The sequence below is a fragment of the Tetrao urogallus genome (genome assembly GCF_951394365.1).
Source record: "Tetrao urogallus genome assembly, chromosome: 7".
Classification (NCBI taxonomy): domain Eukaryota; kingdom Metazoa; phylum Chordata; class Aves; order Galliformes; family Phasianidae; genus Tetrao; species Tetrao urogallus.
In genome coordinates this window covers 20,536,449-20,608,537 of record NC_136820.1, presented here as the reverse complement: position 1 = coordinate 20,608,537, position 72,089 = coordinate 20,536,449, and the positions used below count along the sequence as shown (strand labels likewise).

General features: G+C 40.1%; 2 protein-coding genes across 2 annotated transcripts; one reads left to right on the top strand and one right to left on the bottom strand.

The window, feature by feature from the left end:
* Positions 1 to 4,848: 4,848 nt before the first annotated feature.
* PALS2 (protein associated with LIN7 2, MAGUK p55 family member) lies at positions 4,849 to 25,580 on the top strand (the record flags this gene model as incomplete). Its single annotated transcript, XM_079538549.1, has 11 exons — positions 4,849 to 4,965; positions 8,363 to 8,515; positions 14,442 to 14,594; positions 15,077 to 15,304; positions 17,043 to 17,174; positions 18,406 to 18,505; positions 19,083 to 19,151; positions 19,928 to 20,089; positions 22,678 to 22,880; positions 23,272 to 23,400; positions 25,404 to 25,580. The coding sequence occupies 11 exons, from the start codon at positions 4,849 to 4,851 to the stop codon at positions 25,578 to 25,580; spliced, it is 1,623 nt and encodes a 540-aa protein (XP_079394675.1).
* Positions 25,581 to 34,835: 9,255 nt separating this feature from the next.
* On the bottom strand, positions 34,836 to 57,044 carry GSDME (gasdermin E; the record flags this gene model as incomplete). Its single annotated transcript, XM_079538722.1, has 9 exons — positions 34,836 to 35,078; positions 36,134 to 36,207; positions 37,674 to 37,860; positions 38,333 to 38,460; positions 40,959 to 41,147; positions 46,550 to 46,670; positions 47,605 to 47,776; positions 55,059 to 55,251; positions 56,834 to 57,044. The coding sequence occupies 9 exons, from the start codon at positions 57,042 to 57,044 to the stop codon at positions 34,836 to 34,838; spliced, it is 1,518 nt and encodes a 505-aa protein (XP_079394848.1).
* Between the last annotated feature and the right edge of the window lie 15,045 nt (positions 57,045 to 72,089).

Here is a 72,089-nt window from a genome sequence, read left to right as displayed (position 1 = left end):
CCTGTTCCAGTGTTTGACCACCCTCACAGTAAAAGAAAGTATTTTCTTGTGTTCTGTTATTTTCCTAAATGTACATTTGGGAAGAAAATATTTACTTTTTAGTGATTGTTTGTTTTAACTGATTTTTTTTTTTCAAACATTTATTTATGTTTTAATTAATTGAAAAATGCTGATTATTTTGGTGAAGATTGGAAGCTATTTAAGCGGAAAGATAGAAAAATGAATTCTTTTTAATTGCATCTGCTGAACCTTTCAGAAGGTATGTTATGCCTCCCTGCCTCTTTCAGTGGCAAAAATGCCAAAAATAAATGAAGAAGCACATTCATTACGTGGCTCAGGCTGTAAAAAAGAAACTGCCATGCAGGATTCTGATTTTCCTCTACTTTTTTTTTTTTTTTTTTTTTTTTTTTTTTTTTAATGCAGACGGCAGCTTCCTTAATTAAACAATCTGGCTGTTTCTAAAGGAGGTCCATTCTTTATTGAATGAGGAAGGGGTCCGGCTTAGAAAATGTGCCTGCATGATGTTACAGTGGAGTGCTGCCCAGAAAACCTTAAGAGGGCTATCAGTAGGGTTACAGCCATGCTGGCCCAGTGCTACCTGCCTGGAGAACACCTCACACTGCTGCACGGGCTCAGTTTCTGGATGGTTGAGAGCCTAAGCATCACTGTACCCTACAGCAGTAACAGCATTCGCATATTTCGCATGGCACTATGTGACTGATTTGTAATGTGGCAGAGAGACCAACCGCAGTTCTGGTTTCTTTGTGTAGCTCTTGTCTGGATTCTAAGTCTGATCTCTGCTTGGTGTATTCAGTTGCTTGCAGTGGGAATGCGAGCGCAATGCCCTTTGTGCTCACTGCACTGCTTTCCCAGAGATTTTTATTTTATCCTGGTTTTTGAACCTTACACTGACAAAGCCCTCTGTTTTTAGTTAATATTTCATATATTCTTAATGAATAGTCTGTTAGTGAGTAATTTGTGCCAGTTCAAAATGTTAGCCTGTTCATTGGTATTCCTATGGTGAGAGAAGTGGACAGTTCAGATAACCGAATAACCTGCAGTATAAATCCTCCTTTGTTTTTTTTTTCCTGTATGTATTTCGATGTCTTATGAAACTTTTCTTTTGGATATATCCCTGTTGAAAAGATTTTCATTCCCCGTGAGAAATTGTTTCCAAACTTGTGGATGTGACAAGATTTTAATCTAATTTTCTAGATTTCCACCACTACTCTCAGCAACAGTCTTGAAGTATTTATCATACCTCCCTATCCAAATGAGTGGGTCATGGGAAAATAATTATGCATACATTTATTTAAGTATATTACAGAATTTTCTTTTAATTCCCCATTCATTTGTTAGCTTGGAGAATAATAAAATGAAATTAAGCTAAAAAATCTGTGCAGGGTATTCATTCTGCAAAGCTTTCATTTTCCCCAGTGAGAGACACATTTGTCTTCTGTCCACAAATCTGGAAAATTTATTTAAATGTATGCTTCCTTTTTCCTTTACATAGAATTAATCTAGTCAAGAATTAGGCACTGAAAGAAGAAGTAAAAATCAAATTTGATGGAAGATTCACAGTTGAGAGCTTGTTGAAAATCTGTCTTTTTTTTTTTTTTTTCTTAGGAAGAGTTTGTCATAGTAACTTTTACTTCTGTTTGATCTGAATTTACTATTGTAAGGTACAGTACGTAGATTAAGCCTTTGAAGCATCTGCCTTTGGTTATCGGAAGAGCCATACATGAATTTAGGATGAGTTAATTCTGGTTAGTAAATTCTGCATTCGTAAGTGAAATTTCTGCATTCTTAGACATGAGGATGCATGGTAACTACTACAAAGACCAGTTTACATGCCTTCCCCCTGCATCTTCCTTTCCCTTTTTGATATGGGGTTCAAATGACAAACTAGTTACTTTGAGTGTAGACTCACCTGCTCAGTAGGAATAAATTGCTCAGTGCATGTACACAACAGAATAGTACGCTCCCGCTGAGTACTTGCTTCAGGCTTTAAACTTCCAGTGTTTATGAAGATGTTTTTTGAAAATTGATTGTGGGAATTAGGTGTGTGCATATTTTCCCTGTCACTAAGCCAGGGGCTGTAGTGGAGGGTGCCCCATTGTAAACTCATTTTCTCTTAGAAGTCCTATCTCATGCTCTGTTCTGTTGGTACTTGTTCTTGAGAGTCCTTTACTTCAGCACCTTGTCTCACCTGAAAGCCTCTTTCTGCTGCTCAGTTCCTATGCTGTCTGGAGGCTATTGTCAAGGTGTGTTTCTTGTAATGTCTTTATTCCTTGCTCCTTCCTTCAGCTGTGCTTATTATCTATTATTCTCACAAGAGCAAATCCTTTGTTGTGATGAAAATTTGAAGTTTTACCCAGGTGGCTCATTGAATAACAAAACGGTTACTATTTGGAGGGAGAAGGAAGTAAATAGTACAGCTCTTAAAGTTAATATGTTCTTACCAGTTTCCTCTAAAAGATGGAATGAGAGAGACAAGAGACATAGTTAATATTTCCCCCAAAAGAGAAGCAGACACTTCTTTTTTTGTTTGACACCAAATCATTCAACCACATGGAGCACTCCTGAGCTCTCACCACTAGAGAGCATTAGGGTGAGAAAAGGCAACCATTAGATGCATGGCAATGTTTTGAGCACCTGGGATGCAAGTCTGCTTTTGTGAATTTTTTTTATATAAAGGTGTCTGCTCTTTTCCAAGAACACTAAAGTATGCTTTGGCAGCTTTGATGGTAGAATTTGTGAAACCTTTATTAAACGTAATATTCATTTGAAAATAGCCTACACAAAGCCTGGAAGTCATTCTTGTGAAGCTTAAATGATGCTCTCAACAGCTTCTCTTTGATGCTAATGTTTAAATAGAAATTTTAATTTTAAATTTGATCATCTAAGGTAGGCTGAATTCTGAAAGGGTTGCATAGGAAACAGTTTATTAACATGGAGATATATAAGGAATGCCTTATGCATTGGTAGCTAAACTCCTCAAGATGTAGGACATACTTAGTGTGAAGAAGACAGGGACTATTTCCAGGTTGGTTTGGTGACTTTATCCAACGTGTGATCACTAACAGCACTTTGTCTATTGAAAACATAGAAATAGTATTGCTTCAGAATCTGAAAGCGCAGTTTAAGTATCACTTTTCTTCCTTCCCATGGTTTCACAGGGGATTCATGTTTTGGAAGCAAGAAGCTTGGTTAGAGCATGAAAAAAAAAAAGAGTCTCTTGACATTTGCTGCTGTAGTTAAAATGTACCTTCCAAGATGATTTGATTGTTGAAAAGTCAGCTCTACTTGAGGGAAAGTACAGCCAGAAAGTATTTTCTTGGAATGGAGTTGTCTATGGAACATTCAAATTAGAATGTAGGTGTTGAGAAATGCTGTTGTTCTCTTGCTTTGCCGTGTTTCATAATAACTTTCATTATAAAGCAATGAGGAGAGTGGAGGGTAAATTCTTGTGTGGGAGGGGGGCATATAGGCTTTCTGATTATCTTGACACATGCTGCTATGCAACATGCAGAGTATTGCCGTACACAGTATTTTTTTCTAATACTTTTGTTGAAGAGCTTGACAGAAAAATTTGTAGTAGGCCTATGTATGTGTGTGTCTGAATATGCAAACATAACTGTGCAAGAGTTTGACAACATACTGCTAAAAAAAACAACAGTGTAGGCTTTTCACTACTAAGGTAATGCTAACAAGATGAGTGTATTTAATTGTGTGTTGGAAGAGGTGAAAAAAATCATTTACCTTGTGAAGGACTTCATAATTTTCTTCAGTGATGTCTCCTTTTGTGCTGAGCCTGAGCTTGCATACGCTCATCTCTGCGGACTTGAAGCTAGCCTAGGAAGTGCCTGCAAAGGACAACTGCACACATGCTCAAATGCACGAGAACTCTGCGGTGTGTGAATGTGCTGACTGCTATCTAACATAAAGGATCTGTTTTGTTCAGTTCTATCTTAAATGAAAGGGTTGAAGGACGTGGTTATACAATAAATTCTCATCACCTCATAAATGACATTGTGAGACAGGACAGTGGGGATGGTAGGATTTACAGAGCTTTCCTTGAGCACCATTGTTCCCTTTCAGCCCAAGCTACTGTAGTTCTCTCTGCGGGCTGTTGATAGCCAAGAATATCTCCACTGGGAAAACCATGCAAATACAGTATGCTTCAAGTTCTAAGATATACTTCCCGATATAAGTATGTTGTGGAGCCAGCTTGGTGCTAGCATTTACAGCACTTAGTGCCAGAGTGCAATAAGTCAGAACTGGGGGCTGTAAATGACTGCTGAGAGTGCATGCAAGTGTTGTCAATTGCTTCCTTAGCAATACGTTTTTGGTTAAAAAAAATAATTGAAGTTGTATTCATTTCAAGAACAGTGACATCTGCCTATAGAAGCATTCTAAAACTTAGTGTTGTTTGGTTTATGTATGAGGGCTGAAAGCTTTCTGTGAAGGAGACATGAAACAAAACAATCACGAGTTAGTTGCTTTCGTTGTAGTTGGGTGTTATGCGTATCTAGTTTATACGTGAGATTTTTTTCAGTCTAAATAATAGTTAATGTTTAATCCAGACCTAGAACATTCCTTCGAGTTGACTGTGATGCTAAGGATTTGGATAGATAACTTATTTCCATCTTTCAAATAAAAGAATTTTAGTTTATCCATTCTGCCTGCTTGCGCTCAGTAGTTAGCTGTTTAAAATCTCTATTTCTAATACTGTGGTGGGTTTTTTTGAGATGTTGCTAATTATCCAAGTCTGTTTTGCTCAATACTTAGGGTTTTTTTTTTAACTTTTTTTTTTTTTTTTGTCTTCTTTTTCTCTTGTCAGCAGCCATGCAGCAAGTACTGGATAACCTTACTGATCTGCCGACGTCGACAGGCGCTGAAGAAATAGACCTAATTTTTCTCAAAGGAATCATGGAAAACCCCATTGTAAGATCTCTTGCTAAGGTATTTCAACTTCCTGCTCTGAGTAGAATCTGAAAATGTTGTAACTGGTACTGTTACATAAACACTGAGTATGGACTGTTGTGTACCTTTGATGTATGGTATGTCTTGTTAGAAGGCTTAAAGGTGTCCTTGAAAACAGAGCATATTTGGTATAATTTCTGTGTACAACGATTTATTGATACATGGAGAACTAGAGGAAAGAATAAAACTCAGAGACTTTGGTAGTATTGTGTTAATTTTACTTATGAAGACAATGTCAAAATACTTGAAATCAGAGGTATTTGGTTTTAATAGCCTTGTGACCCATGTTGTGTGCAAAACCTATATCCCTTGTTTTCTAGCATTTTTTCTGAAGCTGAAAAGTGAGAGTAATAATCTTCTTTCCTTCATGGCATAAACAAGTCGTTTTTTTGGCTCAGAATGATTTTCTGATCAACCCAATGAAATATGCTGTCCAAACCCTTTCCTGGATCTCAGAGTAATAGTTGGGCCTTTGATTGGCAGCAGTCAGACATGGGCTAGCCTTAGTTTTGGTCTTACATTATGCAACTACTTTATTCATAGGTGGTAGTATTCATTTATAAGTATCTAAGATGATGCTGACCCTAAAATTCTTTAGACCCTAAAGTTAAAATGTAGCTTATTTTATCATAAGAAAATGCAGCCAATATCATACAGCACTTGCATTCTTTCTTATTCTTCATAAAAATATGTTCGTTACGAGAGAAAAAAAGTTAACTGAAATATAGCTGTCTCTTTAATATGAATGAACGTCTGAAACAATGCCCTGTGGGCAGCCAGGAAATATCTTGTACAGCTGAAGGATCATTTTGCTCTATAAAAATCTGGAAAGGACAACATAAGAGTTTGTTTAAGAATTCACTTTTGTTTAACTGTTAGTTACAAATAGAATGCAACTCAGAAGAGAGAAGCAGCAATATGTGTATTGACATAAAATAGCGATTAAATAAAATGGGGATTTAGCAGGGTTTGAGATTTCAAGGTACACTTGATTATTTCATAGAAAATAAGATTAAACACACTCATCCAAGGGACACTTCCATTGAGTCACAAGGTTCAGAGTGGATCCCCTAGTTTTCTAAAGTCTTTGGACAGCAGAGGTAAGGGATCTAGGTGTAGCTGAATTCACTCCTAGCCCCAGACTTGGTCAGTGGTTATGTGTGCACAATCAATCTACGATTTAATCTTAGCAAGCTTGCAAAGCTTAGCAAACTATTATTCACCTACTGAGGGTTTGTAGCAGCAAGGAATTTCTCGACGTTGAAGTGTGAGGGGTCTCTGCAGCAGTGGTACCCTCAAGAACTATCCCTACTTGTGGGCAGATCTGTTATGCAGCCAGCTGCCATGCAGGAGAGCTCAGCAAGCTCTTGGGCTGCTCATTATTTATGGAGTAAGATGACTGATTCACTCACATTTACGTACCAACTACAGATGTTAGTCTCTTTCAGATTTGTCTCGAGTCAAACACAGACTAGCACAGTTGTTAGGTGGGCAGATAGCTCAAATTAGCCGTTGGCTGTTGTGTTCTATTTCCCATCAGTCTGCTCTCAGCCAGATGCAGCCTTCATAACCGGTTTCACCCATCATGATTTGCCACTGGTGGTTATCTGCTGAAGTCAGATGCAGCCACCACAACCATCCATGGTGTTTATCACTCAAGCAGTGGCAGGACAAATGAAAGTCAATAAAAGTCAGGTCAAGAAGAGCATGCCACCACACTGTTCAAAAACATTGGTTACATGTTGAAGAAGTTGCATAGGAATAAAAATAGAAACAGTGGAAGTGTCTCATCTTTTGGTGAGAGAACTGCAGAGGGGAAAATTTGTGTGCTAAATTTACTGGAGTTAAGTTAAATCACTTTGTTGATTAGAGTTGTTTCTAGCTACAGAATCTGTTACATACTTCATCTATAATATTTATAATGAAGAAAATGTTCATTGCAAAGGATTTGTAGTTTTCCAATAATTCCGAAGAATTTGTAGTTGTCCAATTATAATGTAACATTTAATTAGCAGGAATTTAACAAGCAGATTTAAAAAAAAAAAAAGTGTTTGTAATGGAAACAGACATGATCTTAAGTACAAACTTGCTTTCTCAAGAATGCTGGAAGGCTTTAACTGAGTCCGTATGGCATGATCACACTCAATTTTTTTTTTTTCTGATTCTGCATTGAACCCTGAACTTCCATCCCAGACAGTAGATCTAAATGAGGACAAGGTCGAAATGATAACACACTTCATGAATGACATGCATGGAATTTGTACCAATACATTTGCCTCTAAAAGTGTATCAAATCTGTTTCCCTATTAGAAGAGTTAGTTTTGTCAGAATCGTGAATTCTCAGAGAGCTCTGAGATTGTCAGACTATTTGCACATTAATTTCAGACCAGCCAGAAATGTAAAAAGCCTTTTCCTTTATTAGAATCACAGAGTCATAGAATGGTGTGGGTTAGAAGGAACTTCAAAGACCAACTAATTCCACACCTTCTACTAGACCAGGTTGCCCAGAAACCCCTCCAGCCTCTTCAAACTGTTTCAGTTTGCCTCTTACCCTATCAGTGAGCAACAGTGGAAAGAGCCTGATTCCATTTTTTCATACTCTCAGGTGTTTGTACACATGGACGAGCATGTCCCCTAAAGACTTTTCTTCTCCAGCCTTAATGTTCCCAGCTCTCTGTCTTTCTTCATAGGAGATATGCTCCATTCTGTTATTTCAGTGGCCTTTCACTGAGCTCTCTCCAATAACTCCCTCTCTCTTGTTCTGGGCAGCCCAGAACTGGACACGGGTCTCCAGTTGTGGCCTTGCCAACACTGAGCTGAGGGGAGTCTGCTGGCAGCGCTGTGACTAATACAGCCCAGCAGAGTTAGCCTCCTTTTCTGCAGATTGTTTTTCAGAATTCCTTTAAATCATCAGACTTTCTTTTCAACTTTGCCATTCAAATATATTTGACTAGGAGAAGCCTCAGATCTCCTTTTCTCAAATGCAGACTGTATTTTTCCAAGCCAATTGCATAGTTCTGTTTTTGTTCTTCTAGAAGGTCTGCTTGTCCTGGGTTCTGAAGCAGAAAAAGTCTGAGGCTTGATACTGTTCAGAGAGGGCTGTTTGATGAATGTAGCATGGAGGCCATAGGAAACATGGACATGCAAGCGTATCTGACAGGTGCTGCTTTTAAGGTTTTTCATGTCACATTGTTAAGGACACAGAATCCTTCAGCAGTTACAAAGACAAAATGTGCAGATTAGAATATATGTAATGGTTCCTGTTTTCCCACTGAAGGATGCACCAAGAAATTAATTAAAAAGTTTAAAATTTAGAAGTACTATTTACTTGAAACTTAATTACGTTACAGTCGTATGTAATTATTATATCTTACAGGCTCACGAGAGACTAGAAGATTCTAAACTTGAGGCTGTCAGTGACAACAACCTGGAGCTGGTGAATGAAATTCTTGAAGACATCAGTCCCTTAATAAATAAAGATGAAAATATTGCGGAATTGGTTGGAATACTCAAGGAACCTCATTTTCAGGTGCCTCCCTTTTACTCCTTTTCACTTTATATGACCCACAGCATTACTGTGCACACATGGATCTTAGTACAGTAATGAAACAAAAACTAAACTATAGCCAACTTTAATGCAGGATTTTACTCTGGATGCAGGGTAAAGAAGTAGTTGCATGGAGTTAAGAATGAACATGACTTTAGCCTTTAACGCTTCAAGTACATCTTCATTCGTGGTGTTGTCTCTATTGTAAGACTCCATGTGTACTGGAGGTTACTCCAGTGCTTTATTCTTAGATTGTCCAGGTGGTCTCAGTTCCTGATACATTCTGCATTTCAGTTCAGCTTTTTGCATTCATGCTCATGTCAGATGTACAGTTTGCAGAATGAATTAACTTGATTCTCTTGCGCCATATGATCTACATTGAGCTTAAATTGCAACTTTACATCCTTCCCACTTAACGTGATGTTCTACTAAACATAAATGAAATTTTGACATTTTTGTTTTCCCATTTCTGCTACTCTATTACCAGTTTGCATGTTGGCCCTTAAGGATTAGGATTTGTAAATCCTCATTGGATTTTGGACTTTCTAGGCCAGCTTCAGCTTGTTTTGGTACTTTGCAGTAGGTCTCTTAAATGAAAAAGATAGCAAAGCTTTTGCCACAGCATAAACACATCCTTTCTTAGATAGGTACAGAGCCATATAAACATTTTTTGTTATACGTGTTAAATCATGTTTGATTGGTTTTTGTTTTCTAAATTTTCAGTTGTACGCTATACAAACGTAATGGTGTGCATTACTGCTTAACATGGATAGGCACTGGAAAGGCTGACAAACTGTGCCATGGCCTGTTGGAACTAGGGAACACTTTATTACCTCAACTTTCAATGCTGTAACTGTTGGTGAATGCTGTTCTGAAGAGCAGTTTGTTGGCCTCCCTTGTGCTCTTATTAGTGCATCATTACTAAGGGACCAAAGGCTTTGATTTAGAAAATTACTGGCGAGTGACCCTTAAAATCAGTCTTTGATCTAGCAAAAATTGGGACTGGAAAAGGAAAGGTTGAGTTTGGAGGAATTGGTAATTACAATGCAAAAATATTGCAGTCATTCTGTTTTTGTTCTTGTTGTGTTTTCATTCAGAAAGTTTAATTTATTTCGTATCATTGTCAGACCTACAGTGATACTGTTTGATTCTTTTTTGGAAACTCATTTTAAAAATGCACGTCATATTTATTGCACGCTTTGAAGAAGATTGCATGTTCCCTCTTACACTGTTCCATTGGGTGAGTCATGAGCATGTACGAGAAATTAGTTATTTCTAGGCTCTCTGCTTCATTTGCTGCAAAAACTGGATGGTACGCAAAGAATCGGGTCGGAAGCTAAAAGAAAATACGACTTAATGGATAAAGTAGTTAAATGTTGCCTTTTGAGAAGTAAATTATCACTCGCTTTGGCAGAGTTCAGGAGTTCAGAATTACTGAGTTCACTTAAAAAAGAAAAGTCTAAAGCAGCTTAAGTTTTTGTGCTTCTGTTTCCATCTGGAGGCAGGCAGAAAAACAAAAATCCCTGAGGACAAAGTTGCATTATTTCAAGTAAGTTTTTTTGTTTGAGATATCTCTCTCTCTCTCTCTCTCTCTGTGTCTCTGAAAGTTAGCACTTTCTTTTAGAGTAGTTACTTATCCGTTCCACCTCATTTTTTTCATATTCCCAATTCTTCAAGGAGGAGAAAAAGGAAGAAATTCAATGTGATTTGTAATAACAGAAAATGTAATTTTCATTCTGTATCCAGTTTGGTGAAGTTGTGTAACAAGCCGCGGGGAAGAACATAACTTAAAGTTTCATGGATTCTATTGTGTAACTCTTTTAGGAACTGGTTATCTATGTTTAGCAAGTGAGTAGTACTGCTTCACCACAGTATCATCTTACACATGTAACCTACCTTGGCATATAAGTGTCAAATGTGATATACAGGTATTTGGTGCAACAGCATATTAAGATGCATAGTGCTGAAAACACTGAACTATGGAATTGCACTTTTTGTTTTAACACTATCACAGAAGATAAATTGGGCAGGGACTGGCTTATGGAGTATACATGCAGTTATGATTATACTATTACGTTTGACTATCTGTTCCCTTTCTTTTCTCTTTTCTCATTTCATCCTGGTTTTTCCTCCCTTCTACTTTTTATTAGTTTAAATTACATTTTTTCAGGGATCAGAGTGTGGAAAATATTAAGCTCTTATTAGTTCCACAGTATAGGTGGTTTTTGGTCAGGGCAGTATGCATGAAAAAGCCATGCACTGCACAGGGAAAGTTGTAGCAAGTGTTGACAGTAGTTGGAGAACAGAAGTGGTGAGAGAGTTTGCCTCGAGGAAAGAGCGAGGAGTTGGAAGCATTGCACAGTTGGAGAGGTTAAACATGCAGAAAAATCACTTCTGCTGTTTATGGAAGAGCTCATTCAGTTACTTTCACCTTTCTCAGAGTTATGCAAACTGCTTTTAATAGTAAATTCTGTTGGCAATATATACTTCATCTTAAAACATCTCCCCAAGCCAGTTTGAAATGAACCTGGAATTGGAACATAGCTGGGCAAATAGTTACCATGCAGGTCAGGAAATGCTTCATAACCTGCATAAATCATGCTGGGAGGTTTCTGATTCTGGATTTCTTATTATTTTTTTTTAAGTTTATTTTATTTTTATTTTATTGTTTATTTTGCTTGAAAAACAAAGATTTGAATTTGGCTTCAGCGCTGAAGAGAGCCTTGAATGCTTAATATTACTTTGTTTACAGAATTTAGAACTGTGCTTTTCTTTTTTACCTGGCAAATAAGTACAGCCACGGAAAACTAAAGAATATGTTCTAAGTTAATGGATTACTTTTTGACAGTATCTTGCAGAAAGGAGCCAAACTGTCTGCCACAGTACTGTTTCCAGGGTTCTGTGTTTCTTGTGAAGTGCTGAGAACTCTTCTAAATGCCTTATTCAGGCACCATTGCTATTGTTTCCATGAGAACCTTTCCACAGTTACCCAGTGTTGGCTAGTTACTGATGCTGTTTATTTATAATATACTTAGGAAAATTTGAATCATTTATGGATGCAGACTGCTCAGTCCATGTTGTTTTGTGGACTTTGCCTGTGGTATTATAAATGTTCTATCACCAGTATGGGAAAGGTCAGATTTCAGGGGAGCATTGGAGTTGCAGGAGCAGAAGATATCACTTTTTCAGATACCATAGGAAGGAAAAAAGTCAAATCCATGTAATTATGTTTCTTCAGTCACTCAACTGTATTACTAAAATAAGAAAGTAACTGTGATCAACATAAAATGTTGAAGAGTGATCCAATAATATTTACTTGGCTTCTCCTGCCAGGTCACTTTCTTGTAAGTGTTTCTCAGGACAATACACCATGACCCATCTTGATGGAAGCAGTCCTTTAAGCCTAATGTAGAATCATAGAATCACTGAGGTTGGAAAAGACCTCCGAGATCATCCGGTCCGACTGTCCACATACCACCAATATTTCCCCATGAAACCATGTCCCTTAGCACAAGATCTAAATGTTTCTTGAACGCCTCCAGGGATGATGACTCCGTCACGTCCTTGGGCAGCCCATTCCAGTGCCTGACCACTCTTTCGCAGTAGAACTTCTTCCTGACATCCAGCCTGACTCTTCCCTGGCACAACTTCCTCTAGTCCTGTCGCTAGTTATGAGGCAGAAGATGCCAACATCCACCTCCACAACCTCCTTTCAGGCAGCTGTAGAGAGCCATAAGGTGTCCCCTGAGCTTCCTCTTTGCCAGACTATCTATTCTTGTGTTTTGGAAGTGAGAGTTAGTTATGGGAATATAGTAAATGAACTATATTAGGTTGCTTTTTGGTTTTGTTTTGAAAATGAATTTATTTCTTGTCTCAAATCATTTTGTAATTATGGGCAGCAATTTACAGTCCCTGATAGTCCTTCTGGACTCAGCTATCATGGAAATAGCAGGGAAGAGATTTTGTGATTGACAGATGGTTAAATAGCAGTTGAAAGAACTCATGCCTGTCCATGAAATAGAATGAATAAATAGGATGAGAATGCGAACAATGAGATGAGTTTTTAAAGTTTTTAAGAACTGAAGAGTATTATGGAGCATGTTAATTGGAAAAGAATGGCACTGTTTGTCTAGTAGTCATTTTTTGGCTGTGGATCCAATTGTAATCCATAAATTAGATAACTGTTCAGGGCAGTGAGCTGTACAGAACGCTTCTGTGTGAGCTTTGTGAGAAACTGACTGGTTTGTGGCCAGAAATTTTGGCAGCAATTGTTTTCTAGCATGTGACCAAAAGAGAAAACTAGAATTATCACACAGGTCCATCTACTTTGTTTTGTCTGTGGTAATGTGTCAAAAGACATAGCTAATACTAGTCAGTTTCATTTTGGAAATGTAAAAAGGGTAAAACATGTTGCCCACACATGTGGGCAAACAGAGATCTGTTCTCTTGGTTTTTGGATTGGATGCATCTTGGATGATGAAGAACTAGGAATTGCTACCATCTGACTGCTGCTTGATTTAAATAAATAATTGTTTTTTTCTGTTTCGTTCGATTTGGTTTATGTCCGCAATACCAGAGCAGCCACAAGCCTTCACGGTCTTAAAAGCAGGGGCAAAATTAGTAGCAGAATTAGTCGCTCCTCTAATCTCAAGTTAAAACATCAGCAGGGTCATTTTGTAGTGGGCAGTGTAAAATGGCTGCTTGCTAATGGCGCTTTGAGGATTTTCACATTGAGCTTAGCACTGTGTTAATGTGGTTGCACAGCTTTTTAGAGGTTACTTACAAAAAAGTGGAACAGGCTGCATAGCAAAATTGTTAAATTCAATTCAGGCCTGTCCTCCTGTTTTCTAGTACTGTTTGCTGATTTCCTTTGGCATATGTGTCACTACCACTGATTGCCCCTATGATGTCCTGTTCTCTTTATCTCCTTATTTGACACCGGTCAGTAATGTAACTTATGACCATGTCTCATCAGATCATTTTTGAAACAAAGCTGTTTATGTTGCTTACGATAACATAGGCCTAACAGCCATCTCTCCTGCTTGCTTGCTTGCTTTCTGCTATGTGTCAAAGAGACTGTGCATCACTGGACACTTTTTAATGGACTACGTTATGTGGTGGTTGTAGTGTGTCCCTTTTCTTCCTTAACATAGCCTCTGCCATCCAATACACAAGTTTTATCTTGCTTTACCTGTACATATTGTCTTAGAAATATTTTAAGTCTTAAAACACTTTTTTAAATAACAAAATAAAATATAAATTCCATACTCTTCCAGAGATTATTGTATTTGTTTGGATACACCATAAATTTGAGATCTAAGCTCTTGCTTTCCAAAAGTGAATTCTGTCAACTTGGATTAATTTGCTGTTAGAATTCTGCAAGCAGAAAGTACTCATTCTGCAGATTGCTAGAAATTCTTACATACCTGCAATTATCTTTAATTTACCCTTACTTCCAAATTAATGTGGAGGAAATCTTTTTTACATTAAACACAAGTATCTGATAATGAGTTATGTTCATCTTTTTGCAGCTGCTTGTTTGTTTACTTTAACCATTTGCTTGGATACTGTTTCATTAGGTGAAGCTCTTTTGCAGTTACTCCTTTTTCCATCTTCTTCCCTGTAATTTCACATTTGCCTCCCAGAAAAATTATATTTCTTCTGTGTTTTCTTTAGAAGAATCACTTGTATTTACATAAGAGAACATATTTGCCAAGCCAGTAGGGTTAGCAGGACATGTGAGTGCTTCTGTTTCATACGAATATAAAAATTGATTTTTGGTGTATACCACATGAAGTATGTTTTCAAATCAGATTCTAAAATGGCAGTTTCAGTGGTTATCAGCAAAATCTCTTTTAAAAATATTTATTTCAGTATTTTAAAAATAGCTTTTTCTGTTCCCTTGTAGTCACTCTTGGAAGCACATGATATTGTGGCTTCAAAATGTTACGATTCCCCTCCTTCTAGCCCAGAAGTCAATAATTCTTCAGTGAACAATCAGATTGTTCCAGTAGATGCTATTCGTATTCTTGGAATTCACAAAAGAGCAGGAGAACCTCTGGTGAGTGATTGAAGATTAATAAGTCTTTAAATTAAAATGTAAGTGAAAGCATTTGCATGTGCCTAATTTCTTGCATTAAGTTTTAATTCTTAGCTTTATTATACTGTGTAATTTAATGGATCATGATTGAGAGGTAGGAATAGGGAGATTTGTATGTTCTCTACTCTGTTCTCCCTAGGAAATCATGGCCTAACGAACAGGCAGTCAATGGGCAGATTTACCTGCTAGCATAACTGCCTAATGCAACATCTGTTTGGTCTTCAAAGAAAATGACAGGACTGCATGCAATCACGAACAATGAAAATCTTGTCTGAAAGTACTCTGTCACTTGATACTTACCTTACTCGACTCTTACGTTGTGTTATTGTCTGACATCACTGGGGGAGACAGTGTCCCGTAGATGTATATTTTTCGCTTGAGATGATGGTAAAATGCAATTGAAATTCAGACAGTGGTAAAGTAGGTGTTAATACTTCTTTCAGGGTGTTACATTTCGAGTTGAGAACAATGATCTGGTTATAGCAAGAATTCTGCATGGTGGAATGATAGATCGACAAGGTCTTCTGCATGTAGGTGACATTATTAAAGAGGTGAACGGCCACGAGGTTGGAAACAATCCAAAAGAATTGCAGGAACTGCTGAAAAATATTAGTGGCAGTGTCACTCTGAAGATTCTCCCCAGTTACAGAGACACGGTTATTCCTCAACAGGTCAGTAGCTCCTTTCTAACATTTCTGTCAAAAGATCTTCTACTTGGTACTTGAGTGAGTAAGATTAGGAGCAGACATGTTCTGAGATTTTTGTGTGTGTATTTAATGCTAGCAAAAGGGGTAATACTTGTATTTGCTTTAAAGTACATATTAGAAATGAGATTATTCAGTGTACTGAGATGATGTCTGCTTAAAAAATTATTAGTATCTTAGACTGATAAGCATTTGTATTCATGCAAACCTGTTTCTTTCACCTCTGATGACCTAGCCACAGTCACAATGAACTGCAGTAAAGTGCTTGTGTTTTTAAATGATCTGTGTCCAGGTAGTGTTTCATGGAATTCAGATATACATATTGCATTCAACAGATGAGTTGACTTTAGGAAGCAACTTGGGTAGTGCTTACTCCGTATCCTTCTGCTGTTGCTGTAGACGGTCAGTTTAGCCAATGCAGAAGTGATTTGTTGCTCTGAATGAGAGTATTTGAAACATCCTGCAAGACTCCTTCAGGTGGTGGATGTTAATGCCCATGAAAATAATAGTTACGTTTACATTTAGCATATTTTGTTGGTCTTAAAACATTGAGTTAATAGCAAACGTAATTCTTAGGATCAAACAAACCTTGAGAACAGAGTTTGAGCTCTGAGAAACGTTTGTGTTTTTAAGTAAGTCAAAGTTAGATTAGTAATTAAGTTGCATATACTGAAGTGAAAATACAAATACATTGTCCAGTCGAGCAGCTGGCTTTTTATTTTTGTCTTGCAGCTCCCTTAGCTAAGGTTTGCACTGCACATTACTTCTGCTCTCTCAGCTGGTTTGCTCTTTGTTTTTTTCCATAACTTGCCTCTTACTTGAGAAATGCAAATTCCATCATATCAAACTTAGAATCATAGAATCATAGAATCACTAAGGTTGGAAAAGACCTAGAAGATCACCCAGTCCAACCGTTCACCTATTCCCAATAGCTCCTACTAAACCATGTCCCTCAACGCAACATCCAGTCTTTCCTTGAACACCCCCAGGGTCGGTGATTCCACCACCTCCCTGGGCAGTCCATTCCAGTGCCTGACCACCCTTTCTGAAAAGTAATACTTCCTCATGTCCAGCCTGAATTTCCCCTGGCGTAGCTTGAAACCATTCCCCCTGGTCCTATCACTAATGACACGAGAGAAGAGGCCGACCCCCAGCTCACTACAACCTCCCTTCAGGAAGTTATAGAGAGCAATAAGGTCTCTCCTGAGCCTCCTCTTCTCCAGGCTGAACATTCCCAGCTCCTTCAGCCTCTCCTCATATGGCCTGTGCTCCAGACCCCTCACCAGCTTCGTTGCCCTTCTTTGAACACGCTCCAGGGCCTCAATATCTTTCTTGCAGTGAGGGGCCCAAAACTGGACACAGTACTCGAGGTGCGGCCTGACGAGTGCTGAATATAGGGGAACAATCACCTCTCTGCTCCTGCTTGCAACACTGTTTCTGATGCAAGCCAGGATGCCATTGGCCTTCTTGGCCACCTGGGCACACTGTTGGCTCATGTTCAGCCGAGCATCAATCAATACCCCCAGGTCCATTTCCTCTACGCAGTCCTCCAGCCACACCGCCCCAAGCCTGTAGCGTCGCCTGGGGACTTGTTATGCTGGGAACTTGTTATGCTGTAGGTAAAGACACAACTTCAACTTGACAGATGAGTTAGTAAGAATGGATTTTGTAATGTTTAAGCACTGTAAATTTTTCCACATTTCAGGTTTTTGTGAAATGTCATTTTGACTATAATCCATATAACGACAACCTCATCCCATGCAAAGAAGCAGGGTTGAAATTTTCTAAAGGAGAAATTCTTCAGATTGTAAACCGGGAAGATCCAAATTGGTGGCAGGTTGGTAAATAAATCAATACTAAAAAAGAAAAAGTTTCATTAATTTCCTTTATGATAAACTTTTTAATTTAAACTACTTAACAGCAGATAGAAGAAAAATATTTACATTGTAATCCAGTTTCAAGCTCTTAGTATTGGAAGTGAAAATATAAGCAGTTGCAGTAGTAGTGCATATAAATATATATATTATAGTGGTATAAATAGCTTATGTAGCACTGTGTTTTTACTGTTACTGCTGTTTTTATGAACACATACATGTTCATAACCAAAGTGCTCAGCATTGCTTCAAACATAAACAGCTCATCATGTGAGGGGATGCAGAAAATTTATTACTGCCAAGCTAATTAACTTCAGAAGTTGAGCAATCTCAAACTTCAGAGTAGTTTGACATTTAGCTTACGTGCTGTCTTTGGAATAAGTTTTTCAAAATTCTTCAGCTTGTAACTTGTGGGTGTCCAGGAGAAATAAATCCAGTGTGCTTATAAACACCTTGATGAGTGGCAAAAATGAAATATATTGAACTAATATATGAGTATTGTTGCAGGTTATGCCACTGGGAAAGAAAGTTAGATTTTTCCTTGGCCATTCTGTAAACTGTAGACTGTTACTGGGAATTCATGAACTGTGAAAAATCAGAGAATCACTACTAGGTAAAAGCATACATCTCAAAAAGCAAACAGGTCTTGCTAGCAAGTGACAGGCCAGCTAGGTATGGGAAAGTGTAACATCTCATAACTGTGTGTTTGTATACGTTAAGTTTGCAGAGAATTGAGCCTGCCATTAAATGATTTTTGTAGAAATTCTGAGCCAAGCTTTCATTACCAAGAATACTTATGTTACTCAGATTTAAATCTCTAGTTACATAGTACAGAAGCTTGAAGGCATTGATGAGATCTGTATGTAACATTCCCAGTTTGTAAAATGACAGTTATTAAGCTATGCTGGAATCTGTTTGAAGTTGCTCAAGAATACAAAATAAAGGTACTGTGTACTACAATGCCTTGAGTTTTGTCACTTGAGAGCTGTAGCTGTTGAGTTCCATTTGGGATTTTTATGCTGAAAGTTTATGACTGGCTACAGGAGGCTAACAGAATGGGAACCAGTTACTGCAGAACGTTCACCACTGAGAAATTTGGTCAGGGTAAAAGTCAGTCATCAAGATGTCATGAGAAAAATGCTTCTTACATGTTTCCTGTGATTTTTTTTATTTTTTAATTTTTTTAATTTTCAGGCTAGCCATGTCAAAGAAGGAGGAAGTGCAGGACTCATTCCTAGCCAGTTCCTGGAAGAGAAGAGGAAGGCTTTTGTGAGAAGGGACTGGGACAACTCAGGTGAGGTTTAAGAGATTTCAGGGTTATGTTTTGCTCTGACTCAGTTTGTTTCGCTTTTCCTATCTTCTCAGATACTTGAAAATTGTTGTATGGGAATATTGCTAAATGCTTATGATTATGTGTGCATGGTTTTGGTTTGAGTGAAGGGCAGAGGCAAAAGTATGTGCTTAGTCTTTGTAGATACATGAATCAGTTTTACTACCTGCTGATGAAAAGCTGAGTGAGGTGGGAAAGCTGTACGGATTACTCTCTTTTATTAAAGATGTTTTTATTATATGCATTAAAAGTTAATAGGTGTTTTTGAAAGATTTTTCTAGGATTTTTTCAACTTTCTTGGAAAACTTTTTTCTTCTGTGTTCTATTCTTTCTGCACTCCGTAATGTATATGAAAGTAGATGTAATGTCCTTCCCTAGAATAGATGATTTTGGAAAAAGGAAGGTAATAACTTACTGAAAATAGTCTTTTCAAGTGCAATTAATGTAAACTTACACGTGTTCATGGAAGTCAGGTATGTAAATACTTTCAGGAAAAATGTTGAGCAAGAATGCTGATTTTTGTCTCAATTTTTATCTGTAGGGCCTTTCTGCGGAACAATAAGCAGCAAAAAAAAGAAAAAGATGATGTATCTTACTACAAGAAATGCAGGTATCTTTGAATTTTACATATGAATCGAAGTTCTCTATGCTTTTAAACTTGAATAAAAAAAGGTGAAAGATTTGCAGTGAAATATTTGGCTAGGCAGTGAAATTTGGTCAGGGAGGTTTGTTGTTTAAAAACAATTGTGACCAGTGTAGATAAAATGGTGCCAAGTACACATGTTTCAATAGGTGGAAGTCAGAGAAGAACTTTGTGTTAAAAGAGAAAAAAAATTATAACTTGCTAGTGAACTAAAGGAGGTGATCCTTCTTTGCTCAACACTGGTGAGGCCACACCTGGAGTCCTGTGTCCAGCTCTGGGCTGCCCAGAAGAAGAGACAGATGGAGTTATTGGACAGAGCTCAGTGAAAGGCCACCAGTATGTCAGAAATGGAGCATCTCCTCTATGAAGAGGGACTGAACAAGAACTGGGAATGTTTAGGCTGGAGAAGAGAAGGCTAAAGGCAGAGGTCTCATCAATGTGTAGAAATACCTGAAGGAATGAGCTGAGACAGCAGAGCTAGGCTCTTTTCAGTGGTGCTCAGCAAAAGGATAAGAGGCAGTGGGTACAAAATGAAACTCAGGGATTTCTGAACATCAGGAAACACTTTTTATGCTGTGTGTGATTAAATGCTGGCACAGGCTGAATGCTGGCGTGGAATGGTTGTGGAACATTCCTTGGAGATATTCAGAAGCCACCTGGACATAAGTGGCTGTTAGAACTCATTTTCTTCTTACATTACTGAATAGGTATTAACTATTTTTTTGGTATTCTTCTTAATATAGAATTTGATCGTCACGAAATCCAGATCTATGAAGAAGTAGCCAAAATGCCTCCTTTTCAGAGGAAAACACTGGTCTTAATTGGGGCCCAAGGAGTGGGACGAAGAAGTTTGAAGAATAGGTTTATAGTACTGAATCCTACTAGGTTTGGAACTACAGTGCCATGTAAGTTGTCAGCACTCCTGGTGTAATACCACATTTTGAGTTTCTCATCTGAAAAATATGGGAAGTTTATCCCATTCATTGGTGGTAGAAGTAATTTCTCAGAGTATGTGAGTTGTTTGTTGTGGGAAAACAAAAGAAAAAAGCATTCTTCATCTTTTCAGACAACGGAATTAGCATATGACAACAGTTAAGGTATTTGCAACTACCAATTAACTGTAACTGCTGCTGCTGAAAACCGCTATTTAAGTATCTGCTGGGTTCATTCAGTGTCAGTTGCCATCACTTGAGGGGATCATAGACGTTGCTAGCAGTCTTCTGTAATAATCAGCCAGTGGAGTTTCTCAGGTCTGCTGTTTTGTTTTTTGTCTGTGGAAGCATCCTAGGCATTATAAATTGTTATTGAAGTATTGGAAGCGTAGGGAAAGGAAAGATGTAAACTTCCAATAAAATGGGAGTGTTTGTGATCCCTAAGGTCCGTATAATTATCTGATGTTTTATTCATCTGGCCTCAAACCTATGATCTTTCTTTTTTACTATCATCTTCAGAAAAAGAACCTCCTCTCCTCCTCCATTACTGAAATATTTGTTTTCTTGTCTTTGCTACAGTTGGTTACTTTTGCTCACTTACAGGATGGGTGGTGGGGGTGTTTGCTTTTTTTTTAAAAAAAAAAAACCACAACTTGTCAGTCTTCTGTTTGAACACAGATGCGAGACCCTTACTGCATTACTATTCTCCTCCTGCCACCTGCCCTTCAGAATTTCAAAGCCAATTTGTTTCTCCTGTTTCCAGTTGGTAAGAAGTAGTGCTGATAATAGGAGAGGAGGAACAGGTCTTAAATGAGATGAATTGTGCCGTGTGAGGGGAGAACCTCTCTTTCCTCGTGTGCTCATTGTCTAACCATTAGAACTGGCTAGTGCACAAGCCTTTTGTGAAACTAATGAAAAGGTTGAGGGCACAGTGTTATTTTTTTAATGAAATCTTCCTTTGGAAATCCCATTGTTTATTAACTGGCAAAGTAATATGAAACTTTGTTACTTCAATTTTTTTCCTCCTTTTTAAAAAGCCCTCAAAATTACTGATGTCTCTAAAACACTGTATCTGCATATCAATAATGTAACGCTGTCTTAAAATGCTTTCACTTGGAGCTCTTGAATACCCTTCAGGGTATCAAAATACACTTTCCCAAGCACCTGGCGGTTTCACTGTGTGCATTAAATCTGCAGTTTGTTGTATGTGACATTTCTACTTTATATTGAGATTTTTCAGTAGGGTGATCAGTAGTCAGCGTAATCAGGCCTCAGTTTCTTTGACTAGAAGAAACTTCTGATTATTCACAAAAGACATTTTTTATGTATGTTGGAAGATGGCTGAGATGATCTGTGATGCCATAGGGTAAAGCACGTCCTTAGTGTTGAGCCCAGATCCAGCAAAAGTGGCTGTTTTTTGAGGGTTTTTTCCTGCAGTTTGGGTAGCTGAACTCAAAAGTCATCTTCTGCCTGTGAGTGATCACAGCTCACTCTCCAAGGTTTATTTCAAACTGCTCCTTTTTTTTTTTTTTTTTTTTTTTCTTTTTTTTAATATTGTATCAATCATTTGACTTCCAGTCTGACTGTGGAATCTTGTCTAAGATTAGGTGTTGGAGTAGCACTTGTATTACTAACAGCTTCAGAAGATTCTTGAGTTCTCTGTAATAGTTAAGTTGATAGAAATCATTGGAGAGGTGGGAATGCTTTTTAGTTGTATCACAGTATTACAAAGGGATCCATTCACTTACTGTAAATATGTTCCAGAGTTCAAATCTAATTGAATGCAAATAGTGGGCAGTAATACAGTGATAGGGCAGCAAAGTAGGTAATAATCTGGTATTTTGTTTTATAATGTAATTCCACATTCTTGCTTAAATAATATCTGTGCTGTAAATTGTGGGCCAATATCTAAGCTGGCTCATGTTTCACTTTAGTGTGGGCTTTAATTTCTGTGCAGTGAACATTCTTCGCTGCGAAGGGTAAGTTGTCCTGGAAGTAGCATCAGCTGGCCTCCACCAAGTTTCTCATTGCTGTGGCTGGGCTTGTTCTGGCATTGGAGCTAATTTTTCTTAGAGCTACTTCAGGTGATTCTGCCTTGAATAACAGTGAATGACGTATGTGATAATATTTTTGGGGGGAGCACGACGGGGTGGATCTTGATGTGTATTCGCTTGGTTTTCAGAAGTCAGTTTGTCATTTGTGAGTTCCATTTCATTGAAGTTCCATTTCATTTGCAAGTCATTTAAATAACTATTTTCAGTCAATAATTAAGAAGATGGTAGAAATGCATATTGTATATGGTTTGTGGGAGTAATGCAAAGGAAAAATAAATATCTAAGGGTAAGCAGTGTGTAGCAAAGAACAGAAATAAAGAGAATGGGAAGGGCTGTGCACAGTTCTGGAATGTATGCTAGAATAACTGATGACTCTGTATATGGAACCATGATAATTACACTTAATTCCTTATCATAATCTCCATAATTTAAAGGCAGCCCAATCTTGTGCACGTATTCCAAGTACAAAAAGATTAACATTCAGTTTGTATTTTAAATTTTTTTCAGTTACTTCACGAAAGCCAAGGGATGATGAAAAGGATGGACAGGCATACAGATTTGTGTCACGAGCTGAAATGGAGATGGATATTAAAGCTGGCAGATACTTAGAGCATGGAGAATATGAAGGAAATCTTTATGGCACTAAAATTGATTCTATCCTTGAAGTTGTTCAGACAGGAAGGACCTGCATTTTGGATGTGAATCCACAGGTATATCATTCATAATGTTACACTAATGTTGATGAGGCATGCCTTTAAATCTGATGGCTTCTGACCTGGCTGAAAGATTATGCTGCCAACTGGATTTGTGTGTTTATGGAACTGAGCTGGAGTAAGTTACAAAGATGGTGGGGAAAAAACAGATTCTGCATGGAAGTGGGAGCCTTGCAGAGTAGCAGTTGCTCTTTTTAATCAAGAAAAAAAATGATGCTGAGCATTTCAAAGGGCGATGTAGGAATTTCTGAAATAGAATTAAAAATCTTCCCCCATCTTGTATTTCTACTGGTTGTAACATAATAGTCTTGCAGTGCCCCTTAAGTAAAGGGGATGTTTGAGTCATTCTCATACTTTTTTTTTCCCTCTCTTTTTTAATTGCTTCCAGGCCCTGAAAATACTGAGGACTTCAGAATTCATGCCCTACGTAGTGTTCATTGCTGCTCCAGAGTTGGAGACTTTGCGTGCTATGCACAAGGCAGTGGTAGATGCTGGAATTACAACCAAACTTCTCACTGTAAGCAGATTACTTCATACTTACTTTGCTTTGAACAGGATGTTCTTTATTTATTTTTATTTTTTTAGTTTAATTTTTTTTCTAAAACTGAAGTATGCAAGAAAAGTAAGGCAAGATATTTGCTGATTGCTTACTAGGAATTAATTAAACACTATGTATAAGGCAGAATGCTTCTTCCTTAAAAATAGCCCTCTTACAGACAGTGTTGATTACAAGAATTACCTGGAATATATTCTTTGGGAAGGGGCACATTTGGTTATTTACAGTGAGTTATAGATACCTTGATGGCAGGAGAAGTTCTTTTATATAAGTGCTTTTCCTTCACTTCACCACCTCACCCCCAGCACAGTTGTTTTTTCAGGTTTGTCTTTATGTTATGGGTGCGCCTTGAAAAGGTAATCTGTAATCCTTAGGAAAGACATTACAGACTGTTTGGAAAACAAAAACAAAAACCAACAAAACAGAATCAAAATAAACAAACAAAAAAGCCAAACAAAGCAACCAGAATTCAACTGGACCTCATTTCCACTGCTGCAGCAGCACACGCTGCACCAGAAATGGCTGAGAGCTGCCAGAAAAAGCAGCATTGAATAGCTTCTCCTCCTGTGATGTTCCTTGGATTTGTCACGTAAAGCAAAGTGGTACATTTTATTCCTCAGATCCTGTCTCCTTTTCCGAGACCCAGCGGAGACAAATGAGAGGCATAGCAAATTATAAATGTTCTGTACGGGTTTGAACTTTCCCACTGCACGACCAGTGCAAAAAAATAAATAAAGCTCAGGCTGGGCAGTTAATGAAATGATTCTCTACGCTCAGCAGTGCGTCTTCCCCTTCTGGGAAAAGCCCTGGCATGCTGACAACTCAGCTGTAGTTGTATAGCTTAGATACTAGTAATACCTTGTGTGATGCTGATGGGGCATTCCAAGCTATAAAATGAGATTTAATTTGTACGGAAGGAATGTGGGATTTGTCTTTTTTTTTTTTCTCCTGAAACCTGTGAGATTCTGTTCTGTAAACAATCTGAGAAACCCTAGTTGTGGACTCAGGTTGTTATGGATTCTGGTATGTCTGTGGGTGCTTTGTTTCCTCCTTCCTCCAAACACTGACTTTTGCCTTATGTAATCAAGAGGCAAGATTAAGACTGTCCAGACAAGTATAAAAGTAATTTCCTGCCCTTCCTAAAATTTGATTCCCTAAGGGACATCCTTGCTTTTGTTTTACTTCCCCCGTGAATAAGAAAGAGGATAGTTACATTTAAAATATGCACTTTATAAATCTGTACGGATTCTGCATCGTGATGCTGGACATCTGCAGCTTCCTGAACAAACAGAAGAAATGTGCATTTAAAGTATTGCATACATCGTTTGCTGGTGGGTCTGTCTACACCATTCCTGGCTTCCCAGGCCGCTGCAAGAACTCTGGCTCCTGTGGTGCTGCATTTGCTTCCCTCCTTCATTTACTGTGAAAGGAAGGCTATTCACATAGTTCTTAATTTTGGCTTTTGTATTTACCACTGTAGTGGCATTTTAAAGATCTGAGATTCATTCAGAAATGCAGCTTTCATGATCTTTCATTGCACGCTAATTCAAATTCTTGGGGTTTTGGTGCTTTCTGTAGGGAATAAAAAAGAGGCATATAAATAAATGCCTCCCAAAGCATTACCTATTGTGACTGAATTGTCAGTCGCCTCCACAAAGTGACAAACTGTCTGTTGTGCACACAGGGCCCCTTTCATGTGCTGTTATTGACTTCCTTAAAAATCGCCAGCTGTGCAGTATTTGGTTTCCATATTTAACACTGTTGACATCAAATACAAAATTGTCAGTCCCGTCAGTGCATCTTAGCTTGAGGGTTTTGTGGCTTTATTGTAAATATTTTATTAATATGTAGCGGTATCAAGCTTTAAATGAAGTCATTCATACTACATCACAAACTGGTACTTCTCCATTGGTAAGGATGTGGCAGGTCTTCTGTTCTTAGTAACTTCCAAATGCTTCCAACAGGACACTGATCTGAAGAAAACAGTGGATGAAAGTGCCCGGATCCAGAGGGCGTACAACCACTACTTCGATCTGACCATTGTAAATGACAACCTAGACAAAGCCTTTGAGAAGCTGCAGACTGCTATAGAGAAACTGAGGCTGGAACCACAGTGGGTCCCGATTAGCTGGGTGTACTGAGATTGCTGAAGATGAGCTTAAGTAACAAATAAAATCAACTGCAGGAAACAAACTAACGTGACAAGATGTGGTGTAGATAGCGATGATAACTGCGGCGCCTGCGCATTTTTACTCTGTGTATATTCAAAAGTACACTATTCTGACTTTTTATAATAATGCTGAAGGGAAAGTGTACTTAAATATGTAATTTATTTTAATTTTTCTAACTTTTTACAGATAACCTTTCTATTCATATCACATGAAGGAAATGCGTTTAAGCATTTTATACGTTTTGATTTAGTACCTTTGCCTTTTTCATCTGAGAAACTTTCAGTCCTTCACTTTAACATTTACATCTTGGTCTTACATTTTCACTGTGACTAAAAAGAGGATACTTGAAACAATTTTTGTAAAACTTGTTAATGTCAGTGTTTGACCAGTCAAAAGTCTATAGCTTCTATTAGAAAACAACACTAGTTTCTTTTTTTTTTTTTCCTTGAAGTAATGATTTGACAGGAGTAGAATTTCAAATGCTAAAAGCAACAAGTGACACAGCTCCATTGCTCCAGCTTCTTTCTGCTGAATGTTGAAGCATTCTTGATGTTTCACAAATTCCTGGTGTCTCTTGATTTAGACAACTGTTCTGTAGGTTCCCTTACGTGTTTCTTGAAATCACACGAAGCAATACCTTGCATGCTGCTCATCAGCTGTTCCTGGGAGCCAACCCATGTGAAGCCTCTTGTGGTGGAAGTACCTACGGCAGGGAGCGTGTATGCAAGGTAATTCAGTGCAGTGCTGAATAGCTGGAGAGAGAACCTGATAGCGGAGCCTTGTAGAGTAAAGCTTAGTATTTAGGACTGTTGTATTCATGCGTGTGAAAACACATTGATTTTAAAAAAAAAAAAAGCAAACAAACAAAAAACAAACAAACAAAAAAAGAACCCAAGCCAGAATTTTCTTTTCTTAGGACATCATTGATGTTTAAATAGTGATCTGTGGCTTAATTTCCTGAGATATCTTGTGTTCTCTTTTGGAAAATTTGTGTGATCAACTGTTGTATTTTTGAGTGTGATGTAATGGAATTTCTGTGCTCTTTGTTGCATTGTGTTTTTAATTGATTTTTTCATTAGGTAGCTTGTAAATTGGAAGCTTACTGCTAAAAAGCCACGCTGTTCATAATTTTTGTGCTTTACAACATACTTCTTTTTGTGTTTGGTGACAGTTCTCCCCTTTGTAGGCTCATAGACGTTAGTCACGTTAGGTTCATCGATCAAAGCTTATGCTAATGTAAGTTTCTGCTTGGCAAGAACAAAACGAAAATACAGCTTGTCACTGAGACACGCTCTTTTTGTGATCGCATTTTATATTACCCTGTTAGCTGTTGTATATAGTAACATTCACCATCGCTTTCCAGGCTAACAGAAGTCATCTATTTGCTTAATTTCTCTTCCATCTGATGACAGGCACCTTGCTTCTGAATTCTTTTTCAACACCAAAGTGTGATACAGAACACTCTAAAAGGCAATTTCCTCAGAGGTTTTTCTGAAGAAAAAGAGGCCTGCACACTGTAAAGCAGTATTGGTTCCTAGAGCTCTTAAAGCCTTCTACGTGCACGTGAGAATCTGTTGATATAAGAAAAGCTTACATCTCAAAAAGCAAAACCACCCCACCTATATGCTCAGGTGATTTTTAAAGCTGATGAAGTTGGTTGTTTGGCAGGAGGCAGCTTAAGATCGCAGTGCATTTGGAAAATGTTTGTCAGAGCTGTGTAAGCATGGGGTGTCGTGGCTCTGAACACGGAGATTTCAGTCTTATGGAGGGAATCTGAAAGTTTCAAAGGAAAATTTGTGCCACTACTTTGCTTTGTTGGTTTTGTTTGCTCCGGTTTTATTTAAGCTGGGTAGAGCTTTTAAGTGTGGCAGCATCAGCACTAGCCCTTTATTTGCCTTTCCCAGAGATGTGTTCTGTGATCCTGTCACTCAGAGACTGCTCTGAGAAATAGATGGAGTGTTTTATGTGGCAGCAAAGACAGCAGAGCCGTTGCTTGACTATTTCAGTGGTTTCATTTTGGCATTATAAGCTTAACGTGATGGAACTGTGTTTGTATACTGTGTCATAGAAGACCTACATGTGCTGTAAATAAGATGTGCTTCCCGGACAGATGCGATGCCTTTTCATTATGAGTTAGAAAATACTCTGTTTGTGATGCCAAAAGTGGGCTGAGCTCACTATTCCTTAACAAACGGAATGAGATGATTCTTCAGTTTCCACCCCACAGTGGTTCATATTGCAAACACCACTTGTCATCATTTTTCAGACAGGTGCTCAGCCAAAAGAATCCCATGAGACATGGGCACCAAGGGTCAGTGACGAAAACCTCGCTCCTCCTATTTCCACCTCAGAGATCACACTGTGCAAAAGGCCTACACAGTAAGCAGTCTGAAAGTAGCTGTGTATTTGCTGAAGCCTGAAGCTTTAGCTTTCGCTTAAGCTCCACACGGTGCTTAGCAATCAAGCACATTTAAGTCAGCACCGTGGAGCCCAGCAGCTGACCCTTTGCTGCTGTTAATATAGATGCTAATGAGAAGTACAATCTGAGGCAATAAGCAGTGGGTTGCTAAGGTTGCATTCAAGAACCGTTATCAAAGTGATCCAGGTTTTAACTGGATGGTCACATGCGAGTTCAAAGGAGGAAAAAACACATTCCTTGCATCTGTTTGTTAAATCATACGAACTGAGAGTCCATGCTGGCAGGTGTGTAGTGTTTGGGAATTATTTTTTTCATCAGATATTCTGCTTAGATTATTGTTGCCCAGTAGGGTGACTGGATTGAAAATAAGTTACTTTTATTAAACCAAAGCATTCCTGGAGAGTCTTGGAATGAGGATGTCATGTTGGTCACGTACACGGTGGTGCCAGACTCCACCTGTTATAGTGTGCTAAGTCAGAAGTTGGGCAGGGAGCTGTGCATTGCACTGTGAGGAAAAAGATGGTGTGAAAGGCGAGTTCTGAGCAAGGGAAGCCATTTCATATAAGAGCTGTTTGAAGTATTCCTGGGGGATAAATAGCTAGGATGTCAAGTCTCTCATTCTGTACTGAGCATTCATTTTCCAGATAACAGGAAAACTTTTGCATTGACCGTTAATAACGATAGGTGTGTCTGAGCGAGGCGAAGATGCTGCTAAATGTTTAAGATATGTGGTATGTATCACAAGATAAATATTTAAGTAGATTAGAAAAGTGAATTATCAAATAGTTGTCTGTGTATATGTATGTATGTGGATGGTGAAACAAAAACGCTCATGTCTGCAACCACATTTCTATCTCCCATGACTTAATCCAGAAATGTACCTGCATGTGAGACTTTAGAACTGGTACACTTCTCTACCTGGTTTGTTGTGTTTACTAATGTATATTTTTCTAAATATACAGATATTTCAATCTAAAAGTTCTATATTTATCTGTAATTTCTATGTTTTAAACAGTGCATGGAGGTGCTGTAAAATTCTGTACATATAGAGAGACTTATAGAAGAAACACTGTTGTTGCCCTCTGTATGAAAAGCTATACATAAAACCGCAGTCAATATGCCAATACCCATAAGTTATTTCTTTAAACACACCAAAAATTCCTCAGTCTACACCAGTCTCAACCTTAATGTAAATACTGTTTGGTGCATTTATACCCACGTGATTACCTTGCTGTCTCTGTTAGACCTGCAGGTCTACTTTAGGTTCTAAGTCATGTGACAACATGCAGTCAATTAAAGTTTGGTGTAATATGTCATCTTGCATAGACTTACAAAGGGCTTTAATAATGTAAGCATAAAATGGACATAAAATTGGAGCAGTATCACGTACTGACACAGGCAAGGGAAATAAGCCTTACACCCGGTTTGGTACTCTCAGGCTGCAGAGTTCTCAGATCAGTGCAGCTCTGTGTCTCAGTCATACAAAAGCTGCAGGATAGCAGATTGACTCTTTCTGAATCTGTGTTTGTATTATCTGTCACATCCTTGGTAGATTCAAATGGAACTTTTTTTTTCCTTATCTTCTGTCCTAACTGATTGTGTCCTCTCAAATCCCACCTGAGTGATTTGCTGTACAAACTGCCAGCAGCTCAGCGTTCAGGAAGTGTTCCATGGTTTGTCTGTATGGTTGTTTTTTTTTTAAGACTGATTCAGATAATAAATAGGACGTTTTCTTTTAACTTTTAAAGACAGAAAATTCCAGGCTAGGGCCCCTTTGAAGCCAAGTTTGCCTCTCTGCTGTGTTTAAGAAAGGACCAGTGGAGAAGGACAAGTAGACACAACTCCGGAAATCAGGAGAGCTGGGTTATCTGTTTTTACACAAGCCATTACTGTGAACATGATCCAACCCAAACTTCTCTCCCTATTCCTTGGCTTCCCATCTAGTCTTCATCTATCTTCATCTTTCCCATTGAACTTGGAGGCAGATGCCAATTCTCAAAACATGTACAGTGCCTGCTGCAGTAGTTGCCCAGTCACTTTTTGTGCCTGTAGGTACAGTTTTAACACTAATTACAGGTGGAAGTCTGTCACATCTATCATGCTAATATGAGTATTTACTTCGTGCAGGGTTTCTTGCCTCACCCAAATTCTGAAGGGTTAAAGCATTGTGTTGTTATTGCCAAGTTTAACAATGCTTCTTCTGCAAAAGTGTTCTGAGATTGATTTATCCGTGTTTAGATAGTGGTCACTTGATACAAGAGACTTCTAGTCTGCCAGACCTCTTGCCTTAAATATCCCTGTAGAAAACATCTCCTGGGCCATTAACAAGATTTCTTCAGCGAAAGGGACTTTGATTTCTCTGCTGGACTGTCATGCTTGAAGGTGGAGAGGTTCTGGCCCTGGTTTCTTTGTTTTTTCCCCCACTCTTTTTGGTTTTCACATCTTTAACGATCTTTCTAATGTAAACTGTCTGGGATTCTCACCTTGCCTCCTTCAGAGGACACAGTGGTCAATGTAAGCATTGGTACTTAAGAACAGTGGAACTTGCTGTTGGCAGTCCTGTACAGGATGCAAAAGAAAAAATCGTATTGCATTAAAAAAAAAAAAAAAAAAAAAATAAATGTAAAATTAACAAATTTTCAGAGGCAGCTTTGGCTTCCAAATAGTATTAGTGTACTTGCACACTGATTTATAGATATATAGAAATAGATAAATAGGATTAATATACTGCAAGTATTTAAAACAGTATTTGCTAACTTGAATTCTCCATTTTGGACCACAGTGGGATACTGTTCCACAAACTGACACGATAAACTGCTGAATTCTTTGTTCATTTACTGGTACTGGAGCTGGAATTTACCTGCTTACATAAAAATGCCAGCTTGGTAAAGGCTGTGTAGCAGTTTTACCTCCAAACAGATTTTTTTTCTTCCTTTTTTAAAGGAGAGTTTCAGCAATATTTATATTTTATAGGATACAGTACATTTAAAGTAAGTGTGAATTTTGTTCTCAATATTCTTAAACCTTTCTCATAGTAGTCGGGTATGGATTTTCATTCGCTGCTCATGCAGAGGTTGGATGGGCAATAGGACCAGCCTATAATGATAATAGGGTTAAAGTAGTCCTGGAACCATTTTCTCCCATTTATTCATTAGCTCCATGGTAATGCATGTCCCTACAAGTTCGGCTGTCTTCACAGTTGATGCAAGTTAGCACTCCATGGGTAGACACTCACCTGGAGTATGGTAAACCTCTTCCTTACAGCCCCAGTAACTTGTCAGTCATTTGACATCTTGTATGATGTGCAGAGCAGCATTAATGACACGCTTTGTACAGTTCTGGGAGTGGCAGCAAAATCATTGGCTGCAAAATTCTTGTGGGTTGTTTTTCTTCTGTTTTTTTGGGTTTTTTTTGACCAATTTGTGTTGGTTCCTCTTGTGCAATTACTTATGGAGAGAGCTGCAGAAAGGGATTTCTCCCCCACTGAAAATGCATGTTGAGCTTTCCCTGGCCCTGACTCCTGCAGCATGCATCTCCTGTACGTAACACCTGAGTACCCCGAAGTAAGGAGGAACCTCTTCCTTAGGTTTTAAAGCAGAAACTTTGGCACCCTCTCACCCCAAGCTGGGCTAAGAACTATCAAACCTTGTTTAAGTGTTTTGATTTAAATACGTGTGTTAAAAGTGTCAGTGTGCATCTCTTTCCCTTGCTTATTCTCATACCTGTTTCTCCCTCTTGGAAGCTTTGAATTATTATTTTTTTTCCTTCTACAGAATATTAAACTAAACTGGATTTAAAACTTGTAAATGTTGAAGAACTGCTCTCCTGTAAAGAAACACTTTCTATTAGCTGAAAATATCCTACAAAACAATCTTAACTATTAAATAAATTTTCTAGTGCAAAACTGAAGCTGACTTAGTAGCAGCTAACTGTTGTTTGAATACAGTGCTTTAGAACAGGCCTAGGAGGTGGGACTCAATAACAGGCTGACTTTCTATTGATCAGCTACCACATAGGACATTTTTAAATTGTAACTTGTTTTCTAAAACCCCCATTTGTCTTTTTCACAGCTAATATTTTCACAGTAAACACAGCCAAGCGTAAAAATATTAATGTACAAACTGTGAAATTCTCTTAATTCCCAACAAAATATTTTTGTATATAATAAAGATTTAATATTGAAAAACTACACTCTTTTTTGTTGGATTTTTTTTTGTCTTTCTGTGACTTGTAGCTAACTAAGAGATGCTATCCACAGGCTGTGAAGGCTTATCAGGAAGAAAAGGCAAGCAGGGCTGTGGAATTCCCCTGCCCTCCTTCCAGATTGAAGGGCTGTGCTCCTGTGCTAAGCTCCGGGACTCAACTACAGCTCGGAGGGTGGGAAATGAATGGCATTCAACATTTGAAACTAATTTCAAGGGGGTGAAAACAGGATGGAGATTCTCTCGTGAAAGAAAGGTGTTGGTCACAGTTCAGAAATGTGACTTTTTGGCTTTTGAATGCACCCATTCCGGATCCTATGCAGAGCACTCTGGGCCTCTTCAACCATCCTATAAACACCACTGCTAAAGCGGGGCTGCTTACTTTCTAATCACTACCCTATTAAGGGGGTCAGTCTCCTATGTTCACATTGTAATTCACCAGCATACATAAAGCTCTGGCAGCTGAGGCCGGCAGCAGCACAAGGTGAGCACTCATCACTCGTTACATCAAGGCTGAGGCTGCTGGAGACAAAAATAAAAAATAAATCAAAGAGACTGAAAAGCAACTGCTGACCTCACCTTCCCTTGTCCTGATGTGATTCTGAAATGCAAAGCTGAGGGGTCTTCCCCCTTCTGTAGAAGGCAGGTGTATCAGGAAGCAACAAGGGAGAGACAGCTGAGAGTGAAATGAAGCGCCAACCTCTCCTGAAGGACCCCAGTGCCCTCTTACCACCTCTGTTTTCTAGGGAAGACCCCAGCTAACCTTGAAGGAGCGCTTTCTGTATGAGGCCAGCCTGTCACAAGCAATCACTGCTTCAGCCAGGATGCGCTGAGTAGAATCTGAATTCATTTGGATCAGTGCAGCCAGGGTCCCTGAAGAGGCTCTCCTCATTTAGCTTAGGGAAGGGCAGAACAAAACTTAGATGGAGAGAGACCCATTGCTGCTGCTGCCTCTTTGGATTTATGTATCCCCAGCCTGAGCTATTTTGAATGTTCATGTGCAGAAAGATGCTACTTTCAGAAGGACAGAGAGCACATAAAAGGGCAGACCCATGCCTGGTGGCTGCCGTGTGCAACCAATGCCTTTTTTTTGTAACAGTTTCTATAGAATACCTGGGGGTCTTTTTCCTATGCAAACAAATCCCCTCATACATGTTCAGTACAGCCCACCAACCCTGAAAGTGCAGCACATACAAGGCTTACAACGAGAGTAAAATCAGGGTACGTGGACAGCAGCACTACATGGAGTCACACGCATCTTCTTGCTGTCTGCACGCACCAACTTTCAAAGCCAAGAAAAGGACTGGAATCAGAAAAAGGATGAATGGAAATCACGCAAATTGACTTTTAAAATTATTCTACTGTCCTGACATCCATGACATTAAATACAAAATTCTGATAAAACAATTACAGAGGCAACTTGCTTACGAGCAGTTGGCAAAAGCAAACCTTCCCATGTACAGACACACAACTCACACAAGCAGGGTAAGGTGCTCTCAGGGCATTTCCATACGCACCAGTGCAGCGTTGGGCCAAAACCATCAGCTTCACTTCACACTCACATTACAAACAAGACACTGAAACACCACCACCTCAGTCTGAGCACCTCTCCTTCCAGGTGCCTAACTGTCAACCATCCCTCAGTGCTGGCTAAAAGCACCAAGAGCCTGCTTCATTAGAACAGCTTCCTGCATTTACAGTGATCTCTCCTGCACTTCTGTCCCATTTCCATGATCACAGAAAATTATGATCAAAAAAAGGCAGAACAGTTCAAAGCACGAAGTGCTTTACATTAACTGTGCTATAAAGCTCTGCTGTTAGTGAAAGACACAAGCAAAACACTGAAAGCGTCACATGGGTAAAACGATTGCTTTGTGGAGTGCAGCAAGGACTTCTGCTATGCACATACCAGAAGGCATCACCGTATCTCAAAGAGAAAGTTCAAAATACAATGTAAGCAGCTGAAACTTGCTAAGCTTAGTAAAAACTTATTGGAAAAGAGGTAGAAATCCCTAAGGTGGTCTCAGTTTTGGAAAAAAAAAAAAAAAAAAGAGTTCATTATTTCCTGCAGTGTGCAGCTCACATCCATAAAACCAAACTACACTTAATGAAGAAAAAACCTAATGAAGTGCCCTCCACTTCATGTCCTCCAGAGTGAAGGTATTCTGCACGTCAGGTCTTGAGTGAGCAAAGCACGTACTGCATTGCACAATGCTACATTTCCACAGCCTTTTTGCTCGCTTGCTTACAAAAAGCAGTTTGTACTTTGCAGTTTTCTCCCACGCATATTAATGCAAGCAATCAGGCTTCCACTGCTCTGCAGTTCTGACAACTATCAGAACAGCTATGTTCAATTTCTCTTCCAGGCTCATCTTTTTTTTCCTTCTTCCCCTGCATCCCTTATTTACTTATTTATGTATTTTCCACTGCAGACAAACCTTAGTGGAGCTGCAGAGCAGCAGTGCGCTCACTCCTTGCCTGTGCTGCCCTGTGCCACCTGGCTTCAGTGCTCTGAGAACTCAACCCCAGGGCTCTCACATGCTCACAAACATCAGCGCTACACTGCAAAGCTACACAAGGAAGAACAGGGAGGGCAGTAAGTGCTCAGAAAAGCTCCTCTACAGCCCCACTCAAACTGTGAAGCCCGCAAAGCGCAACATAAAGAACAAGTGGGAAGAATCTGGGTTCTCTCATAGTTACAGCTTTTACAGAAGACTCTGTCTTCTCCAAATTAATGTTCGTTGAAGCAAAAAGCCTTTGCACGACATCAAATCTTCCTCTGTCAGTGAGAGTTGCCACCAAAGGACTGCTCAGTGCCAAGGTGCCATCAGCTGAAGCGATGTAAGGCTGTATTTATGAGAGAGAAAAAGAGAAACAAAGACATTAAAAAGGCCTTTCAAGCAGTGCTGTTTGGTGTCACACAGCTTAGTTCTTTCTTACAAAGCCACTGGAGAGCTTACAAGGCAGCGTAAAAGGGAAAGATTCCCTGTTCCATCAGCCTTGACAAGTACAACGTACTCATCCCCAACCAAAGCTCACCTCCCACAGTCATGTTTCAAATACTCCATTGATTTATGATGGCCCCCAGCCTGGTACCACCCACGCCCTGCTTCACCCTCGTGATGCTGGGGATACCAGCACCCCCAGGACAGACCTGGGATTTACAGTACCAAGGAAACCCAAATGCCAACAATTTAAGTGTCCTGATGCAGACACCAAAACCTGAAGCAGTTTTAAGGGATTCCCAAATAATCCTCCAGATTCCAACCATGATGAAGTAGGTGACTCACTACCGCCTAGAAAGACAATTTTGACTTACTATGGCAAAGAGCTGCTCTACAGATTACATTTATCCCTCTTACTCTGAAAAACTCCAGCATTCATCTTCTCTCTACACATCTAAAGGGTTCTACTGTAATTTTTGTCACTGACCTTAAGAAATTCAGAGCAAATGTCAACCCTGTGCCTTCTTTAAATAGTTTTAATGAATGGCCTCTGAGATTTCAAACTTCAGAATCTGCCAAGGCCCAAGCAACACTGGTATCAAAGCGGAGTTTCTGTTCCCCAAGGGCAGGTGATTATCACTAGTGAGATTTTTAAATGGGCTGTGGAGACTACTAGTAAATTAAAACTCAAGTTAAAATTACTATTTTTTTTTTGCTCTCAGCTCACAGAGCCACCAAAATACAGAAATGCTTCAGAAGTGAGGTACCCATCTGCAGTAAATCACCCACACTGTTTGCCACTGTCAGGCTCTGACCCTGTCTAAGCAATGCTTCAAGCTGAAATTCACACTGGAGCCTGACATCTGCTTTCTTGGGTGGGAACACAGTGAGCCAGGGAACGCAGCCATTACTGCTGCTGGTGCCCGCATGCTACACGGGCACGCTTTGATTACTCACCAAGCAACACAATGCCGGAACAACCTGTAGATCAGAGCAGGCACGCAGCAGGACAAGAGTGTAATCAGACAGCTCTGTGAAGGAGACATTAATAAGGAAAGATTGTTTCCAGTGAGCAGTGTACAAGGCTGGCTGCTGGAGCTCTGCTATTGGGCTCTCCTGCTGAGCAGCAACAACAGGCTGCATTTCTGAGGCCCACGCAGGTACAGAGCCCTGGGAAACAGGAACAAAGAGATTCTACACCAAGGAGAGCTGTGACAAAGTGCTCTGCTGGACACAGGGAAGAGGCTGATCCAGACCTTTCTGGTTTGCTTCCTAGACTGCAGAATCAAAGGGGGGGGTGGGCAGTGGGTGGAAGCAAACCCTGCCCTTGACAGAAAGGTAGTGGTGGGAAGGATCTCCTCCCTGGCATTTTCTTCCTCTCCCCAGGTATTTCCCCAGTGTTTCTGGGAGCCTGCAGGCAGGCATATGATTTAGGCTCTGAATGAAACAAGAACCTCTGTTCTCAAAACCTGTTGTAGATGCTGACCTCAGCCAAAACACGGTTTGAGAGGAATGGCGTAGCTTATTCTGCCCTGGGGAGATGGACTGAATGGTCCCTGTGGTGCCCTTCAACTTCGTAACTGAAATCCGTAAGAGAAGCAACAGGCATAAAACAGCTTTGGATCTTAATCCAGCTGCAGTTATGCCTGGACACGAGAAGCAGACGTCATGTCCAAAGCCAGGTGATAATTCAGCATGCTCAATTAGCTGCACTCTGCTGTTAATAGCATCTGACAAGCATTACCACACCAGTGGCTGTTTTCTATCTCTTTTCCCTATCTACAAATTAGTTAAGCTTTCCTATCTGTGTATCATTCATATATGGATGCAAACTGATACTCTGCTGCACGGCGTCACATCTAGAAATGCTGCACTGTACCAATTCTAGCTCATATTGCACTGGATTCCTTTGTTAACCTTAATGTCAGGTAAGCCTTTATGTTTGACAGAGAGGAGAAAAAGCCAGGAAAGAATCTATCTTGGATTCTGCAGGTGACCTGTAATTAACACTGGTGTCAAATAAATGCCATCCTCACCACCTAGTTGGCATTTATATTTAATCTCCTTTTTCAGTGGCTGCAGAATAACTCTTAATTGCAGTTTCTCCATGTTAAATTCATTTTTGCTAAATATAGTTTGGCCCTCAACTGTTACAGAGAAGACACCACCTCATTTGTAATTCTCAGCATTTGGGCAGGAAGAACTCTGGCATGCAGCAAGAACAGAAATTAGCTTCTCAAATGGGAAATGCCCACATTCAGCAGAAACTAGAGTAATCTTAAGGGAATGTGTATTTTACAAGTAAAATCTGCCAGAGATCAAGGGCTGAATTTAATTCACAGCTAGGAATGCCTGGCATCATACAGATCCCAGAAAAAGAACAGAACCAATTACATTTGCTAAGCTCATCAACTGCTCGAAAAGAGCCACATTTTGTGCAGAGGGACTTTCTAGAAGGGATGGAACAAAAAGGCTCTCTTCTTCATTCACAACATACCAGAGATAGCACTGATGAGGAGGTGAACAGCTGAGAGCAGTTCTTCATCTTGAAGCTGATAATTCTGCAACAATAGCTCATCCTGTACACTGCACCCCACCAGCTGGAGGAAGTCAGCCAGGTCCTGCTGCTGTGCAGGTTTTAACTCCTTCAGGTCTGGCTTGTCTCCTGCGCACAGAGCATCTAACTGCAAGCCAAAGAAAAAAACACAACTTCTTGAGAAGCTCCAGGGAGACCTCATTATGGCCTTACAAATTTGAAAGAAGAGTACAAACAGGAGGGAGAATGACTGTTTACAAGGGCAGATAGTGATAGGACAAGGGGAAATGGTTTTAAACCGAGACAGGGGAGGTTTAGGTTAGATATTAGGAGGAAGTTTTTGACACAGAGGGTGGTGATGCACTGGAACAGGTTGCCCAAGGAGGCTGTGGATGCCCCATCCCTGGAGGCATTCAAGGCCAGGCTAGATGTGGCTCTGGGCAGCCTGGTCTGGTGGTTGGTGACCCTGCACATAACAGGGGTTTGAAACTGGATGAGCATTGTGGTCCTTTTCAGGCCATTCTATGATTCCATGAAAAGAGAAAAGTTTGAGTGCAAGATAACGCTCGCTCTGTTCTGAAATTACTTTTAGGAAGCAAGGAAAAGTTTCTTTATCTTACCACATCTTCCAGGGCAGTTAATGTTTCTTCATGCAGCAGGAGTTCGCACAGACTTTTATATAAAGCTCTTTGCTTGTCTTCTGGCAGCTTCACAAAGGGTTGGAACTGAGCCTTCAGCTGTGACAGACCTTTCCCAAAAAAGCAGTAAAAAATAAAACTAAGTACTGCTACACCAGTGCCAGTAAAAACAGTTAATGTTTTTGCTATGCATTTCATAAGCTAGTTTATCACCGCATCTTGCCACCCTGATTTCAATCAGTGCAAGTTATAATGAAAGGCTGGAACACACTGGAATATATTTCCCTAATCAGCCAACAGAATGGCCACAAAAATTCTGAGGAAAAAAATACTGCTGCTAAGGATTAACATTCCATATGTTCTGTATTTTGGAAGTCAGTATTTTAGTATTAACTGAATTAACCATACATTAAGTGTACAGCCTGGATGTTCATCTCCAGACAATGTCCATTCTAAGGCAGGATGCAGTGCTCTGCTCATAACCTCACTTTTTGAACTACGGGTTAATGCCAATTACCAGTCAATGCTCTGAGTCCACACACAGAACTGGAGGCTTCTGTTGTGATGCTCAATTGTAAGCATCCTTCTATTTCAACAGAGGGATCCAAGCATTACACACCTTCAGTTCCCAGAATGACCAGTTACACTTCATGACAAAAATATTTTCTTGATTGAAATACTGAATTCATTACAGTTCATAAACAGAAATGCAAGAGAGTTCAGTGCTTTTCTTTTCCACCATTCAGTTACAACTCTACAACAAAATATCATACGATAGTATCAAAATTAACCACTTAGGTAAAACAAAAGAAGTTTTCAAGTCAACAGTGTCAACTGGAAGACTGGAATGTGCTCTTTCATGCCCATATTTTTTGGAATGTGAAAGCATTCTTAACCTTGTTTAAAGAAGCAAAGAGACTTTGCTTGATGTCTCTCCAGTAAGATGCCTTTTATATCTGAAAATTTCTTTATTAAAAAAAGAGACAACAAAACAGCTCACCCACAGGCAGATTTGTTTTGCATCTGATGCAATACGATGTACTTGGACCTAACTGTCCATCCAAATAACAGCGTAAGAAACCTGCTTTAAATTGCGCTGGTAGAAATATTTTCTTCTCCATTTTTTACCTAATTCACGTTAATTAATTAAAGTCTCCAAGTCTTCAAAGAAAGGCAAGAAGATATGTTAAGCTAAAACAAACTGCAACAGTGGCATACTATTTTTTCACAATTTTTTTTTTTCCAAAACACACAGAGATAGTTATTCCTTTATGACAACTCAATAGTAAGTAATAAGAGAACTGTCAGGACAACAGACATCCATTTTGGTAGAAGTCAGTCTGTAGAAAAGTCATGAACAACGGGTGAAATTCAGAGATAACAAAAGGAATGCTCAGCACCAGAAACAGCTGTAAGAGCTCAACCCAGAACTGATGAAAAGCAAAGTGTGTTCAGAGGCCTTGATTTGTTACCTCTTTTTCCATTCCTGTGCTAATCTCACCCCTCCTGCACCCCTACAAAAAGCACGTTGTGCCTGGCACATTACATCCATTCACAAACTTCCACTTGTAGCATATTTTAATTTCACCAGCCTTAATTGTTATGAAACATTCCTTTCAAGCTTGTCAGAAAATAATCACAGAATCACAGATTGCCAGGGTTGGAAGGGACCTCAAGGATCATGAATCTCCAAACCCCTGCCACAGGCAGGGCCACCAACCTCCACGTTTAATACTAGACCAGGCTGCCCAGGGCCCCATCCAACCTGGCCTTGAACACCTCCAGGGACGGGGCATCCACAACCTCTCTGGGCAGCCTGTTCCAGCACCTCACCACTCTCATAGTAAAGAACTTCCCCCTGAGATCCAACCCAAATCTTCCCCCCCTCAGCTTAAAACCATTTCCCCTTGTCCTGCTGTTATCTACCCTTTCAAAGAGATGGCTCCCCTCCTGTTTGTAGGCTCCCTTTAGGTCCTGGAAAGAGAATAACTAAAGGAGAAGGAGTGGATGCCTTGGTAATTTTTGAGACTTTAATTGAGGAATAATCAGAGTTTTTTCCAGATCATGAACAAATATTTTCAGTGAACTTTTCTGTATGAAAGCACAAATTATCACTGATTTCATAGAGGTTATGCACAATATAACAGAACTGGCATAAATACAATCTCAAGATATTAGGGTTTTATGGCAAAGGGATTCAGTTTGTTGCCAGGGACCAGTTCCCTGCATGTCCCCATTACAGAAGTTAGTCTTTTTGTTCTTCTAACATCATTTCTTACGTACTATCCTACCGGATTATTTCTGGTATATTTATATAATATAAGTAATATAATATTATATTATTATAATATATATATATATAAAATAATTATATAATTATATTATATATATAATATAATATATTATTATTATTATTATTATTATATTATATATTATTAATAATAATATATATTAATAATAATAATACATTAATATATAATTATATTAATATATTAATAATAATATTTATTATTATTAATAATAAATATTATTATTAATATTAATAATATATATATAATATAATTATATAATTATATTATATAATAATATAATTATATTCTGGTAATACCTTCTTTCAACACACTTAAAGAAGCGTGGCTGGGAATGGGGCTGTCAGCCCCAGAGTGCATCCCATTATCAACAGCATCTGGGTGATACAGGAACGAAGCGTCTCTGAACAGCACTGAGTGGGGTGACGTCGAACCCTCTGAGCTTTCTCTTTCAAAACCTCCTTGCTGTTCATCCAGCAGACAGAATTCTGAAATCAGAAATACAATTTAAAAAAATGTCACAAAACACACAAGCAATAACTGAACGAGATGCTAGCTTACATCATCAAGTGTTCTCACACAATTTCTCCACACATCATCTCTTCTAAATGGAAATAATGCCAGTGGTTGCTTGCTGCGTGCAATTACTGCAGCCCTAATGCACCAGCAAAGGCCCTGTGCTGCAGCCGTCAGCCACAAAATGCAACATCAGTTCCCATGAATTAAAGTACTGGAGCCAGCAAGTAACATGATAACTTCTCATAGACACTGTGAACCCAAGTGCTGCGTGCAAGAGATGCAGATAGGAATTGTTTGTGATTTCTGTCAATAAGAGATGCACTAGAATACCATCTACAGAATCCACTCACAATGGAGGCACATGAAAGCACTTCCTGGGATTTAAAACAAGCTCTCAGAGCATCCCTTGCAGAACTTCTTCTGGTCTGGCATTGATAGACACCTCCTTCTGAGTCAAGATACAGATCCACACTTGAGATCTCCAGGCAGGTGAATATTCACTGGCTCTTCTGGGTCTCTGAAGGACTTCTAGCCACGCTCACTAACCCTTCAATACACTGTCGCTTTTGCAAGAAGATGGAGAAAATAACATACTCTTGGTCTATTCCCCTTTCTGATGCATCTTCATAACATTCTCTTGGGATTCCAAGCACTGCTCTACCTCACCCAAGCAAGACTGCCTATCTCTTACTACTAGACTGCTCCTCACTGCCCCAGCTTTGTGAAGCTGTGGGCAGCACAGCACTTCCTGAAAGGAAGGAGCCTTTGTAGAAGTTTTGCTGAGAAATTTACAGTATCACGTAAATTCTGTGCTCACGTGTCAGACTCTTTGAGTCTTTGGGGCATGACACAATCAAAGCTCTATGCATTATTTTATAATTTTTTTTAGAGGGTTAAATGTAAGATTTTAAACCATAGCCCTGGCACTCCAAAGCAGGCCTAAGGAGAACACAGGTAGGTTAGCAAGAGAAAGTCAATTTTGAAGTAGTACCTGACAGCAAAGGGAAAAACATAACTAATCAAGCACATGCTCACATGTACCGGGCACAGAACCTAAATATAACCTTCCCACAGTTGTATCAGCCTGTCTCACCAAATTAAGGACATTGAAAGCAGATGAGAAAGCATGGAGAGCACTCCATCAGCAAAAAGCTTTTTCAAAGGGAGAGCAGACAAAGAAATCTCTGCTGCGGAAAATGAAAGAGACCTTTATGCCTGCATAACCCTTCACAGAGAAGAGCAAGCTACAGAGGAGCAGAAAGTGATTAACCCAAATTAAAGAACTTCCCAAAGCAACAAGACTCAGGATGGTGGCAAAGGCATCACAAGGCCAACATGCTCGTGTAACTTTCATTGATGATGATAAGGCTTTCACATGAACCCTGAAGGAGGAGATAGGGCTAATAAACTACCTGCACTGAAAAAAGAGGAAGACAGTAAAGGAAATAACACACAGTATCATGCAAAGTGCACATCTGCTGTAAAATCTTGTAACAGAACTGTTTTGCTTTGTATTAACAAGACTGTTAATTAATTTTATAACCTATAAATTCTATCAGAGAAGGAAAAAGACATGAAAGAAAGAATACATCTAATACTGTGATATTTTTTTCTGTTGGATTCTATCGCAGACCTCGCTGACAAATCTCCACTGGCAGTTAGATCTTGGCAAAAACATCACCAAAAAATGTAAGAAATACAAAGATGACCAATAAAAATGATGCACTGATGATGCACTGAGATGCTGTAAAGATTAGGACAGTTTAATTCCCAGGCATGTCATAAGAACATCACAAATAAACAGCAATGAAGAGAAAAATGCTTGCCAGCCAGGTGCCACAGCCTGTTTTGAGAAGGGAGAACAAGAGGGCTTGTGGTAAAACGAAGAGAGAGAGAACTGAGCAGCATTTAATGGAAACAGCTATTAGCTCAAGGAGAAAATTAGCCTGCAGAAATCAAATGCACATGGAATGAGTGTAGGAAAACATTGTAGTAAAGAAATTGGAAAGGGATCAGACTTATTTTTTTCCTTTTTCTTTTTATGCTCAAAAACGTCCTGTCACATTAGCTAGGGCATTTTTAAGAAAGTTTACACACCAGTCTTCCGTAGCAAATAACTCCAACACTGTCTGTCAGTGGCAAAGAAAAAGGAACAAGGATAGGTGCACCTTATTCCACAACTAGCTGTGAAGAAAACCCCATTATGTTACACCTGCTATTGGCCACTTCCAATCCCATGAGAAAGGACCGCATCAGTCCCTAGCCTTAACTTCAAAGACAATTATTATCTTCATAAACAGACACTGACCACTGCTCAGACATTAAGAAGCTGAAGGCTGAGCTCCACCATACTTACTCTTGCTAGAAACCCCCACTTCTGATGTCAGTTCCTCCACTTAACCTTTTCAATGACACAGTACTAACTGAAAAAAGTAAGATGGACATTGTTTGAGAGAAAACATGAAACAAGCTGTGATGCTTCTGAAGCTTGAGATATAACGCTCAATGTGAGACAAAATGGAAAAAAAAAAAACAGAAGAAAAAAAAGCAGAGAATTACAGATCATTAACAACACTCACATATTAATTATCAGCTAGAAAGATAAGATTTTCCATCTTGAAATCATGTAAGCAGGCTATCAGCTATAACTTCATGGTTGTATATCAGCTATCAGCTATACATCCACGCTATCATACAATAGCTTTAATTGAATCATAGAATCATAGAATCATAGAATCACTAAGGTTGGAAAAGACCTAGAAGATCACCCAGTCCAACCGTTCACCTATTCCCAATAGCTCCTACTAAACCATGTCCCTCAACGCAACATCCAGTCTTTCCTTGAACACCCCCAGGGTCGGTGATTCCACCACCTCCCTGGGCAGTCCATTCCAGTGCCTGACCACCCTTTCTGAAAAGTAATACTTCCTCATGTCCAGCCTGAATTTCCCCTGGCGTAGCTTGAAACCATTCCCCCTGGTCCTATCACTAATGACACGAGAGAAGAGGCCGACCCCCAGCTCACTACAACCTCCCTTCAGGAAGTTATAGAGAGCAATAAGGTCTCCCCTGAGCCTCCTCTTCTCCAGGCTGAACATTCCCAGCTCCTTCAGCCTCTCCTCATATGGCCTGTGCTCCAGACCCCTCACCAGCTTCGTTGCCCTTCTTTGAACACGCTCCAGGGCCTCAATATCTTTCTTGCAGTGAGGGGCCCAAAACTGGACACAGTACTCGAGGTGCGGCCTGACGAGTGCTGAATATAGGGGAACAATCACCTCTCTGCTCCTGCTTGCAACACTGTTTCTGATGCAAGCCAGGATGCCATTGGCCTTCTTGGCCACCTGGGCACACTGTCGGCTCATGTTCAGCCAAGCATCAATCAATACCCCCAGGTCCATTTCCTCTACGCAGTCCTCCAGCCACACCGCCCCAAGCCTGTAGCGTCGCCTGGGGTTGTTGTGGCCGAAGTGCAGGACCCGGCATTTGGCCTTGTTGAAACTCATCCCATTGGCTCCAGCCCAGCTCTCCAGCCTGTCCAGATCCCTCTGTAGGGCGTCGCTACCCCCAGGCAGATCCACGCTTCCAGCCAATTTGGTGTCATCTGCGAATTTACTGAGGGTGCACTCGATGCCCTCATCGAGGTCATCTATAAAGATATTGAAGAGGACAGGCCCCAGCACCGACCCCTGCGGAACACCACTCACGACCGGTCGCCAGCTGGATTTGACTCCATTCACCACCACTCTCTGCGCCCGGCCCTCCAGCCAGCTCCTTACCCAGCCAAGAGTGTAATTGCACCTGATTTCAGTGAATTAGAGTTCTGTTATGACCATGAAGTCAATGCCCTCTAGTGTATCTCTGTGTTCACTGTACGGCAGAGCAATTCCACATTTTTTTTTACAGTTATGTGGTACTTACACATATTCCTGAACCTACTTGCTTTCTTAATATCGGAATTCATCTGAAGGAGAATGATGGAGACTATTACGTGCATTTCTTATCCAAATAAAGCGCACCCTAGATTCAAATCTCACAAGTGTACCTCATGTTTCTTTCTACACCACCACTGTCTAACTTCCAGTCCTACTCAGCCCGCCCGACTCCTCTCCTTTCTGCATAACATCCCCTGAAACCTCCTTTAAGTCAGAGAGTTTAATTGAGGACAGGCAAGAAAGAAAAATCCAGCTGATACCACAGAGCAGAGTTACCACCTCATCTACTCACCAAACCAATTAAAAAATACACTTAAAATAAGGAACGCATAACCAAAAGAGATAGCAAGAAAATTTCTGCAACTATTCAGTGAACAATCTATATACAAAAGTGTCAACTAGACAAAAAAAAGTCTGAATTCTAGTAGTAGATTTTATGAGCAATTCTTCTGTTAGTATGACTGCTGTCTACACATTCCTGGTTGACTCTACGTTTAGATCAAACCTGGAAGGATTTCCAGTGCCTTTGCAGCTCTTGAGGTTCCTTGCTTCTGGGCTGCACTAGCAAGAGTGTAGCTAGAGGACTGATCAAAGTGACTCTTCATTTGGCATTTGAGCAACTTCATTTAGAGTGCTGTGTCCACTACAGGAAAGACATTTGTATGTATACAGAAGTAAGTATATTAGGTTGTAGATGCCCCACCCCTGAAGGCATTCAAAGCCAGGCTGGATGTGGCTCTGGGCAGCCTGGTCTAGTAGCCAGCAACCCTGCACACAGCATGATCGTTGTGGTCCTTCTCAACCCAGGCCATTCTATGATTCTATGATTAAGTGCAGCAATGCCACCAAGACTGCTGGGAGCTGGAGAACATCATGGATAAGAGGCTGAGAGACTGGATTTGTTCAGCCTCAAGAAAATACAGATAAGGGATGACCTTTCTGCTACCTACAGCAAACAAAGACCAACTATTCCATATGATGACAGGACAAAGATGCAAGAGAGAGAAATTCAACAAATTCTTGTTAGATATTAAGGGGAAATAGGAAGCTCATCCTGATGGTGGTCAGATATGAGAAGAGGCCACCCAGAGGGGCTATAGAATCTCTCCCTGGAGATATTCCAAACTCAAATAGACAAGGACACAAACAATCTGATCTAATACTGAACTTGGATCCTTTAAAGCTGGCCCTACATTGGGGTTGCACTGCCTGTGGTTCCCTGAAACCTAAGTTACTTAATGAGCTTGTAATTTAGGTAAACAAACAAAAGAGCATTAGCAGATCAGAAGTGTTGCATTTCAAAGTGGAAGTAACTACCACGGCAGTGGAAACTATATAATATCATCACCTTTGATTACAGGGGAATGCAAAAACCACTGCTCAACAGTTTTTTTTCCCACAACTCAATGGTGCATCACAGAAAACAAGCTTTTACTTACCAAACTGCCCATCACACTTTATAAACAGTTCAATTACACCATAGGCAATAGTGGTTGCAGGAGGAATCTCGAGAATCACGCTGGAATCCTTCATCATACTTCCACTGTCACTCACTGAAACCTAAAAAACATTAATTGGTTATTTCATTCAGCTGTTGTGCAGCTTAAACACAAAAATGAGTACAGAAAAAAAACAGAGAAAGGACATGCTTCATGATGTCTAACCCACAGCACATGTCTGACATCTGAAAAAAAAAAAAACAAAAACAAAATGAGCAGCAAGGTAGGAGCACCAAAGTGCCAAGTGCAGGTCTCAAACTTTGCCATTCTGTTCAAAGTTAAGTCCTGGGTGCAGCTTTTGCCATGTGAAGCTCTGTCACCAAAACTGGCATTCTCTTTGGTGTCCTGTCCTACCCTCTCCTATCCTGATATCCCTTTGGCCAACTGGTAAGTGGTGCAGGAAGATGGCACTTGTACAGAGTTTCTGAAATGCATTTCCCAAGTGTCTGCCACTCAAGACTCTGTACATAGAAGTGATTTGTCATATCTTATGACTTTGGCAATTTCTTCTCAATTCACAATGTCCTCGCTATGCAATTAATCTCTACTCCCATGATCAAAAATACAGTAGTTTCCCAAGAAATATTATTAAACTTGCTAACACTGCAAGCATTTCTGATATATCATTCCTTTGCTGTTCAAATGAATTTGCTTCAGTAATGCTTTCTGCTCTTCAACTTTCACTGAATTGTTGGTTTACATTTTGCTGTAGACAGGATTCTACAGAGAAATCATAAAGTTGTAACATTGATGGAAATGCCATTTCCACACTAAGAGATGACATTTTTTGCCAGTGAGGCAATGAGGAATACATTTTACATTTGTAAAGTTTCACAGCTAAGTAATGTAATGAGTTCTTGCCACTGACAGAGTTTAAAACGTTACAGAAAAATACTCTGAAATTTATTTGGCACAGAGAAATCAATTGCAACTCAGATAATCTGCAGATTTAATGAGACAAACGTTCTATTCCTTACAGATTTGATACATTTTACCTGCACTATCTTCGTACTGCATCCCAGCAGACCGCTGACTTTTTCTTCGGTCTGGACATGTTCAGATATTGTACACCTTTGTGTTGTTATTATCTTCTCCCTCAAGATGCACAGTACTTCACGCTTTCGTTCTATTACTTGTTGCAGTAAACTACTATTCAAATTTATCATTCTGAAACAAAAAAAGACACTATTAACAACAAATACCAGAATGGAGAAAACATGTTCCTTTGTTTCAAGAAGCTTTTATGAAAAAATAACAATGGTTTCTGTTTGAGCAGTCTGCACAAAATAATTATGTCCTCTTTTGTTATTTGTAGCAGCAAGGCTGTAAATGTCAGTACTGTGCAGCAAGCCCTAATATACATTTGAATTCCTGACTTCCTCCTCCAAAGAAAAATGTCATCTGGCTACCTTCTAAGCAATAATCTGATTAAGATATGTCCATTATGTTATACTTTTGCAAAATACCCACCAGAAAGGTCCTCACATGAGATGAAGTATTTTCTACGAGCAGAGAACTCCAGCAAGACATCTGGAAGGTCAGAAGATTGCTATCCCTTGCTGAAGTCTTTTTTTTCTCTATTTTACTGAAGTGGCTATTCATGAGGCTACATGGCAATTCCCCAAAAATATGACAGAAAGACTCCACTTTATTTAAACCAAGATATCTCCACTTTTAATTAAAAAGTTTTAGATTTATTACATTCTGGAGTTTGGGATTTACGTGGTCCATAAAAGCCTGAAGTCAGCTTGGCTCTTTATTAAATTAAAAATAGCCTGAGGCAATTTTTGATCTTTGGAGAGTTACATGCTTATATGAAAGTTCAATCAGTTGGAATGAACTGTCTGGAAACCTTAAAGTTGATTGTTTAAACACAGGAAAGAAAATACCTCTGAAGCAATGCAGCAGCCACTAGAAAAGTACCCCCAAACATTCCTCAGATTATTAATAGAACTTCCTTTCTTTTGGTGAAAAGTCATGCTTTATGCTTGGAATGCAATGAATCTTTGGATTAAGAGAAATGGAAGAACTGTCACGCAATCACAAACACTGCCATTCTTAGAAGCGTCTGCCAAAGCGCAGCTATTAATTACACTGTATCTCGCAGAACTCCATCAAGCCTATCATATACTTCACAATAATTATTTATGACTCTGAAGCGGTGTGCTAGGCATCCTGAACACATAAATTAAGGTAGAGAGAGCTTGCAATTTTAATATACGACCTAAGAAGCCAGCGGTGAAGAAATATAATGAAGAAACAAGTACAAAGGCAATCTCTCACTTGCTTTCATATGATGTATTTTTTACTGCTTTAGAGCATGATAAGCCAAATACTGGAGCAAAAGAATCAAAACATTCAAAGACAGAAAATAAAACAGAAGTTTGCTGTTTCTGAATGAGCATGAAAAAGCAGGGAGGCATTGGAATGGGCTGCCCACGAAAGTGGTGGAGTCAGCGTCCCTGGAGGCGTGCAAGAACAGTGAAGATGAGTACTGAGGTACACGGTCAGTGGGCATGGTGGGGATGTGTTGACAGTTGGATTAGACTATCTTGCAGGTCTTTTCCAACCTTAATGATGCTACGAACCCAGGAGGCATATCCAAGCCTGATTTAATCATAACCAAATGAACGACCAAAATAATTTGGAGACTTTTTCTTCCATTTATTACCTCAGTATTCTTTCTGAGGTAAATCTGTCTCAGACCTCCTCACACTCCTGGCTCTGAAGTTCAAGTGAAGAGCCAACAGCAGAGCAGTGACGTGTGTGCCTCAGAAGAGATGGCTCAACTCACAGCGTGGGTCAGTGAAGAAGTTTCTGATTTGCTGCTGGATGAGCCACAGCAACCGCATCGGGCACAGGCCTGCTTCAGTCCCCAGGGCAGCACGCCTCCAGGGACACTGCCTCAGAGGTGATTCCAGGTCACTCACGTGGAGCTGCATTGCGTGCCACAAGCCACAGTCTCCTGTCCCAGTGACTTTAGTGCGATGCGTTCAGCTGTAAAGCTGACAGAAATGCCTCTTCCCATTGCATTTTGAGCATACAGGATGGAGTGTTTTAAAACAATACCCTTACAAACAGTCACACGTTTTCTTTCAAAACTCCTTCCATGACTTCTGGCACCAAGCTTTCTTCCCTAGATGCACTCAGGCCCCGGTGTTACACGTGAGGGCACATCATGGGTATCACAGCATGGCCTGGGGAAAAGCAGAACACCCTGTCCTCCTCACAGGAAGGCACAGGACAGTGACTCAAACTGGAGACAACATGAGGTAAACAAGTAACTGGCTTATCTAAATTGGTATTGAAAACAGTCACTGAGGGCAAACTGCACCAGGGTTAAAGTTTGACCATAAAAGCAAGGCTGAAAGTATCACAGGGCAATGGCTGCTCCACCTGAATATATTTTTGCAAGGGCTGAACTCATTTGCTAGCATAATACTCTGAATATCAAGAAGAGCAAGATGAGTGGGCTAAGTCCCTGAGAACACAGGCATGCAGGTGCATGGAAGTGCTTGCTTTCTTTTATTTTGCAGGTCACATTTTGGAGCTCTTATTCCTGCCCTGCATCATTCTTCCCATCTCTCTGACCATCTATTGCATAGCAATCCTGTGTGACTTGTACTGCTGCTGAACTCATTCCTCTCGTGAGAAGCTAAGCTAAGGTACACACAAGGAAACACTACAATAAAATCAGATGCTGATTTCCTATTATCAACACACACAGTGTAAGTAGGTATAAAAAGACCAATTCAAAAGATAAGGATTATGGGGTTTTTGTTTCATTATTTGTTTTTCTCAAATAACCTTCCTGAGGTCAATGATTTACTATGCCCATCAAACGAGCAGAAAATTTAAGTTCTGGTCTCACTTCACATCTGATTGGATTTAACATTTTCACTAACCTATAATGCAAAGGCTTTTTTCAGTTTTTTTTTTTCTTTCCCTTCTTGGATGAGGAAAGGAGCAGAGAAAGAACTGTCACAAAGGCAATCTGCTGCAAGTAAGGAACAGGAAAGGAGAACAGCAGAAACCAACAGAAATAAGAGAAAGCAGACAACACCTAGCACCACAGCAGGCTCTCCCACCTTAAGTCTCACACTTCTCAAACTCAGAGCTGAGACCTCACTCTTCCCTCGGGGCACGCATCTCAGACTGGACTAGGCACAGAGAATGTTTGCTAGAACCGTTTCTCCATCAAAACCTATTTAGTTTCCTCAGTAACCTATCCCACAAATCCCCCAAGTAAGGTGTTCACCACCTTGCCCAAACACCACTTCTCCCTTGACACCCACACCACATGGATGCTTTCCCTTCAAAACATCTCTCAGCTGCTTTGCCAGAATTCCTCCACTTGTTTGGTCTTCCTCACTTCCATCAGCAGTCTGACTTCTTCCACCCAACTGCTGCTTGTTGCAGTGTCAGCTCTTATTCCGCTTTGTTCCTTTCTGGGTAAAGACCTTTAGATCAGTGCCAGAGAGTAAAATCCACCAACGCTTCACTCTGCACATAACACCAAGCAGAGACAGGTATTTCTTTTGTTAATCTGTTTCAGACATCACCTCTCTGACCTACTTTTACTCCTACCAGAACCCAGTATTTGCTGTAGTCAGCTTATTGATGGCATTTCACAATTTTTCCTACAGAATAACCTGACAATTACCTTACAGAACAAGTTACCCAAGAATTCCTTAGAGAGTACAAGTGACAGTTCCTATGATTTCTATTCAGCATCTTCCTTATGTTTTATGTAACAGACACACAACTGATTTTATTCAACACTGTCTCATAACCGTGACTTCATACAGCTGATGCAGCACATTAAAGAAAACTGATGCATGGCTCTCTCATCATACTATAAATGCTCGAGGAGTTGTTATGAATAAATAACAAAAGGTGTGCATCAGAATGAGACTGCAAGAATGCCTGGACAGGTCAAGTCAGTGAAAATTGGGTGAGAGCGTGACTCTGGGCTGAATTTTTACCATAGTCAGATCAGTATGGTCATTCTGTCTCAGTGTGAACAACAACCGATTGAATCAATGAAAGTACAAATTAAAAGGCAATCTGTGATAGTACAAAAACATTTATTTTCAACTGCGCCATACTTTATACTATTTATCCTGTTTTACTAACATGCTAATGAGTGTTAGGAATCATTCACAGGAGATGACAGAAGTGTGAATGGCAAAAAAAGCCTTCTGCATCTGATGTGCACCAAATGCCTGCCATTTGCTGCCACCTCATTCTATTTCTTTCTCTTCTGACACCGTCCTCCCAAAGCTTGTCTCCATCACCTAACACAACTTCATGAGATGGTAAAAGCAAATGAATGAATGGAATTCTCAGCTAGAGCAGACTGCCCACTGCTCTGTCACCCACACAGTTAAAGCACATGCCTTGACAGTCGAACAGAGCCTCCTCTGTTCCAACAGTTTATGCCCACTCTCTCTTGTCCTGTCACTGGGCACAGAATCACAGAATCACAGAACTGTAGGGGTTGGAAGGGACCTCCTGAGATCATCGAGTCCAACCCCCCTGCCAAAGCAGGTTCCCTACACCAGGTAGCACAGGTAGGCATCCAGACAGGTCTTGAACATCTCCAGAGAAGGAGACTCCACCACCTCCCTGGGCAGCCTGTTCCAGTGCTCCGTCACCCGTCACCACTGAAAGGAGCTTGGCTCCATCTTTACACTCTCCCTTCAAGTATTTGTTCACATGGATGAGAATCCATCCTCAAGTGAGCCGTCTCCAGGATGAACAGACTCAGGTCTCTCAGCCTTTTTTCAGAGGAGACACACTTCCATCCCTTCAATATCTTTGTGGCCCTTTGTTGAACTCTCTCCAATACATCCACATCTCTCTTTACTGGGCAGACAAGAATGGGATCCAATACTTCAAGTGTGACCTAACAGTCCCCAACACATACTGGTACATACAAGGTTACTCCCCCCCATGCACAGAACTTTGCACTTCTTGTTGAACTTCACGTGGCTTCCGTCAGCCCATTTCTCTATCTTGTCAAGGTCCTTCTAGATGGCATCACAACCCTCTGCTCTATCAGCCACTCCTCACAACTGGGTGTTGTCAGCAAACTGTCTGTCCTTGTAGCACTGATCACCCTCCTCCAGGACCAACTATTCAACCAGCCTGCTCATTTACCCATTCTTCTTCAGCCTCACTGTGAGGATCTTATGCAAGAAGGTACTGATAGTCTTAAAGAAGATAAAATATACTCTTAAATCCACAGCAATCTCACTAAGTTAAATGCACAAGACTGCCCTAAACTCAGTCTGTATCAGTACTTTGAACTAGAGACAACAAGGTAATACAAATGGAAAGGATAATCCATTACAAAATATATTAAGATCATATTCCTAATAGAACCCTTTATTTCTGCACTGCATACTGCATTAATACATGCATTCTGCATTCAGAATGTCACTTTGCAAATCAGGTGGGATCTCATCCCACACCCTTCAGCTGTCAGCCCCGCTCTGAAAAGGAGAGCCAATGCAGCATCTGGAATCTAATTAAAGACCAGCAGGTTTCTCCTTTATAGGGTTCACCTGAGAAGCAACAAGAAACTGATTTGCTGCCATTCAGCACTTCAGTTTTCAGAATTTTGAAGGCTCCCATGACTTGGTAGAGAAGCTTTATCAGCATTAACATTTTTTAATATGTTTTCTGCTATTTATATGCAACCTTGACTTAAGTAACCTAACACAAGAACAACAATTTCTACTGTATTTTAATTAGGTTATAGAAATAATAAGGAAAATAATAATTGCTCTAAAAAGCACAAGCAATATACATCATTAGATGAAATCAAGAACATACACTTAACTGACTCTCATCCCAAAAGGACTGACTGGTAAACATAAGTACCATAATGCTTTGCATCCAAAAATCACTTGCTTCCAAGCACCACCATTCCCAAATACTGAATTCTGCAGCATGATCCACAGAGATGACAAAAGCCAGAAGCCACGGACAGGATGTCTCATAAATCATAGAATATGTTTTTTGTAAGGAAATGACACAATTTCCAGTGGGAAATGTTATGCAGAAGCTGGGCTTACTGGATATCAATTATACAATTGGTATTGTAAATTTAAAATAAGCTGTGAGCACAGAACTCGCTGTGTGAACTAAGGAACTGCTCCTTGTATAGAGGTGCACACACTGAACTGGGTTGTTTCACTGCCACAGCCACTAAGCACCCCAGTGGGATTGTGTACGTGCCCACCTTCTTCGTAAGAAGTCAGCATCTCAATGAGTTTCCAACTCCAGCATACAAACAAACTGCAGATCTCATCCAAGTGCTTGCACAAACAAGTAACAAGATTCTAAGTCCTGGCTGATGGTATTTTTTTGGTAATAGATGCATACTAGTTTTACAGGCCTGGTACATTATACACACTTAGCCCAGATGTTTTTTGCTTTTAATAAGGCATTTTGTACAAAGATAGCAAGGTGCCTTTTTAAAACAAGTTGGGTGACTTGGGAATGCTTAAGAGAGAAGGAATATCTGGCTCTCATTTCTGTGAGAGCAGGAAATTGAATGTTTCTAGAACATAGGTACTAAAGAAAATTACACTGCTTGGAATAACTTTTGTGCTGACGTCAAAAGTTATCCTCCACATCTTCAAAGGCTATCAAAAAAAGGTGTTACACCACCTCCTGCAGACAGTGCTGTACAACGTTGCAACAAACAAACCACCTTCAACTCCCCTAAGGCAGAACTCCACCGCAGAGCAGAGAACCTCTGGCTTCTCAGCTGCTTGCCAGGTAGGCTTCTGCCCATGACTTATTGCAAAGGCAATCAGATTCCAGAGGAGCACACGAAGTGTTGCGTGTTTTCTAAAATTAAAATTATCATTTGGAATATCTGTTCTTTTCCTCTGTTATTATAGTGCAAAGCAGTGATCAATAGTTCTCTGAACTGTTTTGTTCAATGACTAGAATGTACATTGATCACACCTACTACTTTTCCTCTTAAAGTTCTCTACAAAAACATATTACAATTCTAAAGCTTCCTTACAAGAATACTGGCAGTTCTGAATTCAGTTTCCACACCATTTATCTCACTAACATCCTGGAGTCAAACCACTTTTTTCCTCCTTCAATACAGTCCCACGAAGCAGGGAGGACTTCACCCTTGTTTCACCTTGTAATTTATGCCAACATGCAAGGAGAAACTGCAGAGAGATGTTTATAAAATGAAAATGAAAGATCTGACCACCAAGATTTCAAAATCTGGAAACTTTCATTAGTGTGTTGCATTTTTCACCTACAAATGAGAGTTTACAATGAAAATAATTCTTGAAATATGCCAATGCTACAGATTCAGCTGTTCAGTGATCACAGCTGACACAAGTATTTTATCTAATCTTTTTCATCTCAGTCATCTTTCTTGGTCATTGCAATGCCCACATTTAAAACATACCTGTCCTTGACGTCTTTCATAAGCTGCTGCAAGTCAACCTCTTGTTTCCTCAGGTTCCCAAAGGAGGACTGGCTTTCCACACAGCCCTTTGCTCCGGCTCCCAGGCTGATCTTTCCAAATGAAGTTTCAATACTTCCTTGGACAACATCTTCAAATTTCCCCATATATTTTGCAAAGTCAGATTCCACAATTACTAGGAAAACAATAAAAGTAACCGCTTACCACTAAGACAAGTGCTAAAACAGTCCTGAAGTCATCAGATAAACAAAAAGTTAGAGAAAACAAAGATTTAATGTCAGTGAGGGCAAGAACAGCAATGAGCAAATAAACGGGTAAGTTCACAGCTCTGCAACTTCTGCTTCACAGAATCACAGAATGGCCAGGGTTGGAAGGGACCTCAAGGATCATGAATCTCCAAACCCCCTGCCACATGCAGGGCCACCAACCTCCACGTTTAATGCTAAATCAGGCTGCCCAGGGCCCCATCCAACCTGGCCTTGAACACCTCCAAGGACGGGGCATCCACAACCTCTCTGGGCAGCCTGTTCCAGCACCTCACCACTCTCTGGGTAAAGAATTTCCCCCTGATGTCTGACCTAAATCTCCCCTCCCTCAACTTAAAACCATTTCTCCTCGTCCTACACATATCAACCCTTTCAAAGAGTTGATTCCCCTCCTGTTTGTAGGCTCCCTTTAGGTACTGAAAGGCTGCAATGAGGTCACCCCGCAGCCTTCTTTTCTCCAGGCTGAACAAGCCCAGCTCCCTCAGCCTGTCCTCATAGGGAAGGTGCTCCAGTCCCAGATCATGCTAGTGGCTTCCTCTGTGTTTTCATCTTTGATTAGTTATCTTTTATGTTCTGCCATTTTAGGAAAACATCTGAGGAGTCAAATACTGAACTCAAACACTAAAAAGCACTAAAAAGACTTACGAAGCATGACAAATTTACTTCAGCTACAAGGAAAAACTGAAGTATACCTGCTTGTGCAACAGACTTAATGTTCTGCCATTATCTCCATACATCTCATAACAAGCCTGTCCCAAAGCTCACTGAAAATCAGTGGAAATTCTGAATTGGCTTAAATCAAAATCTGAGTCTCAAAATCAAAGGACAAAAAAAAAAAAAAAAAATCAAGGGCAGTCTCAGAATCAGCTAATTTTCCACGTTAGTCACAATTAACATCTATGCTGAAGGACTTGTTGTTTATCTACCTTCAGAATCATGACATGCCCAGAAATATGGGATTCCAGATCATTGCTCCTACTAGCTGGTGAGTCTGGTGCAGCTGGATGGTGAAATAAGTACAAGGATCAAATATTTTTAACAGTCTCTACAAGAAGAAAGGAAGCCACAATAAAACTTGTAAGCATTCTCTGGACTACTATCACCAGCCTTTGTCCAGTGCTTTTTCACCTGGAGCACAGTACAGTTTCACGCCATTATCGTGTACCAGAAACTTCCCAAAATAATCCAGGGGAATTCCTGAGGCTGCAGAGAGCACTGTTACAAATACCAACACTGTATGGCTTGACAACCTGCAGCACTTGGTTGCAGTAGCCCATCTAGATTTTTTTAAAAATTAAATATTTAATAGTACTGTTCTTAGCTAAACAAATAGCCAAGAGAGAAAAAGATCCAGACATCTCAGTTCTAAAGATAGAGAATAATTCAGAGCAAAGAAGCCCTCTAGTAACAGGACTGGGAATAACAAGGAAAAAAGTTAGGCTTTGTATTCTTTTCATGCGCAATAATAGTGCTGCCTGAGTACAGCTTTACCTGGTTTTATAGGTTTGTCTTCAGTAAGCACATCACTCAACGAGACTGCCAAGAAATGATACTTGGGCTTCTGCCAGCACCAGAATTTCTTCCTCTTTGTAACTAAGCTCAGAAGCTGCAGCTTGTCTGAGGCGTTCAAATGGGAAACAGGGATCAAGTCACCTCCGCTGTCCGTTTCTCTTACAAAATTCCTTGTTGCTTTTGCAAACATCTTGGTGAATCATTTACAGCCTGGAAGAATAAATCTGTTTTTCAAAACTACAGTTAGAAGATACAAATATTTACATTTGCACTTTCAGGAGCTCTTCACATTACTGGTATCAATATAGGAATACTGTTCTCACTCCACCTTCTCCACTCTAAACTGGGAATTGTGACAGTTACTATCATTTCCCCCCAAAGGTTTTCACAGTAACAGATGATGGAATTTTGGATAAAAACTTAAATAAGCAACAGTGAATAAGTAAAGAACAGTGCACTGCAAGCATGATATAGAAGACTTAACCATTACAGTATTCCTGAAATTTGTAAGCACACAAATAATGAAGAAATACATAAGAAAAGAAGCAACCCAATTTAAAACTGAAAAACTCCTTTAAAGAACACCCACAGGTAATTAATCTGCTAGGGAGGAAAAAAACTTACGCAACTTACCTGAAGTTCTAAGAAAAAGCATCTCCTAATGAGCAGCCTGCAGAGACTCACCTGGCTCACAGGAACACAGGTGCAGTGGCAGAGCACTCCTGCCTCTCCACAGGCTCCTTTTATGACCTACCATAAAATCACCTTACTCCACAGAAGATAACTGAGTATTATTCATACAGATTACCTTGTTTTAACAGTCCATAAATACATACAGGGATAATAGAAATTATTTCATAGTAAGCAACAAATATTTCTACTGGCAGCTCTGACTAAATTTTCCTTCTGAACTTCACCCACGGAAATTCCCAATTCATATTTTCTTCTTTTGAACTTTTTTTTTTTTTTTTTTAACTTTCAGTGCTTTCCAATTTTCTATTTCCCATTAGCAGAACTACAGCTAAACAGAACATACATTGTTTGCAAATGTTACTTACATCTGCTAAACAGCTACATAGATTATCTTATTCTAGCTTTTAAGTGTCTTAAAGTTGAAAATACTGCCATCTTTTCTCATGTAAGGTTTCCTTTATCCAACATGATATTGTGCTATTTACAAGAAAGTTTTTCAATATGAGAAACTGGCTAAATGCATGGGAGAACCAATAAAAAAGACCACTCAGAAGTGCTAAGCATTCAATTCTAAAAATCTACATTTTCAACCTTACAAGAATTTTTCTTTCAGTTGTTTTATTTGATCTGCTGGCATTTCCATTTTTTTTTTTTTTTTTTTTTCCAGTTGGCAGCATTCCTTTGTACCCTCCTCCAGCTGACAGGCATGAACTGCCCCAGGTGCCCATTTATCTTCTTTGAAATAGCGTGCACACACGTTCTCCGTTAATCACCTATCCTGCTCAAACAGCTGTTGGATTTGTCCATCACCAACACAGGCCAGAATAAGCTAAAGCAGGCTTCAAAGGAATAAACAGGAAAAGATATTGTAGTTGACACTTAAGACTGTGGGGAAAATGGAAAAGTGAGTAAAGATATTACAGGCTGGACTATGGGGTTCATGTTTTACTATCAGCTGGGGGAACGAAGAAAACCACTCTTTGTAGATAGAAACACAGTTTTCCATTAGCTTTTCCCAAATACCATTTCAGATAATATTTCATTCAGTATTTACCAACTCACATTGAGATAGCTACCTTCCTATGAAATCTCCATGGCCTACTCTTAGTTCTCCCCATAAACAAGCAAAGAGCATTACTCAACAGCACCTGCAGAGAAAAGATTTGAAGAATGTCATTCTATGCTTCCAACACTTTGCTGAAGTGTAATCTGGGGCTGCAACAAATCTGAAGCTATGCTGGGAATATTTCCACTGACTTCCAGTGCATTAGCTGCTGTCACCCAGCATAACCTCCTTCAAACATTACTATGCTTTATGTGATTGCTAACTCATTCTGATCCCATTCTCACACAGTGGACTCACGTTTGTATTCTCTTAATTGAAAAAGGCCCACCAATTTCTAAGGAGCTCACGAGAAGAGAAATTGCAACAAAAAGTTCTTGCAATTTGTCTTTCTGTTACACTCTCACTAAATTTCATGAGGAGAACCAATGACACCATTCTATAAAACTCCATTCTGATTCATGGTGGTTTGACTTTGCTCCCAGCAATGAGGCTTCTGATATGCAAAAAGAAGACCTGGGAAAGATCACAGAGAGCTTATGAAAACTGCAGGGACTCACACGGCAGGAAAGAGATTCAGCCTTCAGCCACAGGCGTTGGTGACAACATTAACACCTCCTATCATGGGAACATCTTTGCAAGGAACTTATTTACTGGTGCAGCAGTACCTGCAAAGTATAAATATTCTACCCAAATTACCTCTTTGTGCATAGTACCTTCAACATAAACTCTCAAATGCATTCCACTATCTTGTTTCACTAGCTCATAAAAGGACAGAGAGACAGAGGTAATTCCCCATGGTCAACATCAGCGAGATAATACAGGACTAAGGGTGTTCTGACCATATGGTCACAGATGTAGCACTAAGATAACTCTCCTTTTGGAATTCCTTGCTCTGAAGTTTTGTTGAATCACGTTTGACTTGCGAGAACTAGAAGGACAGGTACAAAAGCTGGTAGAAAAGGCGTGAATTCACTCCTGCAGATTGACAGCTAGGTGTGAAGGCGGGAAAGGAAGGAGTAGGCTCCTTGCCCACTGAGAAATTTAAAATTAGCCTGAACCTGGGCTACAGGCAGATTATTCAATGAAAAGGATGAGATCAAGCAAAGATATTTACAGTAACTTCATCACTTATTGCAACTATAAGGGAGTGCGTGGGAAGGCTGATGCCTGCAGACTGCCATGCAGAGGAGTTCAGCTGACCGTGTGCCACCCTTCACATTCTCAAGAACTGTAGAATCGTGGAACTGTGTGAGTTGGAAAGGCCCTTTAAAGGCCATCTGGTCCACCTCCTCTGCAACTAACACACAGCCCCATCAGCCAGGACTCATACTGAAAGAAGCCTACAGTGAGCAAGTGATGACAAGCGGTGCATGGATCGTATTACAAAGCCTTGTTTTCTTCTCCTTTCTAGATAATTCAAACAAAAAGCCATAAAATCCCAAAGATTTTCAATCCCTGATCGAGCGGTGCCAGCCCGGACCTGACCCGAGACCAGACGAGGTGCCGGCCACGAGGAGCGGGCGCTGAGGCAGCTCGAGCCAAGCGCCAGGCTTCTCCTCAAACACCACCCATGAACTGCGGCGATTCATCATTTTATGTGAGGGTTTTGGTGTTTTTTTCCCCCGCAAAGAAGCCGGAGAGCACACGAGCAGACACAGACGGCCGCGGGCCCGAGGACTCAGAGTGGGCTGTGCGCGCCCCGCCCTCCCGGCGGCGAGCAGGGCTCAGCGGGGGCACCGCCCGCCTTACCGCCCCCCCGCGTCCGTCCCCGTACTCACGGCCGCTCCGGCGAACCCCGAAGATGTGCTCTGCACCCCAAGGCGAAGCTCCGCCAAGAGCCTGGAGGAGCGCCGAGAGGAGGGGGCTTCGGGCCAGCAATGAGGCGCGGCAGGGCCGGGCAGCAGCGCGGGGGCAGGCGGGGGAAGCAAGGCCCCGCCCGGCGTGCGGAGGGGGCGCGGGGCCTCGCGGCGCCGCCATGTTGTCGCCCAGCACGTGGCTGCGGGATGCTGCCGTTGTCCAGAACAAAATGCCGTAGGGATTGCAGTAGCACCCATTCAGTGAGACCTTTATGAGCCTACAGAAATACCGAGTAGTTCTTGAAGGTATCAAAGAAGTATTTTTGAGTGAGCCATGCTATGAGCTGGGTCCTTATGTTCCCATTTAAAGAAAGCATTTGGGCGAGCAGCCACAAGTGTTGAATCACCAGATCTTAACGGAGTAAAGCCTGGCTGGTCTTTGGAAGGAGAGGAGTTTGGAAGGTGGATGTCTTGAAATGAGCACTCCTGGGTGAGAAATACTGCTCAGTGTTCATAGCTGAAGTCATACTCATTTCTTCCTCTGTGTTAACTACATACCTTATCCAAACCTTCCAATTAGCTTCAGTGGGTTTTAACCTATAAACCCTTTCCGATTCCCATAAATGACATCGTACCCAAACTCTAACGCCTTATTTTCTCCAGGAAATATTCCTTTCTTCTCTTTGAAGGAGGGGAAGGAGGGGCAGTAGAGCTGTGAAAAGTCTAGAGCACAAGTCTAATGGGGAGCAGCTGTATCTGCATATGTGACAATTTACTTTCTATGAAAAGGAAAACTCTGCTTCTTGAGTCTCATACTGAGAAAAGCACCTACAAGTCCTCAGGAGATCTCTTTTTAGAGTCAGCACCTAGCTGCAGAATTACTAGCTCCAGGCATAATCTCTAGTGGCCAATAGCAGCACGTTTCATTAGCAGTTATGTGCTTTTCTAAGGAGTGGCGGCATGTGATTCATTTCCAATGCAAGTGTCTGCTCAAGCAGATTTTGAGAAATCAGGCCAGGAAGTGACACTGAAACACATTACCATGGAAATGTTCACTAGGGAGGAAGGAGGCAAAAACAGTGAAACTTGCCAGTCAGCTCAAGGAAGTTACTGGTGGTTAAGTGTGCACAAACTAAGGGGTGTCTGCACCAAGGATATTTCCACATTTTCAAGAGAAAACATCAAACAGACATCTTTTATCCACTTAACACACAAGCCAGCATACAGTAGTTTTAAGCTGACTTGCGTTAATTAGAAGAGACAGAAACAGGTCTGGACACTAACAGTTTTGAGGCCGTGCAGCAATTAACGTAAAGGCTTCAAACACTGATATTGAAACTGGCTGCAAGTGGGAGACATTTAGGATTGAATACCTGCCTTGATCTTCCATTATTCATTTCCATGAATAATGAAGGATGAAAGTGATGAGAATCTGGACATAAGCCAGCAGTGTGCGCTTGGAGCCCAGAAGGCCAACTGTATCTTGGGCTGCATTAAAAAAGGGGTGGCCAGCAGGGAGAGGGAGTTTATTGTCCCCATCTACTGAGCTCATGTGAGGCCCCATCTGGGGCACTGCGTCCAGGCATGGGGCTGTCAGTGCAGGAAGGACGTTGGAGCTCCTGGAACGGGTCCAGAGGAGGGCACTAAGATGATCAGAGGGCTGGTGCACTTCTCCTATGACAAAAGGTTGAGGGAACTGGGCTTGTTTAGTTTGGAGAAGAGAAGGCTTTGGGGAGACCTCATTGTGGCCTTGCATTCCTAGAAGGGAGTGTATAAACAGGAGGGGGAACAGCTGATACATGCCTGATACTGACAGGAAAAGGGGCAATGGTTTTAAACTTAAGAGGTGGAAGTTTTTCACACAGAGGGTGGTGATGTACTGGAAAAAGTTGCCCAAGGAGGCTGTGGATGTCCCATCCCTGGAGGCATTCAAGGCCAGGCTGGATGTGGCTCTGGGCGGCCTGATCTGGTGGTTGGTGACCCTGCTTATGGCAGGGGGGTTTGAAACTAGATGATCTTTGAGGTCCTTTTCAACCCAGGCCATTCTATGATGATTCTGTGATGAGATTCTTCAGATGTGTAGCACAGCCAAAACTCACAGCATATAGCTTTGTCCTGACTGACTGGGGAGCCAGCAGTGAGAACACAGTGTGGGAAATGTATGTGGTGTGTTCTGTGTTAAGATCTGTCATGTGCTGAATCTCTGGAGCTGAGACATGATGTGCATCAGTTACATGTTGGAAGATTCTTTTGCATTGGCACTGTATTAGAAGATCTTTAGAATGGACAGAAGGAGAAAAACAGAAAGTTTTGTTTGTGTGACAAACTGCCTTTGGCACTGTACAAGATTTGGCTATCGTATTTAAGTAGAGTGGGACAGGCAATTGACACACAAACTTCACAGCCTCAATTTAAAAAAGGAGTAATACACATCACCTGTGAGTAATTACCCGTGCAGAATGGCTTAGATTGAAAAGATTTTGTTGTACTGAGGGACGTGGTTTAGTGGGATAGGTGAATGGTTGGACTGGGTCATCTTGGAGGTCTTTTCCAACCTTGGCGATTCTATGATGCTATGATATCATATAGTTTTTACCCCCCTGCTGTGGTGTCAGGTTTTCCACTCTCTAGATCAGGCTGCCAAAGGCCCCATCCAACCAGGCCTTTAATGCCTCCAGAGACAGTGCTGCCATAACCTATCTTAGCAACATCTTTTGATGCTGTTGCTCCTACACAGAATGCCACCAGATTGATCAGGCACATAACGTATTTTGGAAACTGTGCAGAAAATTGCCTGCCTTTGGTTAATGCACAACAATCTACTAATGCAATATGTTGCAGACCCAGAAAGGTTACGTGATTTAATTAGGGGATTGTTGTGTACTCTGTGACCAAGACAGAGGGGAGCTCCTCTTGATACAAGATGGGGAGAAGTAGTGCAAGAGTTAGTTAATTATGGGAGACTCATGGGATTTGCTAGCTAGGAGGAAACAAAATTAGGATGGAGGCCAGAGGGAAATGGGAAGATGAAAAGAATAATTCTGAATAGTTTTTTACGACCTCACCGCTAGGGGAAGCCAGCATGACCTCCTGGTAATAAGAGAGAGAGAGAAGGCATTTGTGAAAAAATTCCTTGGAAGGTTAATGGATGGTTTACTCTTTACTGCTCTAGAAAAACTGATAACTAGCTGGGGCAAGATAAAAGGGGATTATCTCCCCAAAACGCAGCTTAGTTTGAAAGGAAACTAACAAACAAAAAAAGCAAACAGTAGTTGTGCGCTCTTACTATACTTCTGTGAAATTCCTCAGTCATTATATTAAGAAAAGAAATCATTGAGCACCACCAGATGTCAGCATTGCAGAATGGTTATTTCTACCCAGTACAGAAGAGGTCTTTGTATCCTATGAATATTATATATTAGATTTTTTTTTCTATGATAGCATAATCTGTCATATATTTTCCAGTCATTAATATTAGGATAGAGTGTAAAACCAAAATTGTCCACAAAGGGGAATTTCCTAATGGTTATTTTTTGTCTTATATCTTCAAAATTTTTTAAAATGCTTTCATGAGGGCAGCATCAACAACTGTACTAATGGTATATAATGCCTCATAGCAGTCACAGTGTTGTTTCAGGCTGCAGGCAGCCCAGCTAGAGAGTGCTCACTTAAGTCAAGCCTGTACATCAGAATATCAGGAGTGGTTCAGAGCTCTCTGTTGCTGTATGCTAGGCTTTATTTAAACCCTCATGCTGGCTGCAGAAGGGTCTGCTGGCTTCAGTTCTGTGGAGGAAATGCAGAGAAGTAAGTGTGAAACTATTTTGGGCTTCCATTTAGGGAAAAAAAAAAGGACAGCTGGTGAAGCAAATTCTTTTGAAGGTGTCCAGCAGCGTAAGCCAAATCACCATTGAAAGGGTGAAAGTCTTCCCCCCGTTTCCTGTTGCAAGAATACAAGATCTAAACAGATTTTTTGTTTCTTTGAAATCAACCAACCAGCTTCATTTATATCGTACGTTAAGATCCCTTTCATTTTTTGTTGGGATGTTATACAGTTTTCATTGGTGCCAGTCGGTCCCGAGAAACATTTCCTGCTGCAAACAGCAGCTTTCTCACTCTCCTGCTGGCACAGCTGTCACCAGCCCCTTGGCAAAGCACCAGCAGCCAGGGACAGGCTTCACAAACAGCAAGTTATTTAGGATCTTGCTTAATGGAGATCAGTTTGCACAGTCAGTCGGAAGGGACTGTGTCAATCTGGAGTAGCCACAAAGCCATTTTGCTGCATTTCTCCACATGTTTCTGTGAGCTGCTGCCCATGAAGCTCTTGAAGAAGGAAACCGGAAGGCACTAACTTTAAGCATTGGAGTTCCCCATGAGATGAGTTTGGCCACTGTTTAGAGGTGATCTGTTCTATTGTCAGGTTATCTCCATTGCTTTTGTGTATCAGAGTGAAGAAAAAAAAGGTGTCCAGTAATGGATCTTTTAGTCCCATGAAAGGAAACTGAGGAGTACCATGCTGACAGCTGCAGAAATGTGACAGACAGACATGTTCAGTGTACCTCAGTGTATCGCCCATGCTGAAACTCAGATCATGGTGTCAGTGTTGATGTGCATGGGAGACATGACACTGTTTACCTTCCTGTAGAGAATATCCTCTGGCAATAGGGCTCACCTTTCTTGCTGTAAAAGCTTTCTCGTCTCTGCCATGACTGTGTTTTAAAGTAGCTGTAACTTTAAGCATCTTCCTATGAAGAATTTGTGATTATTTGATGATTTTCCCATGATTTTAAGAAAAATGGCAGAAAAGGTAGGCTATGATCGTTGTGGTTACCTGAAAAATCATCTAGTGACGTCTGTAACAATAATAGGGAAGGCAGTTTGCATGAAGATGCACAAAGTGGTTCTAACTTTAAAATGTAGATTAGATGATGGCCACAGAACGTTGCTTCTTTTACAATAATGGTAAATGAAGATATAGGGATAGGTGATGTTTCTTGCGTGCCTCAAAATTCTTTTTCCATAATAGTTTATTATGAACCATCTGGCCTCATTAAGGTTTTATCAAAGACCATCTGGCCATTGCATTGTTCAGCTCAGCAGCAGAACTTGATCGTAAACTAACCAAATGGAACGACTACCAAATTTTTGCAAGAGCCCTAAACATTTATGTAGGTCCTACATACACACAGTACTTTTAAAAGCACATTATTTTACATTAATCCTAAGAAAGACATGAAAAAATCAAATCTGAAATGATTTTATCATTAATTAATTTTAAAAATCTTAAAAATATTTCTGAGTTTCTTTTCTTTCTACTTTTTTTTTAATCTGCTTTTTGAGCAGCTGGAACACAAGGTATACTGTCGAATGACTGTATTAAAGTAAGAAATACTAGTATTTCTTCTAAAAATGCTGCACATAGAGGAGGATAGATTTTGTCAAGCTTCCAAAAGATGAAGCTTTTTACCTTTGCACATTGATCTTTCAGAGTACAAGCACTCTCAGATCCAACTGTGAGAGCAAATTATTCGGGCGGAATTTTCCACAGAACCCACAGAAGTTGGCAATTTCTCACGAGGCAGCAGGCTGGATGGTGTTTGTATTACCATGAACACTACTGGAGCACGGTCGCAGTCAAACCTTGCAAAATGTTCAGCAGCTAACATTAATATTTCATTGAATAACACCAGATGGATGTTTTCATCTATTGCAACATTTGTAGCTATAGCTTTATTATGATTTAAAGCAAATTTTGTGTCTCTCTTTTAGTTTTTGTGGCTCCTTTGTTGTATTTCCCAATTATTATGCAATTCCTTAACCTTCATTCTTATTATTTGTTAACTGTCAGCTCAGTCGCTCTTTCAGAACTGAATTATGACTAGCATTTCTTTTGCAGGGTGAATTGAAAAGAGTCTCTCCAGAAGAATAAAGTAAATGCGTTTTTTGTACCTACAGAGCTGAAAATGGAGAAATTGGTTTTGAGAGCTTTGAAGCAGGCCATGGCTCATATAAGAAGTGGATGTGCTGAGGAAATGACTGCAAATGGCAAAAAAAAAACCAGAGGGTTTTGAGGAGCTGTGAGGCTGTGTTGCCACAGTGGGTGAGATGGGGCTCCTGGGGTTTTTCAGGGTCGCTGCAGCAGGAGCTGCCGGTGGCCATCTTCATCATCTGCTGCAGGAAGGCACATGGCAAGGAGGGACTAAAGGTAGAAACAGACCCCACTTTATACAGCTGTGATCGTTCAGACTGTGATAGGAACATGCTTAATTTCCCTAGTCTAATATGAAGCAGGGTGAGAAAAGCACACTTCTTGTCAAAACAAGGAGTAAGAGCTGGCAAGCAGCTCAAAAATGCATGGGCTGCTAAGTGTGGATATTTATGCTATTTGTTATATAACAATTACATTGTAGACCAGGTATTGATTGCACTGCAAAAAAAAATAAAAAAATAAAAAAAATCAGCTATGAAATAGTGTTGGTCTGTTCTCACGCTATTAAAAATACAATTTTCTGTGCTCTGTCACAGGAAAAACTGGTGTCCTTGCTCCTTGTACTGCCCTTGTTTGTCTGAATGACACGCTGATTTGGGTGAGCAGCTTCTGAAAGGGACGATGCAAGTGACCTTGGGTGGATGACTTTCTTATTTCCAGATCCACCTGCTTAGCAACTGGGAGACAAGGATGTGCTTCCCTTCTACAGAATTGGTTGTAGTCAGCTTGAGCCTTTTATGGCTTTACTTGGTTTTTATGTGGCTGCAGTCCAGCTTCACCAGTACATATATACTACAGTGCGAGCAATGCAACTTGAAAGAGAGAAGGAAGACCAGCCTGAAAGGAAATGGTAGTGCAAAAGGAAGCAATGAGCAACCAGCACTGTGAACACATGAACTGCATTCTTTCAGCAAGGACCTCGTGACTGCACACCTCAGTACCGAGAATCTTATTTCAGCAATATATACTCTTTCCCCTCATCCCTTCTCCCATCGTTTCAAACAGTCGTTCCTGTTGGTATCTGTATTGGAGCCAGTGTCAGAGAACAAAGCATTCATATGAGCAGTTTTCTGAAACTTTGTGACTAGATAAAATACAATGGAGCTCCTACCATGGCCTTTCATGCAATGTAGCACATCTTTTCCAATTTCTGATATCCACAGAAGGTAAGAATATAATATCCATGAGTTAAGGATAAGCTAGGCTTGCAATCTCTTAGTACCTAGAGAACTCAGACAGAAGAAATCAAGTTTGCCCTCACTGACCTATTGCAGGGCTCTCTTTTAGGCAAACTTCTCAGCCTAAGTTTTCCCACAAAAGGACTTAAGAATGTGGTGCACTATTTTTGAACTTTATAAGAAAACTGATTTTTTCATCCCAAATACCTATTCAGCTATTATGTAACTGTTTTCACACGACTGGATTCAGTGACCAAAATGCAAGCAGCAAACAACTAATATAAGTAGGATGATCTCTTGATTTCACTCCATCTTCAGTTTGACAGTGGCAGAGGTGACAGTAAACAAAACAGTAAATCTTTCAGTTAGTGGACTTGTTCTTATCCATTGATAAATCTACATAATCTCCCTTGCTCTAGGCAGCAATCAGTGCATTTCAGACATACTCTTACAAAATCTCAGAAGGAAAAGATTTTTCAAGGCTTGTACTGCAATAACTCAAAGTGGTTTTACTGCAGCCTTTATCATTAGCGAGAAGCTTGTAATTTAGGAATTATAGTTCATTAAATAAATTCTTCATAAAGAAAAGCAATGTTAAATATGAAAAACAAAACAAAAAACCCACATATTTTCCAATTCTGACATCTGATCTTGTTAAACAGAAACTGAACTATCTGCTCAAACAAAATCCTTAAAGAGAGATGGTACCCTAGTAGAGAAAGCCAAGTAATTCCCCAAGTCAATGACATTACAAGCAGTAACTGCAGCTGATGTATTTGTATGTGACGTCTTAGCTTCCAGGAATTTATTGTTGTTCCAAGAGCCTAAAAAAATATACCTCAATGAATCCAAAGACTCAAGTTCTCAGTTAAATTAAGTCTCCGCTATATCCCACTCAGTAGAGGAACTTTGATTTGTTTCAGATGAAGGTTTACACATAGCAATTATTTCCTTTGGAGCAGACTAAACAAAGATAGAAATTCATAACTACACAGTAGAAGTTGGTATCTGGCTAGCTTTTAATATCCTTAAAAACCTGGACTGACCCTATGAGTTTCTATGTATCTTGCACTAGAGGTGGGGAAAAGGGGCCAAGTTAAATATCAACAAATTAAGCATGGAAAGCAATGTATCCAAGAAATGTAATGGAGGCATTGTAAAAAAAAGAAAGAAAGAAGCAGCCAATATGTGACAGTTACTGTGCACAGCAAACTTTGCTCAGCTGTCATTGTTTTTCCTCACGCTATGGTGCTTTAAATCATTTTGCAGTAAGCACTGACTTTAAGTAGAGATTACTGTAAATGAACAGGCAGCTAAGGTGAGACATCAATTGGATGCAGGGCCTGCATAAGCCACGTTCACCTTACACTTCTATGGGGTAAAAAAACACACTCTGGGAAGCACTGATCAGAAAGAGGGAACTTGGCAACCATGAGGAATTCACCCATATCCATTTCTCTAAGAGAAATTTCTATTGCCTGAGGTCTTCATGATCCAGAGCGTAAGTAATAGGGATTCCCTTGCCATCTTCCTCTCCTTTTTATAATTATGGGAAAAAAAACCATCACTAATTCTGTAAAGTTGTTGGTTTTTGTTTTTTTTTCCCCCATTGATTTGCTCTAAATGCCAGCTGTTTCAGGTACAATTAAAGCAGATTAGATCTCTCTGAAATTAATTGGCAATGAAGTGACTCCACTGATAACATGACTAAGTCCTAACAAGAAACTCGAAACACAATCAGAATGGATGGATTTCACAAAACAGAAGGTGATCGTTGCACTCTATGAAAGCTGCATTTCTTGTGGCCTTTCTCCTTTTTCTGCTTCATAACACAGCTGAGGATGTTTTGTGAGGTAACAGACTCATTGATCCAATTTTCCCAGCTCTTCCTGAAACATCCATGTTTCCTCCTACCAAACTTTTTACACGTTGAAACTGGAAAGCACTACAGAACTGCAGTCTGGAATAAGAGCTTTGTCAAGTACCACGCTTACTTTATTTCCACCTTCTTCAAGACCCTAAACCACCTGTATTGCATCTTACACACACACGGTGGGCCTGTCAGATGTCGGTGACTAGCAGAATTGTACGAAACCACTATTCTCTGGGGAGAAAACATCACATTGATAGTTTTCTTCCAGCCATTTATTTTAAATAGTAAACAATATGTTTTCTTGTATTAAAAGTTGTTTTCTGGAGAATGTGCAGTTTGTGGTCTGCACTTTCATGCTAATACACAACATTTGTGTTGCACATCTGTCTACTCAAAACTGCTTACAACTTAGTGCTGTAATTGAATTTTTCCTGCTCCACTGTCTGGTATAACAGCCATGCAGCTGTACCATGCATGCAGGTAACTGGCAAACAACTGGAAAACTACTGAAGATAACTACTAGACAGATTGTAAGAGCGATAAATAAGACTTCCAGCAGATGCAATTGCTTTTGTACTTGCCATTTTAGAAGGTATAAAAACCACAGCTAAAAAACAGTAAAAAAAAAATACAGCAGCTAGCCTGGGTTCAGCTGTCACTAACAGCCTCTGAAGAAAGATGCTTACAACTCCTGGGAAAAAGTGAGGGTGCTCTGTGGCCTTTTTCAAGTATGATTTATTAACATCCAACTAAATTGGTTACAGAGACAAAAATGTAAATGAAATTGTGCATCAAGGTGCTCCAATGTTATTACAAATTTTTGCATTAAGTGAAGCAGAAAACAGGAACTATGATGACTACAGAAAATTTTCTCAAAAATCTGAAAGCTGGTGGTCATCCTAACACAGAAGATAACTTTCTTCATCCCAAAATCATTAACACTCTATCAAAACACACAACAAAGTCAGTATTTAGCAGCATTGCATATATAATACCTCATACATGTGGCATGTTTTTCCAGTACTGGAACAAGTAAAACACTCAACATAAATACAGTTCTCAAGAATACCAAATATTTTCACCATCACCCCAGACATGTGAAGGTGAAAGAGCTCAGAATTTCTAGTGGATCAATCTCCAAAACTTTCCCATAAGTTGTAATACAATTTTGTTTTATACAGCAGTAACATCTAATTGACGACTTGTATATATAAGAAAAAGAATCACTTAAAATATTTTTTTAACATACAGCAACTATTTATGTGGGAAATTTCTCTTATTGCTTTCAAAAACTACAGCAAGAACAGCATCAAAGAACCGAGCAGCATAATACTGTGTTTGGTGGTAAGTTACAGCATTTACTAAGTTTTAATAGATAAGCCAGATAAGATTTGCAAATCCTTAACAACTCCAGCTGATGGACTGAGTTGCACCCACCAGCAGCTAGAAGATAGAAAAGATGAGTTCATTTATAGTATGCAGAATCCATGAATGAAAACATACCTAATCTAAAGAGCCTTCCATTTGAGCATCACTCCCTTGAATAGCACCTCCCACTCCAGCTCATGCAGGCTGTACTCAGTTATGTGAAGAAGATGGATTTCACCCTTCACTCTTACGTAGGTGTGGCAGTCCAGGCTTTGTATTCCTCTTCAGCGTGCCCCCACTTCCTAGGAGTTACATACAAAATCTGAACAAAACAAAATTTTCAGCTCTGAAAAGTTGATCATCCAGAGACGTAATAGAACAGATTTACACAACAGCAGATGCAAGCACGTTAACTAGGAGTACGCTGAGCAGATTGAGCTGCACCGTTACCAGGCTGTGGTCTGACACCAGAGTGCCAGCCTGCGAAAGTCCTGTTTGCAGCCAAGGGAAAAATACAGAAATAGGCCACGATGTTTATAGGAAAAAAGTAACTGTTTTGTCATTTAAAAGCTTGTCAGAATGGGATGTTCTACTACTTTCCAGGATTTTCTTTTTAATAAAGAGAAAATAGGACATTGAATAAGGACCTTTAGATGTGAGGGACCTAAAAGCAGTGTAAACAGCTGAGGGAAACTGAAGGGCAGATATTTCATTTTTTAATTTAAGAACAGCCCTAGCTCCATAGCTGCCTCTGGTTGTATATTCCTTTGTGTTCCTTTCTGTCCAATGACCTCATCTCAACAGCCTGGAACTCTTGCAGGGACACTAACCAGTAAGCTGCCAAATAATAAGGTGACTGTGTCTGCAACCACCACCTCCCCCAAGAGCCAGCTTCAGATCCTTCAAAGGAGTACAAGTCATGCATAAATGTAGATTATCCAAGCTCTGTATGAAGAACCTAAGTACTTGACTGGATCTGTACTTCAAAAGCACCCAAAAAATAGATTAATACAGGCAAATTAACACAAAGCATATATCAGAAAGATTAAAAAAGAATGCAATGATGAATGGCACACACTACATCCACTCAGTCTATACAGCACTTTGTGCTACCAAGAGTAGTGTCCTAAGCAAGTTAAACTGTTGTTTTTTAATACCAAACTTTGCACAAAATGTTCAAGCCTGTAAATCTGGAAGTACAGCTGTGGGTTTCTGTCTCTCTAAACACTATTTCCCTGTGACCTTTTCTCTCTTTGCTGTGCAATTTGAAAACTG